This window comes from Nothoprocta perdicaria, unplaced genomic scaffold (assembly GCF_003342845.1).
Source record: "Nothoprocta perdicaria isolate Ctin4 unplaced genomic scaffold, notPer1 scaffold_42, whole genome shotgun sequence".
Lineage (NCBI taxonomy): Eukaryota > Metazoa > Chordata > Aves > Tinamiformes > Tinamidae > Nothoprocta > Nothoprocta perdicaria.
The window spans coordinates 3,203,765-3,275,853 of NW_020455666.1; the positions used below are offsets into that span (position 1 = coordinate 3,203,765).

General features: G+C 38.7%; 1 protein-coding gene across 1 annotated transcript; it reads left to right on the forward strand.

Moving 5' to 3' along the window:
* The first annotated feature begins 7,877 nt into the window (after positions 1-7,877).
* HDAC11 (histone deacetylase 11) lies at positions 7,878-28,717 on the forward strand. The gene is made up of 10 exons (XM_026046023.1): positions 7,878-7,915; positions 9,251-9,399; positions 12,272-12,372; positions 17,271-17,387; positions 18,810-18,852; positions 20,414-20,490; positions 22,047-22,109; positions 22,885-22,981; positions 26,353-26,531; positions 27,291-28,717. Coding segments are annotated over exons 1-10 (1,071 nt in total). The 5' UTR covers positions 7,878-7,913; the 3' UTR covers positions 27,534-28,717.
* Positions 28,718-72,089: the final 43,372 nt, after the last annotated feature.

The window sequence follows — 72,089 nt, forward strand, 5'->3', positions numbered from 1 at the left end:
TGCAAGTATTACATTTTCAACACATTAACATCTGCTTTATTACACATTACATTTCTTAATCCTAGATCTTTCTCCTAAATGAAATAACTAGAAGCAATTCACTAGCACACATGATATTCCTCCAGTATAATACCCATCTGTAAAATAACTGTCGATTTTCCAAGTTCTTCTTAAAAAAGCATATAACCAGAGGATAAAYGGATTCTGTAAGGATCAACAATTGTAACTAAATTACTGTACCATGTTGACCCTGCATGATGTTGCCATCTTGATGGTAATCCAGTATTTAGTCTAAAGAACAAATTAATAGCTAAACTTGAGAGCCAATATTCTTAGGAACATCTTGCTGATTAGAGAGGACTGAGTAGGAAGAAGAAATAGGTTTCTATGACACACAGCAGGTCAGCAGGCAGTTGCCTTACCCACTGCAGGATTTTTCCTGCTTTYCTGTAGGTAAGGGAACTAAGAAAAGTCACCCATCCCTTGCTGCTGCATTAAAACACCACCCACCAGGAATCAAAATATAAGTTACAATTAAAGCAGTACTAATATAATATGGTGTAATCACAGTAGCTAAATGAGAATGGTTATAATTACTGGTCACTGACGTACTTCAACTGATGAGAAGCCTATTAGCCTCAGAAATGATGGATGTTTATTACTCACACATTGTGCGATCCGCACATGTGAAAGCAACTTCCTGTGGAGTTAAAATGAAAAATGACCTGCTCCTTAGAAAGAGAAGTTTACCGAGAAGATTGGAAAATGTGTTTTTGTTTGGTTCTACTTCTTACAGACAGTTAGATGGAAAATTATGGAGGAAAGTGGAAGAGCTATCTTTTTTGGAAACTCACTTCTATATGGACATTATGAAGGGCCCCTAGCTTAGGTGCTTTCCAAAAAAGCAAGTATTTTCTTAATTGGGACTGCATTTTTTTTTTAATTGGAATTGCATGTCTGTGAATCAAATCTGTTTATTCCCATATTACTTCTACTATGGTTATAACAGATCTTGGTTAAATTGCAGTACAATAAATGTTATTTTGTCTTCTGAAAAATAGCGAGAGATTATGTCACAGACGTGCAAGTGGGATGTGGCTGTACTGACCTCATCTCTCATTTTGGGTAGATTCTGACAGACAGCAGCTCTGACCACCCACAAAAGCATCCCAGAATCCTGCTCCACCTACACTGAGCCAACGTAGATGCCCCTTTGYCACTGTATTTCTCTGCTGAAAGAGCTTATTTTTGCTGTGCACATTCCTGGTTTTCCTAGGAGTTTCCTGGTACAGACCACAGCAAGCACTGTTAGAGTTTTTCCCATTACTGTCAATGACTCTAGACAAAATATCCAATTTTGGATTAACAGTAATTGAGTTTTAAAAAATGCTGCTCACAGTGATCCTAAAAAGGAACTTAAACAGCACTGAGAAGTTTCCTAGGGAGTCTGATCACTAAGACATGAGCATTCTGCATCCTCTTTATATAAACTCTGATTATCACAAGCACCCTTCAATGTACACCACTTTTCTTTTAACACACATTGTGTAATAGCTTGGACTGCTCYGAGTTCTTGGCTTTAGCAATCATTGCATTTAATAGAGTGATTTGAGGCAATCATCTCAAAGGCTGCCTTACCTTATTCAATTGCATCTTTACCATGCCTATATTCCTACAGTTATTATATCATAACCATTCAGAAACTGATACTTCCATTAATATTGCCAACTATAAGGAGAAAGATTTAATAAGCTACCTCCTTGCTAAATTAGGCAATCCAAAGTATTGATATAAATTTGTGGTGCCTAATACAGTTTGAGTACTCGTTATCTGAGAATTCACCGTTCAGTTGTGCCATAATTTGAGATGAAATAAAATGTCCAACCTAAGCCAAGTGTAAATACCTCAGAGCTGGTAGAGAATTTCAGTTGAAGGCTTTTAATGCTGAAGTAGAGTTTCTCATTAGTTCTGAGCTAATCAATTCTTTAAAGCTTGGAATAAAGCTGAAACATTTAGATAGGCTGTTCTGTGATTTATGTGGTTTCCTTGTTTTTGACAACTGTGTTCAGATAAATATYGATAGGGAAATTTCCTCATGGTATCTCTTGCAGCAACATTATTTTACAATTTATGAACTTAAAACTAGAAMACTATTATGAGCATATTCAAAAAGGTTAATGGACTTGAAAAATGTCTTAAATATCTACCAAATGCCATACTGCTGTTTTTTCCACRAGAAACACCTCATGTGCTTTACCGAACCACTACCTTCCCTGGGGACATTAGAAGTGTTCCTTAGCACTGGACATACTAACTGTACTGCTGGTGGCAGAAAATTCATGCTCCCAGTTATTGTTTGCATGCTGGTCTTAACCTCTAAACTGTAAAAAAGTAATAGTCTAATATTATCRACATATATTTAAACCAGGTTTCCATTGTCCTGAAATATGCAAGCTAATATTTTCCTTGGAAAATAATAGTATACTTTCAAGCATTTTACCAATGCTGTATTACATTTCTGTAGCCAAGTACTATCAGCTCATAGACAGCAGTACCTGAAKGGACTTCATATCAAATATAATTAGACAACATAGGACAAAAATCTGTATTTTATTTCTCAACTTTCTTATTATAAGCAGACTAAACTCATTATCAAAACAGTTAGAACTCAGAATAGACTCAATGTCAACTAAATGCGCTTAGCTGAACACAGTTATTATAGGAGAACATTTTTAATATATTTTGTTCTTCTCTTGCCTGAATATTATAAAAGTTGTATGCATTACACACAATATTTTAGGGGGTTTATAGCTATCATAGTATTACCTTTCAGTTTTTCCACTGCAAATGGTATTGAAATTACACCATAAATTTATAAGTTTGCTTTAGGGGAATGGAAACAAATTAAGGGAGACTCATTTGAGGTAATAGAGAGAGCATTATTAAATTAATTCTATTTCTCTCCTGTGCTCATGTTTACCCTGTTAAGTAACTAGTTGTGCCTCTGAAGGGACTGGCAAATGAATTACTGTTTTCAAAACTTCTTGCTTTGGAAAGCACTCCTTTGTACTAAATACATTTTTTTTTTCCATTTTAATATTGGTCTATAGAAACTTATACTGTAAAAGTATAAAGCAAGTCTTACAGCTTCTTTCACTGGTCAGCTTAGGGCCTTCAGCAGAATAACACTAGTGAATTGAAAGGCTATTTTAAGCCTATTTTGACTAAGCCTTTGCTGGGATTAGCATCATTAGCATTCTCTACCATAGACTACAGCCTATTTTGATAATGGCATGACACTAAAGCTGTGAAGTGGTGGTTATGAGAACACACTGTTTTAAAAACTGAGGATTTTGGCTAAATGCAATGCAGCAAGGAAGGAGGACTTAGGCTAATAACAAGGAAGATAGGACTGTGACGAGAATAATGATATCTTTAAGGAGCACTCAGGCACTGCATTTCCATCTGTTTTGAGGAATAGTAAAAAACAAAACTGTAACAGCTTCTGAACTATAAAAAGCACAGACTTTGCTCTGCTGGACTACAGCAAGCAATACTTTCACATTCTTACACACCATGGAAGTAAATGCCTGATCTCAGTCATGCCACATGACAGATAAAAGCCTTTAAGATCAAAGAGATTAAAGCACCACAGGTTCTCAAAATATTTTTCCCCCTCCCAATTTAAAAACATTTACTAAGATTTCTKTGGAAAAAATAAGTACCAACATAAATGAAAACTCCATTTTTTGCTTTACATTCATTTAACAGGTGATTCAACCCTGATATTATCTCTTTCAAGAGCCTAAACTCAGTGATTTGACAGCAAAACATTTTGAATAAACTCTTTGTTCAGTCTTGAAGATGCAAGACAAACCTTAATGTAAGGATACCCTGCATCTCAAATGAAACAAATCAGGTTATCTACATACAGAGCACTGTAGATAAAAAAGACAGAGGTTAGACACTGGAGACAGCCAAGTTGCCCCCTTCCAATGGAGGATGGTACCTGCATGTGCCAGGCTATGCTAAAGCCTACTGCAACTACATTAGCTCTTCCAGTGCCATCTACCAGTGCTACAAGCAAATTCCAACTGGAAAGTTGCTAACAGGATAAAATTAATAAAGTGCAGTGACTCATTTTGACAGACTGCTTCACCTATGAAACTGCTTCATATATCAAAGAATGTTCGGTGTTATGAATTTTGCTATCACTGGCTTTTATATTTAACTGTAACCCTGTTGTTTCTAGATAAAACACTTGTTTCAACCACTCATCATAATGCTTTGGTCCTTTGGTCATCATCAAGAAACATGAGAACTAAAAAGACATCACCTGTTCTATCACAGGTTGAAAAGCTGATGGTTTTTTATCTCCCTGCCTATCAGGTAGCATAACAACAAACATCCCTCATTCTAACATCACTATCACGCAGCTGTGCTGATGGATTCTGTTGTACTAGAGAATGATGGTGCTACAGATTATCCAGATCAGATTTTAACAATTGATAATAATAAGAGGTTGGCCCAACCAGCCAATCTCTTTCAAATGGGACAATCCAGACAAATTTTGTTGCTTATCTGAAAACTTAGCTTTTTTTTTTTTGGTAGCAATTCTGACTCTAGGATCCATCTTCAAATGAGTCTGCATGAGAGGGGATCTCTGCACTTTAAGAACAGCAATAACAAGTACCTTAAAAGAATTCCAAGGGTCTTTCTGATTCATTTTCAAATTGGAACCACATCATAAAAAAATATTTCTCTTTGGAAAGAATGCTCTTCTCAAAGGTGCTTTTATGATTTTCTGCATGAAATGAACAATCTCCTGAATGATTGAGGGCACGTTAAACTGGCCAAACCTTGAGAGTTAATAGGTTCCTGGCTATTACAAAAACATACACCAGTGCTTTCAAGCATGTGGCAACAAATAAACTCCCTTACAACAGGACAATAATGTTATCCATAATATTGTCAAAACCATTCCAATTGCACTTTGTCTCAGCAGCAGCCAGTGTGTAAGATGAAAAACTTTCTCTGCATTTGGAAGGCAAGATAGAGCTATCAGTATGAAAATAATGCCAGTGGACTGTAAAAGCTGGGTTGCAATTAATCTAGTTCCTAATTTTTTACTGTGAGCTTGAGTCCTACTTCTAAAGAATACCAAGAAGCTTAAAGAAAGCTGTGTTTTATATGGTCTGTGATGATTTTCTGCATGAGCACACCCTTTTATTCTAGGAGACTAAGGCATCCTAGACCTGATTTTAAAATTTCACTTAATTTTAAATATGGCAGTGATAAATAATTTGAAGTAAAGATCATCTTTAAATAAAATCTGGAGTGAATCTGGCCAAAAATGTCATTACTAGCTCAGCACTCTTTTACTAATTTAAGGTTTCCTGATTTACTTCCCTTAAAAATTCTGCTGCCAAAGAAATCCTGGAGCACAAAGGATGTGCAGAATCAACAATGGGTCACTTTTCAGCATATTTTAGACTTAATGCATGAGGCAGTTGTTACCTTTTTGCCTAAAGACTAGATTGAGCAATACTATGCCCCATATAATTCCTTTAAAACCTGTTGGCAGTGAAATTGACAGCAGGAAGGCTCATTGACATCATGAAAGCAATTGCCTTTTTTTGCACAATTGGTTTATAAAGTCTCTGGGGTGAGGACTGCCCATTACAGCTAGCTCATAGGCTGTTCCAAGTGCCTACCTAGGAACTCCTAGGAATTACTGAAGTATAACCACTATAACCACTACAAAATGCTCAAATGAGAAATATTTATAGAATRTAGAGAAGTTATTGAAACTATTTCATAACTTAAAATATTTTAAATAGTGTGTATCATCTTGAGATAGGTATATGGTCTTGACTAAGTTTCTCTTTATGCTTAAGACAAAAAAATCAGACCACAGCAAAAGTGAACATCTAATCTGAATATGCACAGTGCTTTCGTCGGGGGCCTCCAAGAGTGCACACCTTGTCAGCTAATGCACAGAAAGGTACTACGAGCCTGCTAGTATTCAGCATTATTTAAGCACCATCTGGAAGTTGGAAAAAATCAGCTAACTCTGGCACAAGAGCAAGAAAATGAAAACAATGGATATCCCACCTAAGTTGAATGAATGAGAGGACATTTCCAATTGATTTTTTTGGGGAGGAAAAACAATGGCAAGTAAGCTTCCCATTTTGAAAGGTTTAAGCATCAAAGTGTGGATCAGAATGATTAATGGCAACACACACATAGAAAAAAATGACTTACAACATGCAGCAAATACAGAAACAACCTGCAAATTTACTTTTAATTCAACTATAAAAGTTAWTTTATATGAAAATACACTAACACCTTATATTTGTATCTAATTAACCRAGCAACACTCAAATGCTAATTAAGCACCAAGTATTAAGCAATCAGTAACAAGAAATAAAAGGTAGATATACAAAACTAATACAGAGACATATGCACAAAGGGCCAGAATAAAAAGAAATTTTAATTAAAAGATAATGTCAAAGGGATAGAATGTTTTCTTGGGATAACAGTCTCCTGCTGCTAAATAAATACCAAGGTGAAGTTCAGGCATCCATCAAAACTGAATGCCAAGCCCAAGGCAGCATATTTTAAGAGGGAAGTCATTTATCTGGAACTCTCATAAAAAGACATTATTCCTCTTGAGAAAATAATACTTCTGTACATTTATCAGTTGTTTGATGGATATTATTGCTATTGAACCATTTTTTCATTACRGTATTATTGACTAGCTGTACAATTACATAAAAAAATGATTTTTGTATATACTCAAGTAGGATAAGCAAAGTACACTTAGAAATTGGCTTTTGACTTGAGACTCTGCTATTTTTCTGCCATGTTTGTTAGCTGTGAAATCGGAAATAAGCTCCCTGGTAAATCTTGCCCTAACAAAGGTCAGTGGAAGTTCTGCTGATTAAAACAAAAATTTTTATTTCACATTTCATTTGTATATTCTACTACTGACATTCTGAGTATAAAATCTTCCAACTTTCATGACCATAAACCAACTAATTATTTTGTTGATCTCCTGCTTTCCTTCACCTGGAAACATTCTCCCAGAAATTTTGCTTCCAGTCTAATTTTAATAGCAAGATTATCTCCCCATCTACTTCTAGATGGACTAGGTAAGTTCCCACATAGGGGAAGCCTTGGCCCCCACCAGCTCTGCCGGCTGCGGCTCTTGTGTCCGGGCTGACCCGACCAGCCCTGCCCAGCGCTGGCAGCAGCTGGGGGAGCTGCCCAGGCCAAGCCTGGCCCTGCTGCCACTCAGCACCGACATGGAGAGATGCTGGGACTTCCCAAGCGGCTCCGGCTTAGCCCAGTACCAGYTCAGCACCTGAATTCACACCCAGCCCAGGCTCCCCTCAGAGTGGGGCAGCCCTAGAGCTCTGTACCTGCACCCTGTGATAGGCTTAGCTATCYTAACACACATAGATATAGAGCAACTAAACACGGGGATTACTTTTTTGCGGGGGGGGGGGGGAAACCAAAACAGACTCCAAGCCAAGGGACTTTACCTTTTGCAGGTAACACTTCCCAAGGTTCGCTGCTAYCCCTACTCAACAGCTGCTGCTGCTGCTATCTCCATCAGACCCCACCCGAGCCTGGCTGCTGAGAAACACGTGAAAAACTGTGGGTGTCCCCGCGCCTCCTTAAAATAGCCGTTAACGGCCGCCGCGGGGCACGCCGGGAAATGGCCGCCGCCATAAAAGCCGTTAACGGCTGCTGTGCCTCTCGCCCGCGCCGCGCGTCCGCCCCTCGTCCGCCCCGGGGCGGCCGCTTCGCGTCTCCGCCCTGGCGGGGCCGGGCCCGGCCGCTGGCGCTGCGGCAGCCGCGGCGCCCCTTCCCCGCGCGGCCTTGGCGGCGCTGCGCCCGCCGCGGGCATGTGAGTACTGGCGCCCGGGGAGGGAGGGCGCCCGGGAGGGAGGGCGCCCGCAGCGGGTGCCGCCCGCAGCGGGTGCAGCCGCGAGGCCGGTTCCGGCGTCCCCGGCCCTGGCCGCGGCGCAGGGCGCAGCCCCGAGGCCCTCGCGGCCTTGAGGGGCCTTTCGCACCCAGCACCGGAGCGTTTTCGGCCGTTTCATGCGTTTTGCTTGCAGAACGTGTCTGTTCTCTCTTGCTGAGACAAGCAAGGCCGTCCAACAYGGCTTGACTCCTCAGCAGGAATTTTGGGGGTGTTGGAGCTGCAGACTTGGGTTAAAAACTGAATTGTGTCTTTTTGTTTTGTTGTTGTCTTTAATTTATTTCTTTAGATGTTTTTATGAGCRTATCTAGGCTGAAAATAAGGGTGTCTTTGTACTGTGCATCTGACAAAGGGCCCTTCTGTCTTGCTTAGCTGCTTGTGTAGCATTTTTGCAAACYGGGCTTTGCAGAGCAAGAAGTGTCCTGGGCTGGTTGGGTAGCACTGGGCTTGGGGCAAAGGGAGGACAAGGTGCATGTGAACACAGAACTGCCCCGTTGGCCTCTTGACTATGATGGGTGTGCATGCTTTAGCTGAGCAGATAATGTTTATGGCTTTAATGCAAAGCACAGCATTTCTTGCCTGTCCTCTAAAGAGCTTGTGAAGGAGGGATCTGAGTTGATTGTGCTATTGAGTTTTAGCAAACATAGAAATTAGAGAGAGATGCCAGTTGTGGACATAAGATCTGGAGTTGGGAGTGTGGTCCTGTGGTTGAGTGGTATGTAGATACAAACCAAATKGCTTTTTTCTGGGCTGATAGTAAAATAATCCATTGCTTCCAAAAATAGATTTGGAAATTATTTCAGTCTTGAATTAATATATGTATTCTGTCACAGGAAGGAAGAGTGGTATTTTGAAATTGTTGACATACGGACTGAAAATGAGTATATTTAACTTTATATTGACTGAAAGCTAAATGTATGTTCCAAGATAAAGTTACCACTTAATTTGGAAAGAAGCAAATGTTTTCAATTGTTTTTGCAATATAGTTAGTCTTCTATTATCCCTTTTTTYGCCACTACTTGTTTGTTTGGGAGCTTAACTGTGCCAATTAGAAATGAGATAATGATCTTGCCAGTGCTACTGGCAAGACAAGAAACAAGTGCCTATCCTTTGGTAACCAAGGGATGTAACATCTTCAGGAACCAATCTTAATATAGTTAACATTAGTGGAAACTCCAGTTCWGGAATTTGGGTTTAAGTTAAAGATTAATTTCATATGCAGTTGCTGCAAATGGTGACTAGTTTCTTTATATTTTGAAGGCCTCACAGAACTGAGCTGTATCAGGATGTTCCATCAACACGCTGGCCTATCGTATATTCTCCAGACTACAACATCACCTTCATGGGACTTGAGAAACTGCATCCTTTTGATGCAGGGAAATGGGGAAAAGTAATTGATTTCTTGAAAGGTAAAATAGTAAGAAGGAACCTACCTTAGACCAACAGTTGCACAAAAGTTAATGAAATTACCAATTTGTGCTAGTAATTGTCAATGTRATGGTGTACTGTATTGCTTCTTTTGAAGATTTAAGCTGTGCTTTTGTTTCTATTGGAAATTTATTGGAAATATAAATTCTATTTATATACTTGTAGACTAAAATCTTAGCAAGTTAAACTGATTGTTCACCTCAGGATTTCTGAGGTGAATTCTATACCATCTGTTGTGTATTGCTTGTWTATGTTGAAATTGCATATGTAATTTTTAAAAAGTGACATTATTGTTAGAGCAGACATTTTACACTGTGGCTTTTTAATAAATAGATTTGTCTCAGTCTCTGGAAATACATGTTTTAGTATATTCCAGAGAATWAAACACAGTTCTGATTTTCTCCCAGACATGGCTTCTGTTAAGAGGGGAACTTCTGAAATGGGATTGCAAAAGCAAACTTGCTGAACAGCCATTCTCCTCAGTAACCAGGTTTAGGCAATTTATTTCTTGCCCAGAAGTTAATGAAACTGAGTAGGGAGTATGAAGAAACATGAATGCAGGAGTGCAATGGACTATTTTGAAATATTTCTCTTCTTAATTGTCTGAATATAAGCACAAACTGTAGAATTTAATTGCTTGGCATTCACAAGAAACAAGTTTGTAGAGTTTTTGAGAATCATTTTAACACTTACCTTAGAAGTTAGCACCATAATCTTCACCATAAGCATAAGCTGAGGTAGATACAGAGTGTTAGATCCTTATACRGGTTGTCCAGAGCTCTGTGTTTGCCTACTTACCAATTTTAAAATGTTTAGTAAATTGTAAAGCTACTTTCCTCTTACACTGAATTTCAGTTAGTTCTTGAAGATCACTGCTGTTCGCATTTCCAGCTTTTTTTTCTGTTTTGAGGACTAAACCTGGACCTGAAACTGAACACAGACTTCAGTTTTGCTGTAGTGAGTGGGAAATCTTTCCTGTGTTAGTGGCAACCTGATAAATGCTTTGACTTGCAACATCTGCGTTGCAATGCAGGGAGTACTGTGTRTAACTTTGACGTATCTTCCATTGCTTTTGGATCAAGTAAAACCGGAAAGGAAACATTCAATTTGGCTTGTAAAGCCACAAGTGTTAACAGTTGCAAAGTGTTAATAATGCTTGCTGCATTCAATGGACATGGAGCATGGTTGGTTCTAAGACTGCAGAGTCTGGCACATAGTCCTTCTCAAGCAGAAATATCAAAAGTACTTGAATAGGCTCATTCTGTATGGAATGTTGTGATGTTTGAACAGAGCTTTGAAATGCCTCTGATCATCAGAAATTTGTCACGACAATAGTTTTAAACCAAATTGAAAGATACATGTACTTTAAAGAGTTATAAATGAAAGAACCAAGTTTAGAATTCCTATAAATCTCTTTGAAGCTTAGGCTTGCTTATYGGATTTGGAGGGGGAAAAAAATTCAGAAAGTCCGAATGCTTTTGCAGAGCTGGGCTGGTTCTGTCTGTGTAGTCTTTTGGCTGATAATACTTAGCAGCTAAATGCTGTCCTCCTTGCTCCAGGTGGACTGCTATGCCAGTTAAAGCATCCTAAGAGTCACTAAGAGTCACTTCAATTGCTGAGGTTTGAGATCTTTCCTGCAATGGCTTTAAGTCTCTAGTTCCACAACCATTGTGTTAATAGCATGTCCTCTGACTGTGTTCCTTTGTTGTTTAAAGACTTTCATCTAGCTCTTTTGTGAAGTCTTTCCATCTCTCACAGAAAATCTTTCTCCCCAGTCACTTTGCACTTGGTAAAGGTTGGAAGAAGCCTCAAAAKATTCCAGGAAGCTCCTGGTTTCCAGCCTTCTTGGATTTTGTACCATATGCCAGCAACCTTGTTGCTGATTATTTCCTAGAAAGCTGAGGTGAAAATCTCTTTCTACCTTTACAGGGATGACACTGTTGATTGACACTTTGGCTTTGAGATGGATGAAATGTTTCAATGTCTCAGGAGGGACATGAGCTTGTTGCAACAAATTGTTACTGAGTTCTCATGTATCAGTTGAGGAAAAATCTCATTAGTAAGTTCTACTTTTTCCAGCATAGAAATATGAAATAGAATAAAGTTTTAGACCTCAAAGAAGTAAATATCAAAACTTTTCTAGGAAGATTACAGCAGGTTTTCCTGCACTTGTTTTTGTCACACCTAACTAAGAATTTTCTGGCAAGTACAGCTAGGTTTATGTTCTAAATTGTATTATCCTTGTTTCATGCAGAAATCTTGGAGGGGTATTTCTTAATTTGCTCTTGTAAATCTGGTTACTAAAATGAGGAAAAAGCTGCTCATGAGTATTCACTGAATTAAGTGTAGGTAGCTGGTTGTCTGAGTTAGATATCGCAGTTAAGTCAGTTGAATTCCATGAGCAATCTAGTAATTGTTTTGAATCTTGATTTTTTCTGTCTACTCTGATTTAGGCAATTATATATTAATATCAGCTGTGGAATTTCTTAAAGCACATTAAAGCCTGGAGGTGAATGCTTCTTGGTATGAGCACTAAGATTTCCCAAGTGCATTGAGCCCTAGATTGTCTTGTGATTCTGGATCTGTCTGTCCCACTTCTTGTTTGGTTTAAACAAGAGGGTAGCATTCTTAAAACTCTTTCCATAGATAATACTTGTTATATTCACATCAATTTAATATCTTACATATTTAGAGGATATATTTGAAGACCTTGTCAAAACAGAGGAAATGAAAATGATGTTAGCGATCTACATCTAGATGTAGGAATTGCAAAGTAGTGTCTTTGGCTTAACTTCCCCTATTGTACTCTGCCATAATGCACTATATCAATTGTTATTTCTTTTGTTGTTTCAGAAGAAAAGCTAATTGTAGATGACTTGATTGTACAGGCACAAGAAGCTACTGAAGAAGATCTCTTGGTTGTTCACACAAGGCGTTATCTTAATAAATTAAAGGTACTTACTGATGTGCTTTTCAAGAAACCTGCCGAAATTACTGTTAAGGGCGACAAATATCCTAATAAATTCATTGTGGAATCTACTTTGTCATTCTGAAGAATGGCATCATATTCTGAATTAAAGGTCATTGAGAATATTAAAGGAAAATTATAAAAGTAGGAAATTCAAATTATAGAAAAGAACAAAATCATAGAAAAAACTTACAAAGGTAACCTTAAAATGTTCTGTTACAGTACTGTAATTCTAAAAACATAAAATCGATATTTAATTTTTAGCAAGTCAAGTCTATGATTTTTCCTTTGATTTAATGATGTTCAGTCATCAYAGTAAAAGCTGAGGGTCTTATGCATGTTACAATGTAGAGCAGTAAAAATTAAAAATTGCATGATATCTGCAAAAGCAATTTAATGAATGAAACCTTTCTGGATTCTTCTCAGAAGAAAGAACTCCAGGGCAATGAGTATAACTTTATTTGGGCTGGCCTTAATGTTTGACCTATTTGCTCTTGCTCTTTTCTTCAAAGCACTTAACATATAGAATAACTTACATATTGTACTACCATTTTGGTATTACCTTCATATATCTGAACTGATATTTCAGCAATGTTAAATATAAGGAAAACTGTTTGAAACACAGTCAATATTCTCATTAGTGAGAGAGTTTTAGTCTTTAAAAGGGCAAATTTTGATTTATTAAAGATAGTTCTATAATTGAAAATATGTGCTGAAGAACACTGAGACTATACATTTAGATGGTGTTATAAATGCAAGATTTGTCTTATGGGTTCAAGCCTTATGTAATCCATAAGAATTTGTTTAAGCATCATGTCAGTCTCCAGGTATGGAGGGGAGCTAATGGCTGTACTGTAGATCCTGCCTGTATCACTGGAATACAAACCTGAAAGATGAAAATAGAGGCTCGAGAGGCAGACTTCAGGTATAATCGTGAAAGTTAACTGTATGTAAAGATTTCCGAAACCAGCTCATATCTGTTCACATATTAATGAATAAAGAACACACTGGGCATWTTTAAATGAAACATATGTTAAAGTTGTGCATTTTTATTTTAAAATTACATTTTTTATGTAATTATCTTTCTGAGTTATCTTTGAAAATATATTATCACCTCTAGGTGGAATTGGATACTAGATGAGTGTAGATAACATTTGTTTTGGCAACTGTACTTGGAGGGCARAGAAGATATTTTTATTAATCTTGGGATAATTTAAAAAATTTCTTGGAAAACATCTTTGCCCTTGAACAGTAAAGGAATGCTTGTAATGCTATTTCTGGAATATTTTTCTGTATAAGGGGTCTGTTCTCTACTGTTTTGTTCACCTTTCTTCTTTTTTCGTGTTTTTGCACTTTTTCCTTCTTTCCTGTAAACTTGCTTGAAATTTAATACATCATTAGATGTGATTTCATTACAGCTATACATACCAGTGAGCTTTTGATGTCATAGAACCACTTTCATCTTGTTATTGAATCTCTTGTTGAAGCAAAAAAGGTATACTGTGCATAGCCCAAGTTTGAAGTGGCATAGTATTTTTAGTACATATAGGACATCTTTACAGAGAATTAGCTGTATAAATTCTCTATTGGTGTTTATAAGCAGTCTTGTGCATTCAGGTTTCTCTGGTTCATCATTTCCTTGGGAAAATGTTTTCCCAAGGAAATGTTTTCCCAAATTTCCTTGGGAAAAGGAAGATGTCACATTTCTCATGCTAGAGAATTCYTGCCAAGTACTAATGATAAGTGTTTAGCTGCAAATGAAAAAGTGTGATAAGCATGAAAACACCCAAKGTATCTTCTATCCTGCCCTATCCAAAATCTACTGTGCTATATTTTTGAGATAGATTTCCAGGGTATTCTCTTACCTCATCTCTGAAGACTRCAAAGATGTCTGCATTTCTGAGAATGCTTAGGTTGGTCTAAGTGGTAGATCATTTACATTTACTTACATTTGCAATCATTTTTCATTTACATTTTGSGGTTGAATTTGCTAGCAGACTTGCATGCACATTTAGGAGAGGAGGAGGCATTTAGTGGGCTTAACAGTACCTGAAGAAGTTGACCTAAAGATGAGTCAGAGTGGTGGAAGAGAAGGAAAACTGTGTGCAGAAAGTAGATCAGGTAAAACCCTGGACTTCTGCATTAGGAAAAAGAGTCTGTGTCCTGCATAAGAAAACATGAGGGTTAGTAGATTGTGCCAGTTCGGCACCATGTTACTTTTAAGTGTTGTCTTACCTTGACCTTGGAGACTTTTGTGAAAGTTCAAATTTTGTGTCTTTATGGTTATGTATTAATCCAGATGAAACTTGTTTTCTTTATCTGCTGAAGATGTACTTAAGTGACTTGCTCCCCAGTGAGTTTCTAAATATAACACTGCATTAGTGGCTTGGTGTTGGTTCTGCAAATTTTCCCTCGAAGCTGGAGTTTGCTACAGAAAGTTATCAAAGGTTTAAATACTGTTTAAATGTAGATGTTAAAGAAAATTCTGTGGTTTTGATTTGCTGTTGYTAAATTCTGGAATGCAATGTATACATAACATGAGAGGCAAGGCATCAAAGTTTGTTTTGGATAATTTCTGTGCTGTTGGTATTAGTCAAGGATGTATCATCATAAAAGCCATTACTTTGTTGTTCTAACACTTTATTTGAGTTTATCTTTTAGCTCTTGAGTACTTAYTGCTGTTTATGCTGTTTGGCAAGTGGTTTAACCTTACTAAGAAGTTTTATTGTTAAGGGAACTTAGGTTAATATGACAATTTAAATGAAATTCTGACAAGCAATGCATTTATAAGTTTTGCTTTAGGTAACTACATTAGAATTCAAGAGATACTTATCAAAATTAARCTTGGATGATACAGAATTTGGACTCAAATTAGGAAAATGAAAATTTCTGAACTTTGGGACTTTTTTGATATAGTATCTTGAAACTGTTCAAAGTCTCAGATATACTTGTTCAAAGTTAATGATGTTGCCTAGTGGTTTATTTTTGGGGAAAAATGTGATTAGCTTAAAATGTAGAAAGGCTAATGGGTAGCCTGGTTACTTTTTTCCTTTGGAAGAAAAGGAGTTAAGTTTTAGGAAAAAAATACTTAAAGTCATATATTTAATATTTAGACATTAAAATATCATCTGATAATGAACAAAGAAAAAGGGGTAAATGGAGTTAACAGAATAARTGGAGGCATACTACTGACCATGATGTTAAAGGTTCTTTTATGRATCCAGAACTAGTTGTAAATTTGATTGTTATAGATGCATGTCTACAAGTACTTTATTAGCGAATCAATAARTTGGTGATGTCTGAGAGTATTTATCTCCCAAGAGAAAGCAACTTGTGTGCTATTATAATTTGAATGTAAAAAGTGATTTTTAAAATAAAAGTGCAAAGAGATTTCAAGTGTTTTAAACCCTTTCAAGGCATATCTTCATGAAATTGTGTAGTTTTCTTCCTGAATTCCAAGACTTCTGTTAGGCGAATGACTTCTTCCCTGTATTTTAAGAAATGAGCACAGTAAAGGGCTTAACTTATGTCCAAAGCAGCGACTTTGAAATTTTATTTTAAATATGTTCAACTTTGAATAGATGGATTTGCTTACTTTTTACTCATACTATGCATGAAAGTCTTTCCTTGATTTCAAAAATCTGTAATAGAAGYGCAGATTACTTGACATTTTTATAGCTACCATTTCTTTATTTTGGGATTGATAAAAATCTAGCTCCCCATTTAAACTTTCTGAAATGTCCTGATTTTCGACATGGAACATGAAAACTTATTTTGAACTGAATGATCTTGTGGTTCTATTTTAGAGTGAGAGGATGGAATCTCGCTTGTTACATTATACTTGTTTAAAAGCTAAGGTATCATGCAATATCATTTTATTGGATTTGACTATATTACAAAACTGAAGTGGTTCATGAATGGTGCAGGGGTGATGTAATTATGCTTTACAAAAATAAAAGTATTAAGAGTTTAAATGGAATGATGCTGTTCAATAGCTTATGCTTTTTCCTTATCAGAAAACACTGAAATTAGCATTTCCCATGTTTRGTTAAATTGATCAAATATCCTATAATTTGTAAACATACAGCTAATGATGAGGGTACAGAATATGTAGAACCCTACTCAAATTTCTTAATACTGAAGGAAGTGGGATCCATTCAAAATCCTAGTACAGGGTTTTCAGTTCATGCTGCTTAGTACCTTAGTACTAAGAATTTGAATGGTAAGAATTTGAAGTATAGAAGAGGTATATAGTCTTGCTTGTGACTTAGGTTGTGAAATATATTTAGAAGTTTCATAGCTGGTAGCAATGTTATTAGAATTCTTTGAAGTAATCTACTTGTGTTTTCAATAAAAGCATTTACATATTGCAAATATTTTGTACCAACCTTCATATCCTTTTCTTGATATTACTGTTGAACAAAAGATTTTCTTGAAACATGTTCTAGGAGTCTTTAATATGTTAAATTCTAATCAGGTTTTGTACTAAAGCCTGTTCTATATTTACATATTTGAATTTAATTTTTTTTCTTAGTGTCTTCTGATTCACTACTAGAAAGGATATTTTAGATTTGTGTTAAGTACAAATATCAATACCACTGAAAGATRGTTTACATGTAGTTTAAAAGAGGTTACTGGAGAACTACTCATTGACCAGCATAATGATATTTTGATTAGAAGTGATGATTTTCATAAYTGTATCTTGAAGAACCACCTTACTAATGATTTGGAGGTTAGTGATAATATCTGGTCTTTTGCCTCTGAAAATRTAAGTTTGAGCTGCATAAAAAGTCTTGTAAGCTCCTTTTTTAATAAAATCAATGAATAGTTGATAATGAATCTTAATGTCATAATTAATCAGAGCTTTTTCCTCCCCACTTGTAGTGGTCATTTGTTGTGGCTACAATTACAGAAATTCCACCAGTCCTGTTTCTTCCAAATTTCCTTGTTCAGAGAAAGGTTTTGAAACCTCTTCGAACCCAAACAGGAGGAACGATAATGGTAAGGTGTTCTTCTGTCACATTTAAATGTGCAGATCAAAACAGCAGATTCTTTAAGTAGTAACAGATTCTTTAATTTGGAGATTTGAACCCTAAAGCATTATGAAAGGAAATGGATTAATAGCGGTCACTAGATACTGAAGTATCCTCATCTCCAGGAAGTTTGAATACATTGTTTGAGTTGTGTTGCAGTTTTAGTAATTCTGGGGCCTATTTTTATAGTATATAATGTAAATTTTCATAATAACATGAAGTACACAGTAGATTAGAAAGTCTAGATATACACATACCTTGAGGAAAAACTTCCTTATGTTGGGAAGATAAGGAAAGAGTTGCTACAATAGCAAAGTTCTATCAAAGGAAGATTTGCAATAAGTTTTCAACATACATAAAAATAGAGGGGAAGTTTAGAAAGTCASCTCCTTGATCCTGAAACTATCTACTGTGAAATGAATTAACTGCTGCTTATTGATCTGAACTGCTAAGTAGAAATGACTGGTGTTGTCTTTCCAAGTCATAGCACAGTGTGAATCCCATGATATTTACCATTCTTGCAGGTTGTGGGTGGAAAATAGTTTTCAACTAGAAGTTGTCTCRCCCTTCTTGGACCCTCCAAGCTGCTGTTTTTATCTCTGAATTTTACCTCTGTTTTCTATTTCTGCATTAATATTCTTCTCTTTCTCTCTTCATGGATGTGCATGTTTCTTAAGATCAAAAAAAGCACAGCCTGAAATAAATTGATATGTTTGTAYGTTGTAACAGTTTCATCTGCTTTTTTTTCAAGCTATATTACTGCAATCATGAGAACCAGATAAAATAGRATTCTGGAATAGAATAGAAAACAGAATTCTGAAAGAATATGCTTAGTAATGGAGCTTAATTAAAATATTTTTTGAGCTTATTAGGTGATGGTAACATCTGTGCTAATCATTTAAATGAGGCATCACAGGACATTTTTTTCCCTTCTACCTTGTTGAGATTATATTCACCTCTATTTTAAGGATTTTAGAGCTTTTCTCATACTTTTACATCACAGGAAGAGCACTAACATGTTTGCTCATTTTTCTCTTAACAATATTTCTACTTYTGAACGCACTAGTACTTCAGATTTTATCTATTTTAGTAGTATTATCTGTAAGCATCCTGTGCTTTTTACTTTTTCATTTATCTGCTAGGGATTGATATTAATCTTTACAATGCATGGTTAGTTTTAGAGCTGTATGTCAGCATAAAATACTTAAATATTATCTCAAATTATGCAAAGAGTAGTTTTGTATGGTTTGTATTGAGAGATCTTGATTGAAAGCGACCTGCAGAGGTGAAACTTCAATGGGTGTGTTAGAAACAGTTACCTTTAGGATAGCACATAGTGTGAAACGGTTGACTCATTTGTTTGTGAAGTTCTCACTGTGWTTTTCTTAAGGCAGGAAAACTTGCTATTGATAGAGGCTGGGCAATTAATGTGGGTAAGTACAATCGTAGCAAACTAAATATTTAACCTCTTTAAAATATATCCTTATTTAGCATGATGTGTATTCTGTTTTGAATAAGTGATTCAAGTGTACTTACCTAAAATCAGGGCTTACAGGGGAAAAGGGAAAGTTCAGGGTTTTTTTTCTCATCTATAGTCACTCATATGATGGTTTTGTAGTTAATATTGTTTAAGTGCAGGACGGAAAAAGGTAAYTAGATAAAGATATATATTTTAAGAAAAGCATTTGGCTTGCATTAATGAGATAAAAGGGAGAAATATGTGGAATAAAAGCAAATATTTCAAGACAAATTATTTTTATTAAATTGTGCATTAATTTTCATGGACCTTACCATCAATTAGTTCACATGTCACCAAGTCAGGTGTTGGTTGATGCTASAGGTAGGTTGTATCAGTTTTTCTTGGCAGTGCTGTACTTAAATTGTGTTTTTCTTGAAAACAACATGAATGGGCAAATCATGTAGAAATTAATATGAAGCTGTTTGGCTATTTTCAAATGGTGTAAAACCAGTAAACAACCAAAGCAATGTTTTATAATACARAACTTTGAATACTASCTAGAGTTTACCAGTGCTGGAATTTTCATCTATTTCTTACACTTTTTCGTGTTTCTAAAAGCAGTAAATCCTATATAGTTGCATCTCTTTGATTTTTAAGTCCTATTTGATTTTTAAAATATAATAAATTTCTACCTTCAATTAAAAAGAATTTTTAGGAAATTCCTTAGGAATATTTAGGAAATTAGAAAAAGGAAGATTTGCTATAGTAAAACTGAAAATTATCTTCCACTTTACTGTTACTAGCAAGTAATACTCTACGATATATATTTTTACAAAGTAAATATCCAAAATGTGGAGRAAAAAAAACCATTAAAAACCCATAGCCAGTTACTTGCTTATATACCAAGTGATTGAGTTCATTAAATTTCTGGCCAAAATTTTTGTAGTGGATTTCTCAGTAGAATATTGTGGCCTAGAATGTTAAAGTTTTGTATGTGGAGTAAGTGTTTTGCGGTATAAAGTGCATGCATGATTTTACCTTAATGATGTGTTCTTAAAGTCTCCTAGTCTGTTGGTAAAATACCTTTTCTTTCAGTGTAACAGCATGTGCAAACAGAGGCAACATGGTAGTTCTTATGGSGTATTTTATGACTCTTTTCACATGGAAAAACTATTTTCCAATTGCCTGATATTAAATTGACTTCCTGTGAATGAAGTGCAACCCTGATAACGTGCTTGGGAGTAGTGGTACTTCCACAGCTGTTTTGTCATTTAGGTGCCATGTATTATATCTGTATATTACTCAGTTCTTATTGTGGTTGCTAGATTAAAAGGACAATTCCCTTTTATAATGGGAGTTAGTGGCCTGACAGGCAAAATATAAGATACAGATGATATGTGTTATTCTATAGGGAATTGATAGCTCTAGGTGTGATATTGGTGAAAGAGAAAAGCCTGATATGGAAGTAAACTGTCCTTTAACTGAGGAACATGTATTGTACTTAGCTGCTCACATCTCTGAAATGTTTGTTTTAGGAGGTGGTTTTCATCACTGTTCAAGTGACAAAGGTGGAGGATTTTGTGCATATGCTGATATTACACTGGCTATTAAGGTAAGAAATACTTGAAAACTATCCTCTACCATTTGAGTAAATGGGGAAAAAATCATAAGTTTATAAGCATATTCCAATTTACATCTTAATAGGAGAAAATGATCTCTAGGCAGGTAAGAGAAATATTGGAATTACTCTACTTGATGTTACAGTATAACATATGCGCAGCTACTATAAAGGTGAAGAACTGCAGGGAATAGAATTGAGTAGGAATACAGCTTGTTATAATTGTGGTATTAATGTTTTATTGGAAAACAAAAGCTAAAAATCTAACTAGATTGTCATTTAGTAGCTTTCATATATAATTATCCCAGTCTTGCAGTTGAAACTGCTAAGTCCCTGTGAGCTTCAGTGATTATAGACAAGTCCTATATAGAGACAGGAATCCTGTCAGAATCAAGCTGTGGGAAAGGCTCTGACTTGAGTGAAATTACAAATATCTTCAAAATAACCAGGTGACGTAAAGAGATATACTTGGTATTACTGTTGAAAGGCTGAAGAAAGAGCCTTCTGCTGCTAAGACTAGTTTTTGAGGTGTTGTAATGCTAGGATATCTGTAAAATATTAGTAAGCATAAAGCCATAAGGATTCATAGCACATGTTAATTTCTGCGGTTGGTGGAAAAGAAATGCTGTGTTTTCTTTTCCCTATCATTTAAACACAGAATAGGAGAAAGTAGCTTTTTATTAGAAAATAGATTTTTTTATCTTTTAATGTTAGTTTGTCCAAGTTCTAAATTAAGATGTTGGGAATTGAACATCTCAACATATGATAGCAGATTGATTGTATTAGCTTAAAAAATGGCTAAGGCACATGGTCCTTTTTGCAGCTTTTTTTGCTTTTAATGGTGGAATTCTGCACTTGTACAGTTGGCTACTCTTGCTGATAAGCATTTGAGAAATGTGCTGTGATCTATGTTATAGTTCCTTGTTGCTTCAGAACTTGTGCTGTTTTCTGTCCCAGCCCTCAGTTGTTGCTGTTTTCACACTCTTGCTGTCACTAGTTTTGCTACGGTGTCTTGTGGCATCAATGTTCAGATCATTTTAAGYCCTGGTTAGACATCCAACTGCTATGGGATGCAGAGACATACCAGTWGGTCTTGTGCAGAGGCAAGGCTAATCTAACAGGGCATGTTAGAATGGACTTAATTTTGCTATTAGCTGCTCTTGAGCTTTTGCCTTGCATGTGGAGCCCACTTCACAAGTTAGAGGATGTGATATTGTGGAAAACTTTTTGATCCTACATTGTCGGGTTCTTTGAGAGAAAGAGATAAGTAGAACTTTCTCCCCATACCTTTTCTTCAGGTAGACGCCTGAAGTCTATGAAACTACATTGATTTCATGCATATGATGCAAATATATAGATACCTTTTTATCCTATATACATAGTTTTARGTCAAGTAAATAGCTTTCATTATCAAGTGTTTTGAAATTATGTAGCTGTTAGAAAGTGAAATGCATTTATTATGTGCTTCAAATAAAAACTGTGCAAGTTTCAAGCTTTCAATTTAATGTATCACCTAACTATCTCATTCTCTTCTTTGCTTATATATTCAGTTCTTATTTGAAAGAGTACAAGGAGTGTCTAAAGCCACAATTATTGATCTGGATGCTCATCAGGTGAGTATCTTACCTGTGTTCAGTACTGCAGTTATTTTGCTAGACCAGGGTGAAGAATACCATTTTTTCTAAAAGTTTAATTGAATGGCAAATTATAGAATGTGAAGTTAATTATAGGTAGTAGAAGCTGTGAACAGCCTAGTTGTTTTATGATGCAACTGGCTAACAAACCAGTCAAAATTGAACTGAGTTGCAGCTCCATCATGTGGCTGGACATAAAATTTTTTGATTTGCATGCTGTTTTGTAGAGTAACAGTCTTAGACTATTTCTGTATCCATGAAGAAACAAGACTCTTGAGCAGTATTAGTTCAGGATGCATGATAATTACAGCAGCTTTTGCAGGAGATGAATTTGACATTCACCGTTGGTGGTGGAAAGCCTGACTTGAGGCTAATGAAGTACAGAATGTCTGTTTACCTGGAAAAGTGATTTATTGTGGATACTGAAAATAAATCTCAGGTTTGGTAGGATGTACAACATAAATTCTAATAGCGGATAAAAACACACTTTTAATATTGTTTTACAAACTGATTAGTGCACCTCATAACTTTTCTAAATAAAAGTGAAGAGATTATGTGTATTAAAACTATTGAATTTAGTTTTATGAACAACTTTATAAAATTATTTTACTTATCTCAGATTGAACTCTCAGAATAACTACAATCTGATATTTTAAAGTATCCTTGTAGCAGGCTATTCTGAATGTGGAACTGACATCAGCAGATTTAGCTTGATAGAAGTGCTGGAAAAAATCTAACTGTGAATTTCCTTCAGGGAAATGGCCATGAGAGGGACTTTATGGATGATAACAGGGTATATATTATGGATGCATACAATAGATACATTTACCCAGGGGATGGATTTGCYAAACGTAAGTATATTTGAAATTAATATTCAAAATGAGAAACTTAAGTTGCTAACTTTTGACTTACTATGTCTCATTGCAGCAGTGCTAACTGAACCTTCTTTGTATTTTTTATATTGAGTACAATTACTATTCAATATAAATTCAATAGAATCCAATTTGTAATTCAATATAGTATTCAATATTAGTAAATSATTACTTTTAGTGATCATTTTAACTCCCAATTGTAATAATGCTGTAGTATTCTAAGGGGTATCAGAAGCATTTAAAAATAGTTCCTGAACTTGTAGGTGTACYTTGTCTGCCTTTTGCATAGATGCTTTTTTTGGCCTGAAACCAATGTTGTCCCCAAAGAGGGGAGATGAACTTGGAGATAAATGTGTGTAAGATACTATAAAAACACAAGAGACTTGACTTTGAGAGTTCAGGTGAAAATCACAGAATACAAATGTATTTCATGTTAATACTATAACTCCATACRTGAGACTTGAAGGTAAGTGTTGCTGACTCTGAACTTTTATTTATAATAGGAAAGTCATGGARTAGTCTAAACAATGTTTGACAGCTGCTGTTTCGAGGTCAAAAATGAATGAAACAAGCTGCTATTTTGAGGTTACAATGAGTGAAGCAACTTTGGAAGAACTGAGTAAAGAATTATTCACATTTAAATATGCTGATTCACATTTAAATATGTTTTTGACTTGCATCACATGCTTGGGCTTTTTAGGTCGCATGTTAAGGTGCATATTGGTTTAAAGAAAGTTGCTACTATTAGTGATGAGATTTTTCTTAAATGTTCCTGGAGAATGTACTTATGTTCTAATCTGTGCACAAAGCAATTCTTAGTTTAAGCACATTATGCTTAGCTGTTTGACAGCTTTTCTAAAAAATTAGAAAGTATCTACTGTGAACCTAGTCTTGTATTCTGTCAATAACACAGCATTCTGCAGTTCTTTTCAACATTAAAAAAAATGCAACAGTTAGCTAAGAAACCTCTGGAATGTGAAGGTTTAGTACTGGTGGTTAATAGTAGCAGTCTATTCAAAAACTCATATCAAGCTAATCACAGTTAGAACTGATATGTTGTACTTCTATATTTTTAACTAGGAGTTGAAACTACTGATTTTTGAAAATATTATGCCTGTATCCTAATAGCTTTAAGAATGACCCTTTAAAGCACATGATGTAAGTGGAATAATCAGACAAATGGAGGCTTAAAAACCTCTTTTTCCATTTATGAAATGACATTTCTAACAGGTAGTTTAAGACCAAAGCRGAAATTCTGCTAGCAATTTCAAATATTGAATTTAGAAGTCAACTGGTGTTGATTTCTTACATTTCTGTTTAGTCCTTCACTGTATTTAAATTATTTAGTTTTGAGCATTGTATTGCTTAAAAATATAGAAAAATCCACTCTGAGTAGATGGACAATGTAAAATTTTACATATTTCAGTTACATGAAATGATTTTAATATATGCTAGAAATCATTTTGAGGGCCTAGGCCTTATCATTGATATGAATTCTACTTCCAAAGCTTTCGTAATGATTAAATAGCTACCAATTCTGTAGAAACATTACTTKGTGGGAGTGAGGGGGGAGAAGATCATTTGTACTGAGACATGTGACAATCCTAAAAAAGAATTGTCTAAATACTTAAAGCCCTTGCGCTAGGTGACCAGATTAAGATGACATCTGAGGAGGATCTTTTAGAGAGAAATACAGCGGTTTGAATCTCCAGGGTAAATCTTAACTCATCTTTGTCTCCCTGKACTTAATCTCTCCCTCCTGTTTTATTAGATGAGTTTGTTCTGTACAAGTTACTTTTTTGCACACTTAGGAAAAAAAGACATTTTTTTCCTAAGCATTTTGTAATGCTGAGCCCTGAGCATCAGCATGTTGTGTCCCTGAGAAGTGATTTGGAATTTTAAAGAAGCTTCAGGAGAGGAAAAGAGACGATAGATTGGGAAAGGGTCTAGTTCACTGAAGGGTGAGCAATATGAAGTCAACACTGCAGCTCATTTAAGCTTTGCTGTTGAGCTGAGTGTCTTTTTACCCATCTTAAAGACGTTAGAAGTATTTTCATTAACTAGTGGTAGGTGGAAGAGGGAGAGAAACAGACCTCACTGTCTCGGTAACACTGAGCTGGGTAATTACTCATTGTAATTCTGGTTTCTGTGTTGGAGATGAAGGCAGGATGCCTGGAGAAGCAGGGGATCTTATTCATGAGGCAGTTTGTGCTTAATGGCTTCATGGGAGCAATTTGTATTTACTCCCCATGATAATTCATCTGCCTTGTTCTTTAAAGCTCTATCCAGCATCCTCTTTACCCTGAAGAGACTCTCAAATGTTGTTCAGAGGAGTACAGCTGTGCAGACCTTCATGAATGTTTTATGTAACAATAAGAATGGAATTCAGGAAATATGATATTGTAAAGAAACAAAAGTCTTAAACTATTTTTGATACAAGGAGGACATGGAAAGGAAAAGATCTTTCCTAATATTGGACAAGGATGAAAAATGGAAAAAGAACTGCCTAGCAATCATTAGTATGAATTAAATGTCACTGTTGCATTCATTCATGCATACTCAGAGTGTACAAAACCACACTTAAAATCCAGCCCACCCAGCCATTTAATTCACAGCATACTGTGTGCTGAGGCAAAAGTCGTACCTTGATGGACATCTGGAATAATTTGGTTAGCTCATATTTTGAGGTAACTGCCTAAGAATCCCTTAAAATAGAATGTATAATCTTGAGTTTCTTCCTTCTACCCTCTTTTGTTTCTAATGCTGTATTAGAGGCATTAAAAATAATTTGCTTTAAACTAGGAATAGATATTTGCTGCTTCTGGTCAGACTGTAGAATAAGAACATTAAATTGTAAATGCTTGAGGCAAAACTAAATGCATTCATAAAAGACATAACAGCAAATGACCGTGAATTTATGTGAAGTTTGATTAAAAATAAACAATCTTGCTTGTTTATCTTAGTGATATTCATAGTCCTATTTTTTCCAACTGATTGTCTTTATTAGCAGTTGTTTGTTCTTTCCCTTGCCCTTTAAGTTTTTAATTTAATGATTTTTCTTTTGCTGATTTTTCTTTTTCAAGAGCATTTTCTACTTAGTGTCCTTGAACTTTTTGTACATCAAATATTCTCTTCAATGTTTTTTCCAGGTCATTATGCTTATATAGCTGCTGTTTTCTGAGAAAACAAATTGTTGAACACATTGTTGAAAACAAATTGCTTTTTAATTCAAGATTGTGTGAAAATGCAAGATATTCTCTATTTTGAGAATACTATCTTTTTTAGTTAGATATATCATTTTCTTTAATAGCTATTCAAATTCTATTCAATAACACTGGAACATTTTCTAGGTGCCATAAAACGCAAGGTGGAGTTAGAGTGGGGTACAGAGGACACAGAATATCTTCAGAAGGTACAAACTCATGTRGAAGGAGCATTAAATGAATTAAAACCTGACATCATTGTTTATAATGCTGGGACAGATATTCTAGATGGTGATCCATTGGGAGGACTTGCTATTTCGCCTCAGGTTTGTATAATACTGGAGTATGTACAGACTTTTTCTTAACAGATGGCAAAAGTAAACCTCAATGAATCGCTTGGGGAAGCTTGTTAGATGAAAGCAAGAAGAATATTTCAGATTGAGGAGCCTATTCTGTAGCAGATAGATTTTTCTGCCTTTTCCCCATGTTTGTTTTATCTTGCTTTGCTAATGTGAAATGTTTGTTCATCGTGTGCCCATTGAAATATTCCTCATCTTCTCTCTAAAGTATACTCCTTTTAAACAATTCCAATAGTACCCAGAGAGATACATCTTTTTACTCTTAACTCTGTTTTTTTTTCTGGCATTTGGGAAATAGGAAATTCCTCTTTCCCCAACCCTGTTCTGTCATCTGTTTTTCCTGTCATCTGCCCCCAGCAGGTACCTTACACTGTGCTCTGAGATGCTTTGTGAATTTGGGCGATCTTAGTCTCAATTCATTACCTGTGAAATAGGTGAAATTTTAAAACTTGATCATGCAGTGTTTAGATTGTATGTTTTTTGGGGAGGAATTATTCTAGGAGATTTTATAAGAAGACTTCAGTCTTATGTCCTCTAAAAACAAAGTAAAAGTTACTGTTTTTTAAGATTATACTTTTAAAGCTGTTAGGGACTTGAAAGTAGTTTGTTCCTACCATAAAACGTTTGGCTTCATCACTTATCCAATACTTATAGTCAATCATAGGCTAGAAATTGAAAAACTTAAATACTCTATGTCACTTTTTTGTAATTGTTTTAAATATGTAGGGAATTGTGAAACGAGATGAAATAGTATTCAAGGCTGCCAGACGCCGCAGAATCCCCATCTTGATGGTGACGTCTGGGGGCTATCAGAAGAGGACAGCACGGATTATCGCGGATTCTGTTATTAACTTGCACAACCTGGGGCTTATTGACAAGGATCTAGCAACCAGCGGAGCTGAAAATCCTAAGGTAGAACAGATGCTTAGAAAATGTACTAAAGACTTAACCGGTTTGTCATTGCAATGACAAGATCCTAAATATTAGGAATCAACTTACTGTTTCAGGCATAGGAGGTCTCTACATCATTAACAGGGTTAATATATTTTTTAAAAAAAGGACTTAACTTGCCTTTAAAATAATGAAGTATATGGTCACAGAATAACTGTATTTGTTACCTGAACTGATCTTGAAGAAAGGCAACCTGTTCTTGTGAACTTAGACTTCCACTGAAGAACACTGTCTTTTCAGTTTATGACTTTACTGTAGAAAAGTTTTAATTGCTTCTCCTATTGTTATGAATTTTCTGATATGTTTAAAGAGCTATGTAGTTATCAAAGGTCTGTCCCTACATTTTGGATTGATTTTGACAGCAGTGGGAGAAATATGAACTCAACTTGTAACTTTTTATTTCATAGTTATGTTTTATTTTTTGAAAATTGTAAGAATTCTGTGCAGTTTTCAACTGTTAGCTTAATGCAGGTTTATGTGCAATACTATGAAAAATGGTTCAAATTGTTTTTAAGCCATAAACATTTAGAATGAAAGTTTATTAATTTCTAATTTATTCCTATTGTTGATGGTGAATTCAATCCTACTTTATAAACAACTTCAGAACAGGAATATGAAATTATGTTGATATGCAAATGTCCCAAAGGGTTCAGCATTAGCAGTCTGTTTTCTGCATCTCTGGAAATGAGGCCTGCATGTAAAAGACAATTTCTATGCACTGAAAATTGCATCATAATTTTAGAATTTTGAAGTCTTGTAGAAAATAAAACTAGGGGAAGTTCAGAGAACCTCTTGTTGTAATAAGATGGTACTAACCAGCCTGTCATGTGTAAATCATCATTAGAGAGTTCATTTTGATTTTCTACTAGTTGTAATCATAGTTGTAGTCAGTTGATAATCAAATGTTTCATATTTAGAATAAAAATACTGTGAAATTACTACATTAAGCTTACATGATAACTATGTGAGTTTTTAGGAAACACTATCATTTGGGAACAAAATGTGTTCAAAAGAAAATTGCATGCATTAACAGCAAAGTTTATTTTATATTAGATTGTGGCATTAGGTCATAAATTCACTAAAATGTATATTTTCAGGACCTTTTTAATTTCTAAGCATTTACTTTTAGTACAAGTTTCATGTGCTAAGGTTCCTCCCTTAAAAAGGGACACTAGCATTTTTCTCATGGTAGTAGAATCAGTGTGAGCCACTGAAGGAATGTTTAAACCTAGCTAGGACCCTTACCTTAATGCTAATTTTGAGGTTGGTGGAAGTTTTTTTTGCTTGTAGGAACTTGCACAATTACTGTTTGATTTAAAATGCATTTGGCATATTGCACTAATCTTGAGTTGCAACACTGGTGTTGAAGCACTTTCACTATGAGATGGGTACTCCAAGTACTAATGTTGAGATTTATTATTTTTCAATATTATGTTACTTAAAGTTGTTATTCTTTCCTATAACTTTTATAAAAGTTTAAATTATATTTCTATGAACTGAAATACTAGAGTAGTACCATGTGGTCTTTTCCAAAACATTTTCTGTTTGTTAATGTTTATATTTACCTTGTTGGAAATTAAAATATTGAATAATGTGGACTGATTTTTTCCTTTCATTTTACACATGTTGGGTGGCAGTTTTTGAACAAACAAGTTCATTGGAGACAAGGTGCATTCTTCATATATAGAATGTAACTGAAATTGAAGTCGCTCTTGGAGTGAAGATTTGAATACTTGTTAACAAGTAGATGATTTCTGAGATGTAATGTGCTGACCTTATAAAGTGAGTTTGGAAGCTTTGTGCCCAAATACTTGAAGTCATTCTCATAAATAGTTGCCTGTTGATTCCAAGTTATGTTCTTTCACTTATATTTTAACTCCCATTAAGGTATTAAGCTATAAACTTAGGTTGTGTAAGGATAGTAGTTGTTTGCTAGAGGTCTTTTTAAATGACTGTTCTTTCAGAGGCATAACTAAATATTTGTCTAAAGTTTTTAATGGAAAATTTGACTGCTTAAAATACTGACATAGTGATTGTATTTTTAGTGTTTGGTGTGAAGTTAAACTCAGGAAACTACTTGTATATTTCAAAAGTTGTAATTTAGTGTAATATTTGAGTTAAACATAGAAGATGAGCTCCTATACCTTGTGAAGCTATTTGTTTCATAAATATGAAGATAAATGACCATTTTTGACAAAGAATGAATTGAAAAATATAGGATCTACATATATATGAAGCAAATGAGAACTTTTCATATGTCTTTCTCTTATGAATTATTTCATTTTATCATTTGACATGATGAAAATGATTCCTGTTTTATTTAGTACACTTTTGGTGATTCATATTCAATTCATATTGGATAGCTGTCAGTAACTATAAAATGTTTAGCTCTGATGGAAGGTTTATGGACCACTGAGGAAAGTTTCAGAACTGGTAATCTAACAGATAATGTAAAGTGGAAATTAAGAGAATGTCTGCTTTGTATGTGGTATACATAGTGCATGTGTTTGGTAAATAACTGTCAGGACTCCCAGTGTCCTTACTCTTTGCTGCCTACTTTGTTAAACCACCTGAAAAGCTTCTGCCAAATATTTTCAGTAGTGTTAAAGTAGGTTGTTTTTTTTAAAAAAAAGTAGTTAAAGTAGTAAAGTAGCTCAGTAGTGTTACAGGAACTGAGGTAGATCCCTAAAGGTTTGTACTTAGCAATGCAACTAACTAAATGCACTTAGCTAGCATCAGAGAATAGAATTCTGCTCACATTAAATAGGTAATAACTGTGCTCAAAGTAGCATCTGGTGATGAAGACAGAAAGCCAGAGTGGAGCTTATTTTCATATTGAACAGAATTTGTAACTAAGTACAGCAAGTCAAAGAATTATTTTAGCTTGTAGAAATAAGACAGTCTCAGGCCTTCCATCTCAGAGAAGGAGAAAGATAAACTTGTGTTGGTCTTTCTCTTTCCACTGTGCAGTAGCATTTCTAGTCCTTAGTTCTGTAGGTAGTGCTCATCTTTCATCCTTTTTTGTTTCTGTTTCTAGATGTAAACATTGTCACAAGGATGCAGTTTTCAAGTGGAAGTCATAGTAAAACAGCCTTGTTCTGATATCTGGAGGAGTAGCATACACATTCCACCAACTTCCTCAGCAATTCCCTTTGAAATATCCTTCTTGTATTTAGTGACTTAAATGCATTGTATAGTAGAGTAACTTCTAGCTCAGATGGTAGATCAAGATAAATAAATTCATGCATCTCAAGCTAACTTTCCTCATGACTCTCTGCTGTTGATAGAAAGCTTTAAGAATTAAAAGCTTTAAGAGAGTACATTTTGATGTTAATTTGGAAACATGTGATATGTTTCAGATTTAGATTTTCAAAATATAGGACAGATTCTTGTTTTACTCATACCTTAATTAAAGGTACAGGTTTTATGAATACTGAAGTTAAATAGATGATTCTAGTAGCAATGTCATATGTCAAGATGAGTGTGTAGAAGGCATTCATTTACACAGGGAGTAGGATACTAAAAATCAATGAGTGATAGGACTGTACATGTGATTGGATAAAAGAACAAAAACTAAAATTAGTATGAAAGCTGGGAAGTCATATACCTGCCATAATACAACCATTGCTAATTCTTAATCAGGTATATTGTGTGCTATGGACAGTCTTCTATATATTGTCATAAAAATTCAGGATGTAAGTACAGGCTCTGTAGTCTAGTATCATTTGTTTGATAAACTGTTCTCATGCTGGTTAAATATATATTAAAAAAAGTAGTGGAAGGAAAGACTTTTTAAGAGATGTTACCTCTTACATAACACTTTCTGAATATGTAGCTTGCTAAATTTTAACTAAGAGTGAAAGCTAAGGATGAAAAACAAAGTTCAATTTTAATAGTCTTCAGAAGCTGTTTCTAGAACTACTTAAGTCTCAGAAGTTGTGTGCCAGTAGCAACTTGAAGAATATTCTCCATGTAGGTGTTGAGGATGCATGAATAGCTATTAAAAATTAGCTTGCTCCTTGATGAAGCTACAGTACATTTCTCAGAGTGTTACAGCAGAAGATGCCGTTTGCTAAATTTTACACAGCAAGAATAAGGTTAAATTCTCCGCTCTTGGTAACTCAAAAGCATCTTGGTAACTTAGTCAAACTTAGTCAAAAGATAAGACTACTAATATATATTTTTTCCTATAACTTTTTGTACATACATGAGAATACCTATTCAATTTAAGTTCTCGTGTTAAAGTCATAATAAAATGTCAGCCTTAAGTAGCTACTATTCTCTTGGCATGTCGTACCACCTCATTTCTGCATAGAAACTATTGAAAAAGCTTGTACAGTATTTCTAGACTTTTTTGTCTATAGGGGATATCAAGCACTGTTACTATCACTTCAAGTGCTACAATTTGAGTATTTGATGTGTTCATTGTGCTTCAAGGTTGTGGTCTCATATGGTGCTCGAAGTTGCAAATTTGATACTCTGCAGTATTTAAATAATTTTAACTCTTCAGATCTTAATTATATGTCAAGAAATGGAATGTTTAAGCTAGCAATTAAGATGATTCATTGAATTTTCAAAGAGAGACTAGATGACCTCATTTTGTGAAACTTGGTTTATGTAGGAGGTAGTAGCAGAGATGACCGATTATAGTTTTTTCCTTTGAGTGCTTGTTTTGTATGCACAACTGGCTCTGTCTGCTTGCAGTTTGCACAAACCAGCAACATGTACGAATAGGAGCATGGAAAGGTGAGAATTATAATTTAAATGTATATCCTTCTGTGCCATCTTATTGAATTAAAGCATGTCATGAAGTGTGGTGGCAGCCCAGCTGCAGCTTCTTTTGGAGCTGACTGCATGTACTTTAAAACAGTATTAGGAAATAGAAAATGTTTATTTTTTGGCCTCTCAAAACAAATGTTCATGTCTGAAAGGGTTAACTAGCCATAATGCATATCTATTTTTTTGCAATGTGGTAGCAATAATTCCATCCTATTTTTAAATACCTGAAGTTCTTGGTGTAATGTTTCTACAAAGACTGAGGATAGAAAGCTGAATTACCAAATGAAGAATGCAAGAAATTGAATCCAAAAGAATTACATCTGTTTATAATCTTTCTGATTAAAAGTGAAAGGCTGATTTTTGTCATATGCTGCAGCAGAAATCAGGTGTTCCTGTGTGGCATCATAGATAATTTCAAGTTCACAACTAGAGAATTATACATGCTGTCTCACTTTCAGACTCCTAAATTTCTTCAAATCAATTGATGAAATTAAACACTTTCAGGGTACAGATCAAATCAAAGATAAAACGTTTTCTCTAGAGATGAGCAATCATTGCTTAGGTTCCCCCTAGTATAGTCCAAACCAAATGTGCTCTTTGAATGATTGTTGATTAAGGTCAATTCTATTTAAAATAACATGGATGGGGAAGGGTACTGGAGCTCTTGTGAAGAGATTGGGTTTGTAGGTTTTAGTTTGCATGTGAGGTCTTTCCCAGCTACGCGCCAGGAATATTTAAGCTTAGCTGTACACAGTATAAAACTAGAAAGTAGTTTCAAGGTCAGTGCTGGCAAAGTTGGTCCTGATTCCTTGTGCAATATTTGGATGGTTCTTTGAAGTGTTGCATTTGATCTACTTTTCACCACAAAGATATTGCTAAGGGGGAAAAAAAACACCTTTGCCATGCCCCAAAGTCAGCCTATGGAGATAATGTGATCAGCAAACAGTAGTTGCACAACAGATATTTCTTTGCTCAGATGCTTGTTTCTTTCTCTGAGGCACCTCAAAGACCTAAAAAATTTTTAGAGGCAATGAGAAAATCTTTCCACACACCTCAGTAACAAGCTCTTTCTGAAATGCCATGAGTTGATGGATACCTGCTTTTTCAATGGGAAACATTATTACTCCTACAAAACCTATATACTTCTCCTGACACACTCATAGTGTGTTAGGAAAATASTCTGTTGCTTCTCAGGTGGATGTCAACCTGCTAGTCACCAGGGCGGTTTGACTGAGGGACACCTAGAAATACACTTTTGATAACTGTTTTTTAAAGGAGCGTACAAAGGAGTTGTGTTAATCATTGAGGAGAGTTCAAGGTATGGAATTGGAGTGGCAAACAAGTGACACTTCAATGGTAGCTGGCACTGGGGAGAAGGCGGCTGCCACCCACTCTAGACAGTGACAATCAACTTTGTCTAAGAGGGGAAGGTTAAGTCTGTGCAGAGAGAGGGAAGATGTCAAGGCTGTTGGAGAAAGACAACTAGTGTAAATTACAGCGTAGAAGCAAAGTTGAATTGTTTCAGTGATTGTAAATACTCTTAATTGTTTATTTCCTTTTTGGTAATAGCTCAGGTTTATCAAACTGGACTCCTAGTATAGCTAATATTCATGGTTCTGGCTGCATCTCACTACTTTGCTCCTCTGCTGTAGCAGTTTTACAATTCAGCTACTGCAAAGGAGATGGAAAATTTTTTTCTAAATCAAAGGGCTGGCTGAGTTCCTCTTCCTTTGACTATTTGGAAGAATTCCACTGAGATTAAAACCATAGATCTGAAACAATTTGCTGCTTTTGTAATACTACTTCTATTGCTCCTATGAAAGGGTTTGCTTTTACTTTGTGTTCTATGCAGGAATTTTTCAATTTTTTTTAGTGAGAGGGAAGGACTGGATAATCATGTGTCAGAGGAGCACTCATTTTTGGTAAATGCTAATACGTAAATGGATTTAGTTTGTACCTATGAAAATTAGGCATAATTTGATTTTTTGAAAGGTCTTATATTACTAGATAGCAGTGTGGTATTCTTTTTGCTGCCTATGTATATTTTATTATAAAGAAATCAATGTACATTTTTTAATGTGCACTGTTAATGTTAAATATTAGTGTTGAAATGTGCACTGTTAATGTTATTTTTTTAATTAACTATTTTAAGCTAAAATGCACCTAGCAGGCAGCTGTATCAGCAAAACAAGGGAAAATGATGGGCAGGCAAGGGTTGACATATCAGCTTGACAACTGGAAAGCTTTTTCTGTGGGTAGCAATAGGGCACAAAACCTCTGTAGCAAATTACTAAGATACCTAAAATCTCTTGCAAAAGTCCATGAAGAAATTTATCAGAGATTACAAACTTCCAGTTTAATTTTGGTTGCATGGAAGTTACAGATAAAAATACCATTGCTGTCTGTATATGCATGCACATTTCGTGCTGTGTGATGGCTGGCTGACGTGTAGCCAGGCTATGGAACATGGAGAAGAACACATAAGCTTTTTCTCTATTTCAGGAGATCTCAGCTCCCTCTGATTCAGGGACCTGTGAYTGAAAACAGGAGCCATTATTTTCATGCAAGTAATATCTCTGAGAATGTGCATCTTGGAGATAGGAGTCCTAATTAAGCATGACAAGGTTGAGTTGTAGGCTAATTATCATTTCCATCTGTTACCTAATAGGACTTAGTAACACTAGGATTTAAGGTTTGTTGATTTTTACTGTCTTTTACTCTAAACCTGGCTATCTCTGCCAAGGCCAATAGTGAAATGAGTGTATTAAGATAATAAATCTCCAGTGAACAGACTAAGTTATTTATTTTGGATGAACAGGGCTACATGTAAAACTGGAGTGTGTTGTGGGTTGATTGGTTACTGGAGGTGGGAGTGTTTTGAGTTGAACACTTATATTAAGCTTTGGTTGTGGGAACATTTGAGCCTGAAACGTGAAAGAATGCAGACCTTTCAAAGCAGGGTATGTGAGAAAAATGTATGATTTAGTGTTTCCATTTCCATGGAGGAAATAGCAATACTTTGCTTGAACCAAATGATAAATTTCCTTTAAACCTAGTCATATGATGAGAGAAATTGCCTCTAAACTTTTGTCAAAGCAGTTAAGGGAAAAGTTAGGTATCTTAAAGCAACATGCAATATAGCAGGAGATATTAGCAGAGCAATACCAATTCYTAAGCAGAGGATCAAGTTTATTTTTCCTATTTAAAAGAAGTTCCAGAACTGCCCTAGAAAAATATTACTGTTCATCTGAATCAGGCTTAGTCTGTGATCATTGCATTCTTGTAGACATTATTTATTCTTAGATAAAAACATGTTTGTTCCTTGAAGTAAGAGAGACAGCCAGGGAGGCAATGTTGTCATTATGGTTTCTGCATTTGAGCTTTTTCACAGCATATATTTTGAAGTGTATGTCCTTCAACCTGGAGGACACAATATACCTTTCTAACTAACTGTATATTGCGGAGAAATGTGTATATGTGGTAGGAGGAGTCTGCAGTGTATCTTGGTACTTCTCTGATYACAACGCTTTCTTTGAGTTCTCTGGGCAGGATTAAAACTTGGACATATCTGGGAAGAGCTTTTGATATGGGGAAGAATACAGAATCATGATCAAGTGTGATAAGTTTTTAGAACACATACTTTTAAATATCACTGAAGATCAGTGTTGCTTTTATGTCTCTACTGTCAATTTTAGTACTTATGCCTGAAAAGGATATTTTGATACTGCATTAGGTATTAAAAAAAAAAAAAACTTTTTGGGTGGACCCAGGAGGATGGGGATTAAGCTAAACAAATTTGAGCAACTTAGCAGCCTGCTACAGTGGAGACTCCTGAGCCTTGGAGTACTGTTCAGAGCAGCTTGATGCACCTGTGAGGTCGTCTAAGAGGAAAACAGTGAATTCTTTAGGCATACAGATTCACACTTACTGTGTGGCTCCCCCGGGTATTAACTTGCCTGGCTTTAGGCACGTCTCCCTYATGGCATTGTACAAGGCCAGGTTGGCATGTGCGATTCGGAGTGTGAGACAATTATGCCCTGTTGAGGCCCCTGTACTGTTTCCAGTGATCCAATTAAAGCTGCTTCCCTGAAAGGGTTTCTTGTTCCCCCACTCAATGAGATTATCTGTGTGGTTAATATCAAGGATATCTATCCATATATATATGCAGTGGCAGGAGCAACCAGAGTCTTACAAGATAGAGCCCTTCAGAGGTTTGTGGTCTTGGATGAGGAACAGATAGRTAACAGCTCTGGCTAAGCAGCTAGGTAACATAACATCTGGAGGCTTATTAAAATAAGTTATTAAAAATTAAGYTATTTAAACTTTTACTGCATTTACAACAAATTAAGTGTTCTGCAATTAAAAAAAAAAAGTGCTCAGTTTAACAAGCTTTGAGCCACTGTGTAAATCTTTTCATGAGCTGCTGCTTGGTCTATGTCTCATTATGTAATGTAATTGTGTGGCCCAGCTTGTTTCCAGTAAATTGCCTCTCTGGCCCCATGGCAATCTCACCACCATCTCCTCTTCAACCTCTCTCCACAGGAAAAGTCTGCGAAAACAGGGTAATGGGAAAGATGACCAGTGTTTACAATAAGCTGATGGGGAACCCAGCTGTTCAGATGAGTTGCATAATCTAGGGAGGAAAATCCAGTGCCTTGAAGAGAGCACACACCAATATTGCTCTTRCACTTTCAGAAGATGTGTTTTCAGCTTGGCACACAGTCCTCTTTAAACCCTCAATCTGTCTTTGCTGAATTACTTGCTTATTAGAGAAGGGCCTAGTGGTTTTTTTATTTTAGCTGGAGGAAATCTCTTGAATGTGTGTTGAATTTGGAAGTCTGATTTGGCTCAATTAAAATGTGATTAGGTTTTCTGTCTCCATTGTAGGAGCTCTAAGTGCTCTGGAGAAACATTTAATGTTGAAGACTGGCTGGCTGGTTTTGGCTGGAATAAAAATAGAGAAATATGTTATGCTCTGAGAAATTCCAGGACTCCCACTAGGTCAAATTTTTTTCTCTCAACTATAACATTTCATCAAGTTTCCTAGTAACATGTCTCAATGCATTACAATCATTATTTGGAAATCCACCAATGTTACAATGAACTGAGAATATTTATTATATATGCTAGGTGGTGGTGTGTTCATAGAGATATCTGATTAAAATTATTTCCATCCTTTTTCATTTCAGACAGCTTGTGTTGCATGTCATGATTCTGCTCTATGATCTGTTTTCAACTGGATTAATTTGGTTACAGGAGTAATCCTGTTAATTACAATATTTGTAATCAAGTTAACCAGGCCAGATCCTGTCACTTAAATCTAGGCTAAAGCAGAAAAGAGTTATATGTTGAGATGTGTACTTGGCATAATTAAAAACAACTTGGAGATATAAAAATCTGAACTTGTCACTTTATCATAGCCAAAGGAACTGAGTACTCTTTATGACATTTMATTTCAGTTTGTTTAATCCTTAATTTTTTACAAGAGGCCCGTCTGGCTGGTCTTAATTTGTGGAATGTTATTTTCCCAGTTGAAATACAAAAAGCTTAATTTTACCTGCTACAGGTTTGTAGTGTACCTATTCTCTAATCTAAGAGTGTGTGACAGCATAACTGAAACTTAACAGACCTTTCTTGGCTTTGGTAGAGTGTGTTTGAGCACGTTATTACGAGGTGTTCTGACAGGCTGTTATTTGAGTTGTCATTTTCAGCTCAGCTCTTATGAACAGAGCCACAAAACCCTTTTTTGGTTACAACTCCATTCTTAAAGRTTTTGATAGTATAGGAAGCTTACARTAAACTAGGACAATGTTTCATCGAATCTGAGTGTACACAATATTTTGGACTCTATGCAAGATGTCCTAGATATCCTATTCTATGATGTGAATGTTTTGTACTASTTCCATAAGTCTTCACAGTGAATGACTTGTTCCCAGAGCTAGCACATTGGGCAGTAGGGCATCCCTGCCGTTTCTTTCTGTGGTCCCACAAGCAGAGAACCTGCACTTCCCAGTGTCCTCCCTATCCTGTCCTCTTAGAAATGCTGGACTAGCACTGGGGGATGTCTGTTCTCATGCAAAACTCCGTTTTGCAGGGTTTACAGGACCTGATTCCTGGACTCAACTCCCTGTCCAGTACTTTAACCACTAGAGGACACTGCCCCATTATTATTTGGGAAATTAGGTGTTGCATGTTTAAAACTGTTAAATCACAGGAGTTATCTTTCTATTGGTTTTACTTGATCTCAGATAATTTTTCTGTGTTTTTTCTTTTCATTTTTCTTCACATTCTAACTCTCCACAGTGCTGCCATATGTTACGATTCTACTTTAAGATCTAAATAAATGTCTAGGGAAAGATAACCTCAGGTGAAAGCAAATACCAGATCTTATTGCTCAGTGCCTCGAAGAAACCAGAGCAACAGTAAAAGACCTGCAATATTTCGAGCAGTGCCCTGGCTGGGTGTTCTCATCTGTGAGCAATCAGTAGGGTCATGCTTGGTGCTCTGCACTCTTTGGGGCTCTGTAAGCTTGGCCTTTGCTTTTAAGCACTGCAGCAAGACTTATCTGAGAAAGTAGATGCCTCTGCCTAGACTCACACCTTTCCTTTGGGAAGCTTTGTGTCCTTTGCTAGAATGGAAGAAGCTGGAGTTATGTTGTCAGTGTCTTCACTTTAGAAACTATGAGCTTCCAACTTAGACTCTGTCAAAAAGTGCTTTCTCTGTTCATATTCAGACAGGAGACTATAGAAAAGTTTCAATGTCAATTGATAGAATTTGTTACTGCTTTCACTTGTCACAATTATATCTCATCACTCAGTGTTATCAGAGGTGTATCTACCTTTTAAATATCATAAGTGCATTCACAGAGCTGCTCCAACCATCAGGGATACCTGTATGTGGTAATAGATGTTCTCTGTTAAGTCACTTCTTCTACTGTTCTTCTGCCTTTGGARGCCTTTTCTCATGAATCAGATAAACGTGTCCCTTCAGGACCTGGTGATTATATACCCTGCAGATTGAAAAAGGTGATTTTCTGGCTGAAGTCACAAAAGCAGCTTCTGCTCAGTTCTTGTGAATTACTGAGAGATGATCAAGACTGTATCCAATTTGATGAAATGATACTATAATCATGAGGAAATATGAAGAACTGGAAGTATTCATTAGTCAATTCCTATACAGTTTCAGTATTGGTATATCCATATGAATTATATAAAAACTGATTATGTGCAACACAGCTTGCACTAGTTATCAGCAGCTCCCTATGTGATTGTTCAATATTCATAGTATCTGTTCTATGCAGTACCTATATGCAGTTTATAAGCTATCCGAAATACGCCTTTTATGTAAGATATCTTTTATTGTTTTATTTAATGATGGAGATGCAAAGAACCTCCTGGAGCCAGGAAAAATAATGGAAATATGGTAGATGAATAATATAGTTCACATATATGATTCCTATTAAACATGACTGGTAAATTCTGTGTCTTGAAGATAAACTGGCATATTCTTCATTTCCTAGGAAGTATTTTTGTATGCTAGGCAGTGTCTGCATAGACTTTCTAGCTTAATACTGCCAACAAGCACTGTCACAGTTACAAATGCAAGTCAGCTTTATTAATTTTCTTGATTACAGTTGTAGAGAATGAATTCTTGTACACTGGACAAACCATTTTGTTCTGTKAAACATTTTGGTGCAAAGGTCTCTTGAGACTTGTTTTGGCTGAAAGATACCCAGGTGGGAAACCTAGTTTTGAATGAGAAATGCCTGAGATATATGCTGAAAATAGCCTTCCATGGCTATGCTTAGTAGGTTACAAGTACGTCCCCAAAATTAAAAACAAAATCAATACCAGGCAAAAAGTGTTCTACAAACATCATGGCTTTTCTGTACAGCCTACTCTACTAAAGTGTGCTGGTTTTCTTTTTGAATCGGCTAAATCCATGATACTCTTATACCAGAAGTGTGATGCTTCCACAGTTTGCCTAAGGATGCCTACCCACTACAGGCAAACAAACCAGATGGATTCAAGCATATGGATGCAAATATGCTTTGTAATAGCTTCATTGTTAACAAGTATTTTTTATAAATGGATTTGCTATTGAAGTCTTAGACTTTTTTAAAACTATTCTAAATTGCTATTCTAAATTATTTTAATGGTCTGATATGCAAGTGCTATTGGTGACTTAAGTTTCACCATTATTCTGTATTTTAAATGGTTATTTGCTCATAAGCATATGTGGAGCTCATGAATAAGTTTCATGTGAGCTTTGTTATGAGTGAGCAAAGCAAACCTTGGAGTGAAGTCTGTCCTCAAACTCCAGGTAAAAATTGTTGGCTAGTAGACTAGGTGTGGTCATATTCATTTTCCTTTAATCCACAGGCGTTATTGTGAATGTTAGCAAAAATGGGCATGTGCACATTGAGGTTCAGTTCTGTTTAGCCCCATCTCTAAAGCAATCACTGGTTGCTCAGTTCTACTTGGGACACAAGAGATTTGTCCCCATCACAACTCAAGTGCTGAGGGCGCTYGCTGTGCTCGCTTCAAGCAGGGTTTCCAAAGCTCTTGGGGTGTTCTGGCTGTGTCACCTGTGACAGCTGAGCAGGGCTGGGCCGCAGGTATTTGGCAGAGAAGTACATGGTAGCTGCACTGGTAAGTGCAGTTACAAGTAAAAAAATTATACTGCCCACTCTTTCATCCTTTTGTTGTTTTAGCTTGATTCCTAAACAGACCAAGTAAATGATCTTAGTTAATGGCTGTAAACTTGGATTTAGCTTAATCGCTGATTCATTCCAACTGTGGGGGAATGCAGATGGAAGTGATACTAAGATTTAGCCCCYGGGTCATCTGTTATTAGTGTTTAAAGATGTCATTTAATGGAGTACATTCCTCTGCCTGTTGCCCAATGTCTGTCTGTCTCCCTATGCCTCTCTTGCACTTTTTTAATCATCAGAGTTATTTTGTAGTTCTCTGAACTTCACTATCTTTCATCTCTCCGAGGACCCATTCATGTGCATAAATAAGCTCTCTGCTGCAATGGCCCAGCTTCCTTGTATATTTGTGTGCATTGCCCTGAACTGCTGTTTTCCACAAGCACCAAACCAGTGATGTGAGGTACAAACTCACTGAAAAGCACAAGAGAGATTCAGATTTATCTATAGTTTATTATTCGATTCTGCTTAAACTTCCCTGTTGCTCTGCCAAATCAATAAAAGTTTGCTAGCAAGGGCCCATTCCAAAGTATCAAGTGGCTGCTGTCCAGCTCTCTGGAGAAATTTCAGTGCCAGGGAGCATTTTGCAAATGCTGCTGGTTTTGTTAAAGCAGCTAGTCCAGCGCTGACCTTGCCAGCACGCACGGTGCCTGCTGCTGGTGCTACCACAGCAGATCTTCCTTGGCCTTCAGCCTGGCAGCTGGAAGACTTCACGATTTCCCTTCTGTTTTGCTGTTAAGATGCATAAAAACTTCTATTCATTAGGAGCTCCTTGAACTTCAAGGAGTGGGTAGATGCGGAGTGTCTAGATCTGTGATTCAGACTCTTGGAGTTCTGGCAGTGACAGGGCTGTGCTTTGAAACACGCAGACTCTCAGCACCTACGCAGCTGGTGTAGGATGCCCCAGCTCTGTGACACCAGGCATATGGTTTGTGGCTGGGACCTTTTGGCAAGAGCTGTGAGAGAATATATCAATATCTTGTGGCTGTTGGTTTCATCCCTGGCACCAAAATTCAGCAATGGTGTAGCCTTGAGTGTCAAGAACTGTGGTTCTGGCTAGCTTGTTAAAGTACTTTTTGGTACAACTTTACAGGTTTATTCATTACTTGCAAGCTTTCTTTTCTTTTTTATACTGTAGACCTAGACAATTTAAATTCTGGTGATTAAATACCATGTTAAAAAGTGTGCACACATATATATCAATCACCAAATCACAACTGCTATTTTAGATGCTGAAAAGGCAATCCAAATATTGTTTTTAGCAATAGTTTAGAAATTATTTTAGGTGCCTGTCTGACATGGACTTTTAAAGTGACTAATCCATGCATTTTTAGTTTTTTTTGCTAGGAATACAGAAGAACTCATTTAGATTCTCATAATTGTTCCTGGAATTTTTCTTTGGATGCGGATTTTGGCACTGATGATACTTTAAGCGAAACAATCCTGTATCTGGATCTCATTCATCACAGATCTTGAAAAGAAATATGTCCTGGCTTTTGAATACTGACATGGAATTTTTCAAATGATGAATTCAAGCTACAAAGTATATGTATATATAAATGCAAGTTCTTTAAATATGTAGAGCTTGTATGAAGACCAGGTTTGCATATACTTTGTTACTGGTAAGTGTAAATTTTAATGGGTTATAGAATTGAATGTAACATATACGTGTATTATATTAAGCCTGATTAAAATATGGTAACATTTGCTAACTTAGTTTCCTTGATTTCAGTTTGATCAGACATCTTGAATGAAAATTGAAAGTGTTGTTTTATTTTCTGCTTTTGACTACTTGTATATGATATTTTTCCTTAGTATTTTGTCCTGTAGTGTTTAGCAGTTGTGCTATGGATAGCATTGAGGAGACTTAGTCTGGAACAGGGATCCTGTTATGCTAAGTACTGAACAACTGTAAAGTGCAAAGACAAAAAATAAGGTAAGAGGGGTAAAGAAAGGTTCCAGATTAAATGAGGTAATAGGTTTACTCTGTATCTGATCTCCATGTCTCCAGTTCTGAAAAGGTGTTTAAGAGCTGTGATTTGTCCCACTACACTTAAATGTAACTACTTCTAGTGTGTAAAATTAAGCTCATGCATATATCACTTAAAGTTCAGGGTTTATCACTTTAACTGGAGCATGGTTGTTGGAGCCAATACTTCGTTTAAATGTATCCCTGGAATTATGAAGTTGAGTATTTGGTTGTACTGAAGGAGCTCAGAAAATAGGAAAAAAGCATAATATCTCAAACATGAAGTTTCTAGATTTACATAGTCTTTTGTCTCAGACTTAACTTAAAAAAAAAAAGGCATTTAGCAAGAAGGAAAGGATTAAGTCTTGTCTCTGTACTGGTTAAATCCCTGGCCTCTGCTGAGAATGTCATTATTGGAGCCAGCAGTGGTCATATCTTTTTTTTTGTGGCTATCATAAATTATATTTATTAATGGCAGATTATATAAATTTCAGCCAAATCTTTATCAGCACTTAGGCCAGACACCAGATAAACAGTTGGCCACAATTCTGGCCTCTAATAAAATTGTACATGAAACTTGAACTCAATTTTGCAGTTTAAACACACACTTAAAAAAAAAAAAAAGCTGGTTTCTCAGCGGTGTAAGCTGGCAGAGCTCCAGAAAGCCCGAGCTGCTCCACTGCTATGTATCAGATGAGGATCCAGCCCTTTTTTCTTAGTGGGAGAGTCCTGGCTCCTGCTCTGGCCCTCGCTGCGCTGGAGCAGGAGGGCGGGCGGGCGCAGGTCCCTGCTGGGGTGGGTGTCACAGACCCGTGCAGGGGGCAACAGGCAACTCCGCTCCTTGGGAAGGTGCGGTGGGCAAGGTTCACCCCGCAGCCCTCTTGTGTTTCCTTTCCAAAAGCCTCATGCTCTGCACTAAGACCAAATTCCTTGTCCTGGGTGATTTCCCCTGTAGGGATGTGCTTGTGCCAGGACAGGGGGCTGTATGTGCATGCTGTGTGTGTCTCAGCTCCTGGGACCTTGGTATCAAATGAAAGCAAAGTGACAACACATGTAGCATGAAAGGTTTGTAACCGATACCGTAGCAGCTCAGACAAAGTTATGGAGTGTAGCTCTTATGCTATTTTTCTAATTTTTTTGAAGTCTTTGAAACGCTTTTTGACATCTGCTCTTCATTACACAACAATATAGCTATCTTTTTAGTGAAAGAGGCATTTTTCATTATTCCTTTTAAAGTTAACAAACACATTTTAAAACGCTCACGGTAACTGCAAGGGATTTACTTTCAGGTGATTTGGCCATACAGCCCAGTCCAACTACAACATTAAGTTTTTTTGCTCCATTTCTACATTTACCTTGGTCACAGCTAAAATCACTTTTTGTGAATATGTCAGAGTTCCTGGGTTTGTTTTTTATTAAAGAAATACTTTCACTCATCCTGGATGGATGATATGAAAGTCTGGCAGGAAATCTGAATCTTGCAGTACTTCATGTACTAAGGACATCAGCAAAAGCATTTTCTTTGCTCTTTTTGTGGATGACATGGTCGTATTTGGATTTTTGTTTTTGTTCCAGTTAAGATATTTCATGAACTTCTACACCCAACAGAAACAGTATGAAAAATCATAAAAGAGGCATTTTGTCCTGTCCATAAGAGTTGATGTCCTCCATCCTGTCCCCTCTTTTCCTGCCTCATTGTATTAGTTGGGTTTTCTTCTCTGGAACTTCAAGGCTGAATTTCCTTCTCTGAATCTCAGGGCTGTTTGAAAAAGGATGGATGCTGTGAAGGGGGAACTAGTATGCTGTGTTCTACAAGGCGAGAATGGGGAAATCCCTGGGGAAATTACCCCTCCAAGGCGCTCCTGGAAGGGCAGGAATGGCTACCAGCTGATGTTGGGCTCTGTCTCCTTGCATGGAGAAGTTTCTTGTTTTAAGATAATCGTTAAGCTTTTGGTAAGCAAGTAGGGGGGAGCATTTTGGACAGGAAAAGACTAGTGGCCTTAACTTTTTTCATTCCTCAATATTTTTAGTTCTTTTATTTTGTATGTGCATGAGGGATTTTCATAATCTATGTGAGACTTGGAGATTTTAATTTCTATTTTAAAATAAAAATTCCACATTAAATTTATTTTAAAGACAACAGCACAGGTTATATTTATGGGCAATAATGTCTCCAAAAAAAGCACACATATGTATCTTTTGGTAATGTAAGCAACAATGTAAGCATCAAATCTGATAAATTTGAGAAGGTGATTCTGGGGCTTCCAGCCTTTATTGCTCTATCTTTTTGGAAAAAGAAAAATCAAAGGAACAAGAAGGTATAAAAAGAATAATAGAAGGAGTAAAAAGACGAAAGGTCCTCTGCAGAAATATATAGAGGGCATTGCTTAACCAACAAACACTCAGCAAGCTGTAAAAATATGTGAATGTAATGCAAATATGCATGTAATGTTAGGACGCCCTCAGGCTGCCAGCCAGTTTCTCACATCCCCTAGGGCTGCTTTTGGGGCAAGGCTCCTTCTCGCTGTGCTCCTTGGCTACTGCTCTCTGCCGATGCCACTCCTCTTTCTTAGAGTTTCAGTGTCATGACCCTAATGTATGTGATATATATAAGAAAATAAGAGTATCTTACTCTAAATTGTAGCACAGCGGACTGCATTTGGGATTAAGTAGGACAGTGTCTGGATTGGGGCTACTTGGTAAGTGCGTTTAGCTTGTTCTTGGTGGTCGAGTAGTATTTGTTTACTTGTTTTGCCTGCCTGTACAGATAGAAGTGAAAGCTTTAGCTCCGAATTCGTTCAAAACCAGTGCAGTGACAGTGATTCCCAAGYGTGGTGGGCTCGGGAGAGCTCTGGCCAGCCGTACTGGGCGGATTCGGCTTCGTCCTGGTGTCAGCGCTCTTGAGCGGAGGGAGGGACCTGCTCCTTCAGCCTGTGAGTGGCCTCTGGGGATCCTTGTTGCCTTGTTTTCCCCTAGCCAGATATTATTGCTGGTGTCTAGGTCCAAATAGAGTTCTCATGCAAGATGATACTGTTATTCTTGAGTGATGATTTACCTGTAGAAAGTTGTCCTTCGGTCTGCTTTCTCCACAAGGAGTTTCTCTGGATATAAAATGTTTTGATGCAATGTACTCTAAATGCAAGACAGACAATGGTATTGGTTTAAACCTAGTCAAAAATCCTAGCAGTAGGAAAGCTTTCCTACTGCTGTGGTTGAGTCTGTAATTATTTGTTCAGTGTAATATTTTATCTAAGTGCTTTTTAACATTTTTGCGCTTTTAAGGGATAATGTAGGGTATTTTATAACAGCTTATAGAAATCTTTTAGATACAATTTGAGTCAGTCTAACTTGTTAACATCACATTTTATTAGCTCATTCTGATGATAACACACAATGTGCTTCTTCTTTTTTCCTTTATTTTTCCTTTTTTTTTCMTGGAGTAAAAAAGCATAGTTTCATTTATGGGCAAAAGAACTATGTCAAACATGCTGCTTGCAAGTCATAGAGAGAAGGGAGGGAGATGGAAAGATTTGCCATTGACTAATTCAAGGGATGCTCTAATCGACTCCAACATTCAAACAAGCTTCTTTTCTTATATATGTTGAGCCATTTTCATACTAAATGGCTCCATTAAATGTTTTTCCAGGTCTTATTCTGGCCAGACAGCTATTAAAGTCAATGGGAGTTGAGCCTCTCTAAGAAATGGAGCATCAGTTCTTCTGCCAGGTGAAATATATCATTCAACAGAACTAAACTCTTATTCAGAGAATCCAACCAGCTAATGTAAACAAGGATATAAAGCTCCCCAAACCCTGCTGGACTGTTTTTGCAAAAGTAATGTCTTTTACAGCATTAAATTAAGTTCCCTGGGAAAGATGGATTATAACAACATACATGATGCCCTCCTTTAAGAGGCTTGTCTATGGAGGAGTTGGAATCGGAAATACTCAAGGATGACCATCTCCAAATGAAGCAGAACAGAAAGCTGGAAGAAATTTCCCCTGGGAAGTTTTAGAAGAGTTAGAATGAGTTTGTACAGTAGTGAACCAGATCCATGCTTCTGACCCAAAACTTACGTAGGGAAATCTGTCTTCAACTTGTCAATGATTAAGAATGATGTTAGGTATAAATGCTAAAGAAAACCTATATTCAAAGTGTTGGTGTTTGTCACGATGTGCCAGTTGAGACCCTGGGGCATTGAAGTCCAGGCACCAGCAGGCTGGAAGGGACGGGGTTGGGTGAGTTTTCTGGATTCTGAGATGCATCAAACCCTCCCTGGGTGCTAGGACACTACCTTGCCCAAATTGTCCTCTCCATGAAGCATTTTTGCAAATACACTAATGAGCAAAATCCCCAAATGCGTCTCTGAAAAGGCTAGAATTGCTAAGACTAGCTTATCTGGATGAGATTCGGTGCAAATCTCCAACCAGGAAAGCTTGTCTACAGCAGGCTAATTCTCACTGGAATGTTTTAGTGCTCCCTAGAGTAAAGATTAAGTTGTAAAAATCTTAATCACTTTTCTGCAGAAATTCTCAGGATATTTTCAATTCTTTCCAGAACTAAGAAGAATTTGATTAAACATGGGATTTTTTGGGTCTCATTAAGTAAGGCTATGCTTTTTTATCACAAAAAAAAAAATTGTGTATTTTATCATTGTTTGGAAAACAAAGGCAATAACCAAACTTTTACCTTTTAAACATCTTCATGTTTAGCTTTTGTTATCCCCTAATACAGCTTAAAAAAAAAGGAACCTATTTCTTAAGGTGTATATGATCTTTCAAAGTGTTACTAGAAATATTTCACAAAAAGAAGCAAGAATTGACTAAAGCTATTGAGCTGTGATAGGAATGGTGTCCCGCAAGTTTCTTCAAAGGGCACAGAGGCCCTGGCACTCGGCAGGACATGATGTGCCTGCTGGGGGGAACTGCAGGCCCAGTGGGACTCCTGGAACGTAAACTGATGATAACTCCCCACTGCTGGCCCCACATAGGCTGAGCCTAGGCTTGCCCCCTAATCTCCTCAGCTTGCTAGTTTTTGGTATGCCTCTGTCAACACAGATCTAAAACTAGATATAGAAAAATAGTTCATTCTTTTATAAGAAAAAGTGTTGAATTAAAGATGGACTTATGTGAATAACGATCGAAGAAAAATGAAATTAACTTTTCCCTTTCCAGTAAGAGCTGAAGGGCACTGTTTGCTTCTTGCTGTCACAAGGTGCATCTGCACTTCTGCCTGTCTGCATTTTGCTCTTTCACATAACTTGAGTGTTCCCAGGAAGCAGGCAGCACAGATAAATGCACTTACCTGGTGGTTATTAAATTGAGCACAGTCATAATACTGATAATTACTGATGTGGATTTGGACTGTAGGCAAGGACAGGATTTTTCTTTTCTTGTTTCATTTAGCTTTCCAAGAACATTGTGGGGTCCTGGGGTCTGCTCCCTGTGGCATCCTGTGCTGAGACATCTCATTGCCCAGGAGAAATCTGAATTCCCTGGCCCCAAACCTGGAAGCTCTCTGGTTTGTCAGGCTGCAGCTCTGCAAGGGCTGTGCTGCTCCTCTTGTTGTGGGTAAGTAATTTCATAGTGTTCTGTACTCCTCATGTTGCCTGAGCTCTCCCTTGGCACTGCATTGTGTTCCTCAGCAATGGGCTGTGGTCCTTAGGCACTACAACTAATAAATAGTAATCCCCTTTGGGAGCACACTGCAGAGAAAGGGATTTGGGCATCCATCTATCTACCTGAAAGCCAGGTCCCTGTACTGTGTCTGTGGAGTGTTTGCCAACTTTTGGATGTGGTATTGACTTGATAGGGAAGAAAGCAAGCTGTCAAGGACAGTTACCTCACTAAGCATGAATGTGCTGAGAAGAGATGCAGCAGCTATGCCCTTCTGTGTCACGTAAGCCAATGACTGTCTTATCTAATTATTTCTAGTTATTTTTTTAAGTGCATTCCTCTAGGTTTAGGAGCTATCCCTAAATATCATTTGTAAGAGATGGGTAGAAAATGTACTTTTTGGAGAGGAAAAAAAGACAACTATTAACAAGAGGGAATTTATTTATGGCGTTTATTCAATTTAACTATGTGGATTGATTGCATCATCAGAATCTGCTCTTACCTCTTTGTATACAAACTTGTTTTATCACCCTGATCAGCAGTCAGACCTATTTCTAGCCTAGGAATTTCTTGAAGAGCAAGAGGCTGAGGTTTCAAAGGTGATCTACGATGCCAATGCTCATGCCTTTTGCCTAAATATAGCAATAGCTGTATCCTGGACTGTGCTGTGTAGTGAAGAGATTATTGTTGACAGTAAAATAGTAGGTAGAATTCTCCTTTTTCTGTTCCAGTAACTTTGCAGCTCTTGCAGGCCTTGCAAGCTGGGAGGATTTGTATTTGCTGCGCTGCAATCCAGGCAGTAGCTGACATGCTCCAGGCACCTGGAATGCTGGAAGCAATGGGCAGTTTGGTTGTGTACAAGTCTCTGATCCTGATGGGCTCATCACAGGGTGATCCCACACGTGAGGATGGAGACATCAAAAGAGTGCCAGCTCGGATAAAGGCTTTTCCCAAGTGTCTGAGACAGTCACTTCTGCTCTATGCATAGCTCAAATTTCTGGAGATCACTTGGAATGCCTCGCTGAAGTGCTAATTGTTGATGCGGTTGCCTCTAGTGGTTGTTCATTTAGTGTGGAGTTCAGAGCCCTGACTGCACAGTGAGGCTCCGAGTCCAGTTCAGTGATTTATCACACAAAATTCAGATTCCAGTTTGGATCTCTCTGCCCTTGACAACTGAAGAGGACTGAACACACCCTCTGCAAGCATGTTCACTGCTCAAGCATTTGGAATGGACACGAAAGGTTTCTAAGGGTGTTTTCTTGTTGTTCTTTCCCCGTTTTTCAGTTGCTAGATCCTTCTGAGGGACAGTTTATTTTTCCTGCAGTGTCTCTCACACCTCTTCAGCTGCAAGCGCTGCCAGGCTGATGAGGACGCTTGACTCGGGGGAATCTGCATGTGACCTTTCCCTCCTCTGCCCTCGCCCTGCTGCTCTCCTGAAGCGCTGGCTCTCCGCTGCCTGCTGCACTCGTGTTTCTTTGCCTATTGCATGGTTATTTTGCAGAGGGCTTCTCAGAGCAGATGTTATCATTAGTTTACTCCTCCATCTCTGCACTGACGTTTTTATACACAAACAACAGCTTGCAGTCCTGCTGGCCTTTTAATGGAAAGAAAATACCCTGCTCCATTGCTGTTTGCTTTCTTTTAATGGTGCTTGGCAGTACTGGCACATGGAGGCCTGTGATTCCTTCCTCCTGCTGGCAGAAGATTCTCGTGGCCCTTGTGCTGCAGCCATGTCCTCTCCATGCACAAACCCCTRCTCTTTTTCTCCACTGTTGCTTGCTAGTGCCTATGGAATAAAAATTTCCCAAGGAAAGATGTGCCTGGCGAGCTGCTGGAAGTATCAATGGTGTTGCTGGTGAATCTGCTTTGGGCCTCTCTTTCCTGTGAGAAATCTTGGAGAAATCTCACTCTTTTGGCCCCACCTGGGGCAGGGCCAGCTCAGTGTGAGCAGCTGCACGAGGTACCATGTGGCTGGAAACAGTAAAATCTCAGAGTTTTGCTGTTCACTTAACCAGGGCTTAAAAGCGAGCCCTGCTGCTGTCAGGGGGACAGAGGAGTCTGTGTCAGGAATGGCCTCGGGACTGGGAGTCTCTCATCATCCTCACTACCCTACCCCACTGGGGCCTGGTGCCCGTCTCTGCTCTCTTCTCCTCCCCTGGCTCCTGCCCTGGCAAAGCCGGGGGGAGGCTGTTCCGGTGCGGCCAGCGCCAACACTGCATCCTGTGGCGCTGCGGGAATATGCCATGTGTACCTTCCCTTTGTGAAATAAAAGGGACACTAGCTGTAAGGGGGGTTGTATTGGTGCTGACAACTGTAGCTGTGATGGTTTGGTGGAAATGTATGTGGGTTTTGTGCTTGTTCCCCTAGGGAATGTCCTCACCAAGTACTCTCTGTTGCTGCAGCCTCTAAGCAAACTGAAGTTGTACAGCATTAGCTTTGCACTGAAATTTCTCAACCTGTCACTGGTGACTCACAGAGAAATTCACAGGAAAATTATAGCTGTGTTTCAAAATAACAGATGCTTTGTTGTTTCCTCCCCACTGTGGATTTTCCATTGCTCCAGTCTCAGGCAAGATGCCTTCTGGCCACTGCACGACAGCCATCCCAATCAGTGCCCCCACTTCAGCGGAGGACTCTTCAAGGCAGGGAGTCTCAGCTCTCCTTTATATGGAAATATGTGCTAGTAAGAAATGATTGAATGTGCACTGAGATATTCAAGGATCGAGTCCTGGAAGTACCCAGGATTCATAAGCTTCACCTAGCTGTGTGTGGCCAAGTTGTAACAGTCTAATTGAGGGGAATCAAGAGCAGAGGCTGCTCAGGAGAGGGCAGCCTCATGGTACCTCTCATCCATCTGCTTCACCTGCTTGGGATGGACTTGCAGGACCTGCAAGGAGCAGTGAGATGGTGCCTTGGCAGCCTGTTATATATTCCAAACTTGAGAAAATCCTGGGACTGCATGGGTTAATTTCCAAGGCATTATAGAGCATTGCCACCAGTTTCCCTAGCTTAGTTCTGATTSAAGAGCGTTATAGAGATATTTTTCTAATGAACACATGCACACTGCACACATGGTCCTGTCTGCATGGCACATTCCTTTCCCCTAAGCCCTTGGTTTTTTTGCTCTTTCTTGCAATCCTCCCTTGGGAAGCCCTTTGCTGCTTTCCCCCCGGCGTGCCCGAGGGGCTTGGGCGCTGCTCCTGCTCATGCAGCTCCTCTGCTGCACATGGACCCTGCAGGCTTTGCCCAGGCACACGCTGAGGGTGCTGAGCTCCGCTCCACGGGCTGAGCTGACAGCGACTTCTCCATCACCTGCCTTTGAGCAGCAGCTCCCTCAGGAGCCCTTCTCCCCTGGGCCGTGACGTACGTGCTTACTGAGCCCGAGCTTTCCATCTGCTTCATCTGGCACGATGTGGTCCAACCCTCCTGCCTCTAGCGGGGAAAAGCTCCTTTGTCTCTACAAGCAGATTTTCAGCACTACTTTTGAGGGGCTGGGCGGGAGATGCACTGAGGGCACCAGGAGCTTCTCTCCTTTTCCTGCTGCTGCTGGGCTCCCTGTGCTCTGCGTGTCTGTGACCCACGAGCCTGTGACACCGTAGGGGCCTGTGGCAGCCCCAGGGCAGCTCTCTTGGGGCTGGCACTGGTGTCTTGTGCGGTGTGGGGCTACCTTGCAGTCTTCCTTGTTGAGCGGCCTGTTTCTTCTTCTCCCACGCACTGAATTTTAGACCTCCTTTTCTATGATTTAAGCAAGTTTAAACAGTTAAAAACCTGTCCGCCTTCTCATGAAAGGGACAGAGGGGCAGTGTTTTGCAGCCCCCTCCCTGCTGTTGATGCTCTCCAGGCTGATGTGCCTGGCAGGAAAGAAGGCAGAGGAGGCAACGAGCCATGGCAGAGAGGAGCCAATACAGTGAGTAATAGGGTAAGTCATAAAGTAAATTGACAATTAAATCCTGTGTCTTCTTGCTGATAGAATGATTCATTTAAGTGCTTTGAATACTTAGTGTAACCATGTACTTAGTGCTTTAAAGGTATGAAAGGTTAAAATGAAAATTGAGGCAGGACTAAGAAAAGAAGGAAGAATCTTCTTTCTATGCCCATGGACTCATAAGAAAGTGAGGTTTTCAAGCACAAAGGTTCCTGCTCTGTTCCAGGAAAAGCCTAATTCCATTTCACTTGAAACACTGCTGATGTTCTCATGCTGCCATTCATTAGCAGAGATGAGCTGAGGTCTTACTATTTATATTTGATTTTTGTTTGGAAACAGTAGGAGAAAAAATGCCCACTGTGAACATTTGATTCACACAGGTCTGCATGTTATTTCAGCTGGAAAAGTAGCATTATGGGTTCCCAGTGGCTTTCCCAGATGAAAATAGGTAGCGACGGGTGTGCCACTTGGATCTGGACCTGGCAAGATGCATGGATCTCTTAGCAAGATGCATCATGTTGGCTTGCCAGGAATATCTTGTTTGTTTTTTGATTTTTATTAACTTTAATAAGCACAGCCAACCAATGTGTTAGACATCCCAGAGCATCTTTTAGAAATGTATAAAACAGATCCTCTGAATGAAAACAGCCAACGCAGTGATAATACAACCTTGGTTTTGATTTATGCTGTGAAGAGAGTGGTGCCGTTAACTAGCCTCATGTCATGTTCAGCTCCAGCATGCACGTTTATTTCCTGCCTTTTGGATCTGAGTCTTTCTGCCCACCTCTGGTGTGGTGGTTTTTGTCTTGGGTCTCAGCGGGGGCCACCGGGTGAGGCTGGGAGCTGGGGAGAGCTGAGCCCTCCACAACAGATGTGCATCGAGCCCCCATGAAGCGGCCGGCGGTCCGGGCGATATTCCTGGTGAGTGAATCGGATCATACGTAAAGTGGACAATTTCCCAAGCATTTTTGTGTGCTTCTGTCTGCTTTTCCTCTTGATCATGTTAAATAACTATGACAGCACAAAATAATTAGTATTGCTTGAAATGTTTATACCATCTTAAGATAAAAAAAAAAAACGTTCACTGCAGATTTTTTTCCTATTTGTTAAGAGGTAAATTACTATTTAGTTTCCCTTTTTCTCAACCCCCTTCRTTAATGCCTCTCTAACATCACACAATCTTCCCCTGCACCGGCTCCCCAGGCTGTTTACCTGGCCCTCCCAGCCCGCGCAGCCAAGTGTGGGAGAGGGAGGAAGTGGAAGTGTGAGTGGAGAGGCTGGGCAGGCCAGGCACGCTGCCGTCTCCCCACGATGGTACATGGGCAAGGGAGAAATGCAAGCAGAACACATCACCAGTGAGAAACAGCAGGGGATTGATAGTGTGTAAAATGGGCACTTTGTGGAGTGGTGACCAGAACCTGCTTCTTTTCATAATATTGCAGTAACTGAAACTGTTTTGACTGGGCCAGGATCCAAGCATAAGATGATGCTGGAAGCTCTGTGAGTTCTGCCTTGCTTAGAGGAAAGATCCCCCTGTGCTCGGTTTTCCTCTGATAGAGGAAGGATCGGACTTGCTGGAGCTTTCTCCACCTCCCTTGCGTCTCCCAACATATGGAAGGAATAAACTGGGTGTGAAAACTAGGCAAGGAGCAGCAGATGGGGAAGGACTCCATGGTGCTTTCCTCTCTAAAGAGAGGCTGGAGAAGGGGAGAGAAGAGCCTGAACTTCAGGAAGAGATAAGAGATGGCAAAAAGGGAGACAGGCTGATGTTGCAACTGAGGAACAAGGAAGAAAAAAGAGAGGAAAAAGTCAAAGGTTTTAAATTGCAGGCCTGGTGATGAGCAGGCAGGGAAGACTCCTGAAGAATTGGGTACTTCCTTACACATGTCAGCCAAGGCCAAAGGCTGCTCTCCGCCCCATCAGAGTGAGCCCAGCACAGGTACCAGTAACTGCCTCAACAGAGAAAAATGGGCGTTACCGTGAAAAGCTGCCTGAATACTGTGTATGCAGCAGATTGTAGCAGGCTGTGCTGGACATTGTGCTGTTAGGGTCATGCCGTTGCCAGATGGCTCCTAGTTTCAGTGAAGGGAGCAGAGACAAGACTGCAGGAGCGCTTTGCTCCTTGGTGCAGGGTAGACCTGCTCTGTGCTTTCTGTTGCCCGCTTGGGTGGACCTAAGAGCATCTTAAACGATGCTGCTATGGAGGAAGCCACCTGTGATCCTGGCAAGTGAGCCAGGATCTTTTAYGTCTAGCAAAACAGAGCAGCAGCCAGGTAGCAGTGCGCCTGATCCTCAGTAACTGGGTGCTTCTTCCCGCTGTGTTTTGGGGTGTGACAGGCTGAACTAGCTTATACAGATTCTTAAGCATGTGTCTATATCAACAGCAGCCTCTGCRTGGAGGTAACAGCTATTCATTTTAACCTTTGCTGCTGCTGTTTGGAAAGGACAGGATGAGGCTGGGGCTCCTGAGGAGCGGCAGAGCAGTTGTGCAAGGCGGAACATRCAATCACCTCCATTTGTGAGGAATTACAGACACAGCAGGAGCCCCGTCTCGGAGCAGGATACTTGGAAACCGCYACAACACAATTAGGAGGGAGTTTGCACACACAGCAAAGGACTTGCTGACCTTACCTAGCCTTACAGATTCACTGCACCTTTTGATTTACGGAATTGTCACGGGAGCGCTCTGCCCGCTCCGGAAGCAACGTCCTTCCCCCGCTGCTGCTCCGCAGGAAGATGCTCTCTGTGTTACTGCCAAGGGCTGGGACAGTGCATTCCCAGGGGTCCTTCATCGAAGAAAAATAGGCCTATTTACCAAAAAACAAGCAGCTTTGCGTAAACTGCAGATATGGGCTGCCAATTCCATGTTCTTCCAGCTCAGCAATGCATACTTCCCCCACTATAAAGAATTCAGTTAAGAGCAGCCACACTGCAGCTCCAGGGGTGTGTGGTGATGAGATCATGTCGCTGGGGAAAAGAAAGCACCAGACTATGCCCTGTGTCTTATAAATACAGCAGATGTATGATGATTATGTCACGATAACCATAAGAGTTCCTGTTGAAACGATATCCTTAGTAATTTGTCCTTCAAAACTTAGATTAGGATCGTAAAAACTTAGATTAGGATCGTACTGTGCTCAGAGCATACCCCATGAAATAGTCACCAGGGTCCTAATGCTGCATTTACCACTAAATGTGGCAGCTGTTATCTGTTCCTGGGCTCATTTGTGTGTAACCAGAAAGTCAGCTAATCTTTGGTTGGAACCATGGATAGTAATGCTTAAACCTCTAATATCACTAAATATGGTTGCAGCAGATTAAATAAGAGTACCCCCGTTGTCGACCACATTCTCTTTTTTTATTACCAGATAATATTATGATTATAGTTATTTGTGCATATTTCTCCTTTATATACATTCATGTAGAATTTAGGGAAGCTGCAGCTGCAGCAGGAGTGCAAGCACACAGGGAAATGACTCACCTCCCCTGGGCTAGTGATGGATTTTCAACCAAGCAAACCACAGGAAAGCTGACATTAGGGGTGGAGCAGCATGTTATTTGGGGGAACAAAATGTCATGTCAAATGACTGTTTCAGGTTTGGTCTATTTTCCAGTAGACTCGTAGGTTGTGAAGTGAGTATGAAGAAGATATACTTATTGTTTCATTACAAAAGGTCAAGCACACCAGGCATCTTAAACTGCAAATGATCTAAAGGATAATGAAGTTAAAATTAATCTTTGCTCTATTTGTTTCTGGTAGGAAGGTTCAAGCTGTGAAATGAAGAGCTGAGTGTGGCTGTAAGAATAGCAACAAGTTCACCTTTCTGATATACTTCTTGGAAGCTCCGAGGCTGTCTGCACCAAGGCTGGGASGGCTGTATGCAGCAGGTTAACGTGGCTCCCACCGCATGATTGTCACTTGTAATGTTGGAGGGACCTCGTCTGTTGTCACGTTTGAATAAATTCTTGTTACATAAAGGTATTTCTCCACTGCAATTTGCAGTAATGTTTGGGTACCCAGACTGTTCTGAAACAAAGCTTCTTCTGCATAGTGGTTTAGTCTGTCCCTAGTCTCTCTGGGCTTCCAAGAAATCCCCATGTGAGGATGCACTAGGTACATGTAGCACACAGCAGCGCAGGCTGAAGCATTCCTATATCCTCACAGGTTTAGGCTGGGCTTGAAAACATATGCGTTATTCAAGTGAGAGTCAAGTTTAAAGTCTTTAGCCGATGAATTGCCTCTTTTTCTTAATTTCCAGTGCTGGGAGCTAAAGGGTGAGGACTGAGAATGCTGGTGCAGGTCACTTGTCTTCATCCCCCGCCTTCAGCAGGCCCTGCCTTCCCCAGGGAACTTGAGAAAAGCTGCATTGCTCCTTCTAGGCAAATGCCACACAAAATCCTCCCCTTTTGCATAGGATTCGAGTTCTGCCTGCTTTCCCTTCCCTTTCGCCACACTGGGTACGTGCGCATGTGCCTGCCAAGCTGCAGCCCAAGGAGAGCTGTTACACCTGACTCTTAACCCYCTGGAATAATTTTATTATGGAAGCAATGACATAACTTTACAGCAATGCAGMCGCACCACTAGAATGCAATGGGCTTGTAAGGCTTTCATGAGGTGTGTGTGTGTACGAGGTGATGTCCTCAGAGCACGGCCAGCCCGCGGTGCCTCCCAGCAGCCTCCCAGCCAGGAGGCCAGACTGCGGGTGGCTGGAGCTGYGCTGGGATGGGCATCCCAGGCTGCAGGGAAGGCAGGTCCCTCTGAGCTGGTTCCGTATCCCTGAAAAGCAGCCGTATCTCACGGCTGCTTGGAGAACGGGCAGCCGCGATGCCGGGAATATCCCTGTATCTTGTGTAACAATTTCAGTTTTCTGTATTTCATTATTAGAGACAAGTAACACCTGTCAGCTTTGTTTTAAAGTCACATTTTAATTGGCTGAGCATGATGTACTATAYGCATTCAGTTTATTATTTTCTAATTGCTGCTGTTAATTAGAGTGGCAAGGAATAAAATTCCCTGAATGGATTCGTGAATAATTTATTACTTTTTCAACAACTTTTTCTTTAACTAGAAATTTGCTGAGTGAATGGAAACWGCTAATTAGAGAAAGGTGCCAGTTACAGCCAACATTTTGATGGGGTTTTGAAGAACATAGACCCATTCTCATGATTTAAAGCGTGCATCTGAGCATTGGGTAGGGATGTTGATGCCATCCTAAGATTTTCAATTAAGAATGGTTAATCTTGTACATGTCTATTGCGTTTTGGTGCGAGTAGCCTCATTGCTGTGTGCCAACCTGGCAGGCTGCGTGCACGGAGGCRCCTCGTGCTGCCGGGGCCGCGCGCCGTCGCTCTGCGCTGCAGAGGTGGCCGCTTGGGCTGGCGGTGGTTGACGTGGAGTGCCCGGGCAGCACCGGGCTGCTGCAGCGCCAGCGACTTGGGCTGCTGCTCTGCTAGTTCCAAAAGGCTGCTGCTCCAAGAGGCTGACACACAGTTGTGACAACTAATTCAGTTTTGGAAGGATTTTGTTTTTCTCTGGGGCATTCAAATGAAATCGGCAGAAATTGTGGTCAAGGAGCAAGGAAAGATGCTGCATGAGGGCTGTGCAGAGGCTTCTGCAGCTTTAGCTCAGCTTATGTAACCTCCCTGAAGCACTTGCCTGTGCAGGGGCGAGAGGACACCCAAGAGGGTGGGTAGCACCCCAGGATGTTCTTTTGGAATTTTCTGTATCACAGGCTTTGGAAGGAGCTTTTATATTTTCAGCTGTAGCATTTTTACTATTTTGGGGGGCCAAGGTGGAAAGTGTGGTATATGAGTGCCTATTTTTCAGACAAGCTTTGCATCTTTTACTGCAGATCCTCACACTTATTTACTTAAGTCTCACCATATGGGGAAAGCAAAATACTGTGCGTATAGCTGCGGTATTACAAGTATTTATTGCTTTAACTCTTTCTCTTATGGCTTTCTTTCCTTTTCTCGAGCTAATAGTTCATATATTTCAAGTGTAATGTAGTACTTGTGATCATCACTTCCTAAATTTATTTTAAAATGAAAATGTATTAAGTTTCAATATGCACCTACAGTATTACATATACTACTATAGTTGTGTTGTATGTACGTATAGCATGCTGTATGGCGTGGCATACCCTGCTCTACTTTTTTTTCCCCAATTAAGGTGAATTACTTGGTTATGTAGAGGACAGATGAGGGGCGCGCCCAGAATTGTACTATTTGTACTGTTTGTTGCAAGCTCTCTGATAGCCCATAAATGTTTCAAAATAGTGACATAAGTATCTTAAAATAGAGCTTTTGAACTTTCTTTCAAAGAATGCTGTTGCTAGCCAAAATACTAACACTGAAGGTGAAGGGGGATCAGAGGCTCTCTAGCCTTTCTCTTGCTCTCTCTCTATCTTGCAGTCCTGCCTGATGGTCCCAGAGCATCTGGCAGCTATTTAGCAAGTCTCTCGATCTTCACTGGTGAGAAATCTATATGCACTGCTCAAGGAGATGGTGCTATCAGGGATCTTGCCAAGTCTTTGATTTTTCTATCCTAATTCTGATCTTTTTCAGAATAACTCAGTTTCTTCTCCATATGTACAAGAATTGTTTGCTTCCTTGATCTTTTTTTAATACTGCTGACTTCCCTGCCTACCTGACTTGTCCGCTTTCGTTGCTTCCCTCTTGCCATCCCTAGTACTGAAGAGGCACTTGACCATAATGACCCATTGACCTATGGGTCACATCATTTTGTTGTGGTAGTGCTTATATTTCTAAATTGATAGCCTTCCTCTCATCCCCTTTAAGAGTATTTTTATCTCCTTCTCCAGTAGATGCTGCTTTGCACAAGAAGTCATTGCTTCATGTCTCTTGTGCAGACTAACATCTCCCAGGAATCTCACAGGCTACTCACTAGCAGCCATATAAAATTGAAATGCGGGGAAGAAATGCAGCTATGTATCGGCCATAGTAAAAGYAGCTCATAGCATGCAAGCATAAACCTTTTCCTATGGTTCATCCAGTCATCTGTGCAACTGCTCACTTCTTAACTAGGACTGGAAACTGCCAACAGCTCCACAAAGCCAATATTAGGCACCCAAATAGCTCCGTTTGACTCGCTGGTACAAATATGTCAGAGGCAATACTGTAAAACACAAGGTCTTTGCTACAGGGAACTTGCAAGGTATTTAATTTGTCAGCTTAGTGTCAGCTCAATGCATAGTAAAAGAAAAGGTGCTTGTATGTAGCTACCAGATTCCAGTTTTGTAATTTCTGTTAAGACTATGATGAATATAATCAAGGACTATCTCTCTTCTTAATGTGTGAATAAGAAATAATTTTTGTATTCAGCATGGTTAATTTATATTTAAAAAGCTAACAAGATTAATTATACATACACAGTATTTCTTTTCCCAGATGATCATTTAACCAGATAACTATGCAAACCAACCTAGATGATTTCCCCTGTTTTAACAATATTCTCTGGTGTCCTAAACCTTGGCCTGCTTAACTAGATAATGCTTTATGCAGTTGCTGAATACCCAAGCATATTAACAATATCTTGAAACGATAAAGCACTGTGAGACATCTTGGGCTGCTCAAGCCAAAGGAATTTGACCAAGGATTTCTATCGGATTGCTGCATGATCACTTCCATAATCTTTTCCTTCTGACTCCTAGATAAAGACTGGAGCTTAGTATTCATAGGTTATGGTGTGAGTTGTTTTATCTTCAGTTCTGTAGTAGTTTGTCACTGGATCATCTGGTGAAATAAGAATTGAATGTCTTTTTAGTCCTTATTTCTTCTCAAATATAAAGCCGAAGGTGGCTTAATTACTAAGCCTTGTGCTTATACTCTTAGACAATTAAGGGAAAAATTGCTATTCAAGTTAAAAATGTTTCCTTCCTGACTGCAAGGTGCAAATAGAAGTTTTCTTCCTACTTTCCATTGCTCTGTGGCRACATGTGTTGATCTTTACGTGTAATGCTGTCTACCAAGCAGGAAGGCTCTGAACTGCCACCTTTTTTGGTTAGGAAAAGGGCTGTTACCTGAGCCGGGGGCCAGTGCCTAGCGGGAACCCACGCTGGTTTCTATGCGAGTCGTGCTGCAGGACACGTCCACTGCAGCTTACAAGAGCCGAGAGGCATTTACTGGTCTCCGTGTAACAGCTACCTGACTATTTTGTCTTTGTTTTTGCTTGTTAAARGATTTGGGGTCTACTATGGCTTTAATACATATATAACATAGTGTGTGTCTAGTCAAAATCCTACGTTCATTCACTTGGGGAGCTTTCAGAGAGAGACAGTGACTGTAACCTGTCATCATTTGATCCATACTGCTGTGCTTAAATAGACCAGGCTTTTTTAAAGTTTCTTTTCATTCCACAGTGTTGTAATTAAATATTGGAACTGAAATGTTGCTTTCCTGCCCACCACTCATTGCCAGCATGCACAGGACATCTGCTGCCTACCTTTGTAGCTGTAGATCTCAAACCCAGGGGCTTGTGCAGTGCTATGCTCATGCTCAAAGTTAAACCCTTTTGTAAGAGCTTGCAAGGTGAACAACACGGATTTGCCAGGCCTTGTGGCAGGAGGATGTGCCCGGTCTGTGTCTGCAGCCCTGAGAGGAGACACCAACGTGTCTTGGGGACCCTTACGTGATATAATGAAAATATAGTAAAATATCTGCTTGTTTTGCAAACACTATGGTACTCTTCTGCTGCTTAGCTGGGCTGCCTATAGATAGTGTTGCATATGAATTTTTATTTTCAGGGTGAATTTTATTTGCCTGAAGGATTCTGGGAATACTTTACCAGTGAGAGCAGCCTGTTTGCTTGATGCGGCATCAGCTAATACAGAACATTATTGACATTTGCTTAAAAAAGTGTTTACATTCATGTTGCTGCTGTTGAAAACTTATCTGTGAAGCTGTTCAATGTTTTCTAAGTAGCTATTTTGAATTTAGTGCTAAATAATGGCCAGAGGTCTGCTGTGGTGTTATTTTTGAGGTTTCAAACAGCCTATTTTTGTGCTAAGATGAATTTTAGTAATTGCTCTAAGTATGCTATTAGTCAAAATGAAGCTGAAAAAAAACCCAATTATTGAAATAGACTGCTGTGACTGGAATCTATAGCTGATATATTAAAGCTCCACTGTCATGCTTAATAATTGACTCAACCCTCTGGCAATTTTGGAAAAGAAAAATGAACATTAATAATGACTTAACTGATGATTATTTCTTTTTCCTCCTGCATTAGAACAATATCCTGTAGTATATCACTTAAGCACTACAATAACTTAATATCACATGTACTTYCTGCTTTCTTCTGTGCTTTTGTACCTCCTTCTTTCCCAGTCCTCCTTTTATACAATTAATATTTTGCTCCAAGCCCCCATTGCTGCCCTGGTGTGTGTAAGCACCAAGGGAGCCAGCGATTTACAAATCTYTGTTTTCACTGGGGCTAAAGGGGAATAAGCCACGCTGAGACAGCCGCATATCTAGTAGAAAGCACTTTCCAYGCTCTCAGTGCTGCTAGTTCTCTAGATTGCTCTGTCAAAAAGATGATAACAGAAAGAAATGCACAAATAAAGTGATCTGTGAGATCAGCCCAATATAAATGGGCTTCTCTTATGAAACTYTGTTATCCCTCTCTCTGTGAGGTCTGAAGTTGTTCCTAATGGGACAAGCAACGTGATCAGYGTCCCTGCTCGTGCGGCTCCGGGAGCTGCAGCCTGCTCAGGGCCGCTGGCCCAGCAGCGAGTGCAGGTTGGATGCTTTGTTAGGGGTAAATGTCTCTCTCATGGGGGAAAAGCTTTTKGATTGAATATCACCATAGACCACTTTTCCACTGGTGCTACCTCAGGAAAGTCAATTTGGGTCTTCTCTTCCTCTTTGCAGTCTCTGCCAAACTCATCTTGAAGTCTTGCAAAATTTGCCTTTTGGCTCAAATATTTGTAAGGGAATCTGAGATAARGTGGAAATATTACATTAGTTCATAGCTTAAGACAACACTTTAGAGCTGACCAGTTTGGACCTAGTGAATGGAAAGGTGAGTGCAGGTTGCAACCTAAACTTCCTCTCTGGATTATTCAGGGGTGTTTTGTATCTACCAGAGACCTTGAGTCCCTTGCAGCTTATTGGATAGATCCTTTTTTACATTTACTTTTTTTGTTTGATTTGAGGTTCTGTTGGAAGAGAAGACTGAACTATCCAAAACCAAAACTGGACCTAATGATATCAATTAGAGCCTATCAAATACTGGATAGTGTCCTGTCCTGACTATTCGTCTCCAGCAAGATGGATGAATTGATTTCTTTTGTTGTTACTATTCTTGATTATGACTGACTACTCAGATACATCTGTGTGTGAGAGAAGGCTGAGCTTTACAAACTCATTTGTTTTTACATTAAGGAGAGGTGGTTGGTGCTTAGGCAAGAGCATTATTTACACACAATTTGCTGTTCTTGCACCACTGTTTTTTCTAAAACCCTTGCTGAAAGCAGGAACACTTTATCCTCAGGTGGGGAACCAGAAGCCCAGGGAGGCAGAGTGAATTCTTCAGGGTCAGATATCAAAAGAAAGGGCAGATATCTCAGGCTCTGTTCTCAGGGCCCTCTCTGCAGGATGGCAGAGCTGCCCTCCTGCTCTAGAGCCCTTATGCTTTAGGTTTATGTGAGTTTTATCCTGTGGTCCCACCRGGAAGGCAGCTGCAGCTTCATCCCAGAAAAAGGGATGTGCTGAGCAAATCTAGGTGGGTGTCAGCACAAGCTGGTGATGCTGAATGCCGCTTGGGAACCTGCCCAAAGCTGCTCTGCACCCTCAGGTTTGGCCACTTTTTCCACTCTTGGAACAGAAGTGGAGCCTGCTGGGTCACCCACAGGCATACACTGAGATCCACTCACCTGAACTAATGGGAAAAACAGTGTTCCTGGAAAGGCTTGCCTAGACAAAGTTCTCCATGGGTTTTCTGCTTTGTTTTGATTCAGATTTTCTTTGTTTTCCTTCTTTCTGGAAAGAAAACCCACAGCAGGCTCCAGTTACTTGAGTCCCTAAATGTGGGGCAGGTGGGGACCTACTGGAGCAGGATCATGTCACGTTTTTAACCCAGGGAGACTGAAGAAATGTGTTATTCCCAGCATAAGTGAGTAGTACATGCATGCTGGGCCAGGAATACTCTGATGTAGCTAAAGGAGCAAGTCCTTAGTCATGGTCATATCTTCTCTAGTTGGCACCTAGCAAGTGCTTGTGCTCCATTATACAGTATGTGATTTGGTCCTAGTGTATAACAGTGCTGCAGGCACAGGAATGAGAGTGCAGCCACTAGCGACCTTTCAAGACAAAACATGTTCTAGAAAAGACCCTCCTACCTGCTTGGGGAGAGAGCACCTCCAATTTGGCTTTCCTTGGAGAAAGTGGGATGAATTGGCCTCCAAAGCTGCTTAGAGTCCACAGCTCCARTTCTGGTAATTACTGCTGAGTAGCTGCAGGCAGCTGCAGAGCACCAGGCTGGAGTGATGGAGATGGATGCTCAGCCTTGCCTGAATCCACCTCTCATCTCACAGCTCTGCGCAAAGCTGCTGAAAACACTGGACTGCCCAAGTGACACAGAAAGCCCAATTTGGCTCAGAAGTTCAGATATTTTTTCAGGAAATCTCTCTCCCTGTGGATTGTCCTAGAAGTCAGCATCTCATTAGCAGCAGAAAAAAAAAAAAATCATTACTCAGCTTTCCCTCCTGCTATAAATTAAACGATATATTAAATTCACCCACAGGGGGAAAAAAAGGCATTACAACTTTAGAAAGAAAGAAGGAAAGAAGTCCTTAATGTTAATAGTATTGGTTGTAAGGTGGAGGAGGAGGGAGTATTGCTTTTGGAGGTAGAAGAGCTATCAAGGTATGTTTAGAATGATTATGAATAAATATCACTCTTATATAAAGATTTCTTTGATACTGAAATTAGCTATATTAATATTTCTAACAGTTTAAAGCAAGTAATGACTCACTGCATTGGAGGATATTTACTCCAAGCTTCATTAGATAAATCCCCCTGATGCCTACATTTATCTGACACTTTCTATTTTTCTATATTTAACAGGAACCAAAGTACAAATCTTTACTCCTGGAACTATTGCCAAGTAAATGATTATTCATTAACTCTGGGTAAGGAAAAATGGGCTTATAAACATCTCAGATCTCTGGGGGGAGTCTCTACATTAATTTCCTGTCAAATTCCTGCTGGTATTCTCTGCAAGTATTACTCCAGATTAATAATGCAAAATAACTAGAAAGAAGCAGAAACCCCAAGGGGAATATTGCTATTACTTTTTTTGTCCCCCACTCCCCTCTCTAGAATGGGTTTAATTGATATTCCTTGATGCATTCGTTGACCCTGAAATCTGTTGAACTATTTCTGTCCTTGGGTACCTGAGCAATTACTTCACTGGGCACTTTATATAGAAACTATAGCTAAAGGACMCTTTAGCTCTCAACTAGAATTGCTGGAGTAGTAATTATAAATAACATGTTTGATTAATTTTCCACCATCATTGATGAATATACCTTTTATGAATAAATGTCTTCATTAACAGATTGGTTTTGTCGGATATAAATTGAGATACTTCCCCATCAGTGAATATATAAATCTTCAATATTTTTTTCTAAGCCGACTGCATTCTATTTAGAAAAGAATATAAACTGCAATGCAGGGAATGAATCTGAAACTCTTCTAAAACCTACAGGGAATACTTCTCTCATCTCAAGTTTTTTACAGATATAGCTGTTTAACCTGGAAACGCTGTGCTCCATGTAGAGTTTGTGGGAATCAGCAGGACTTCTGGAATAAATAAAGTCACATACAGAGAGCTCTGTTCTGCAGATCTGTGGACCTTGCCCCTAACTGTAACCAAGTGAGTGACATCACTCAGGGCTTCATATATGCTTAATGTTCTTAATTAAGTGCTTTGCTGTACATGGGCCACATCTAAGTGCCCTCAAGCTCAGCGGAACCTGTATGCTTGTATGTCTTAGGGAAGATCATGGGAATTTGGGCCATTCAGACATGCAGGTAGGGCCAGTACCAGTGCTGTTAATATCTGTAAATGAGTGCAGTGTCTGTACTGCTCAGCAAGAGGCTGGAAGGCAGTTCCTCCCAGTTGTCTGACTCTTGGAGGAATGACTCTTATTAGAAGCAGCTTGACTATCCAAAAAAAGAATACAGACTTTTCCCACAACTAAGCAGCTTCACATAGGCAGGCATTTGGCATGAACCCCTGCAGCTTCTGCTCCTAATCTCTTAAAAATGAACCAAAAGATTTTTAAATAGCAAGAATCCGCTTTTCATTATAAGGATCTTTCCCTCTTTATTTTAATTTTTGCCCCCTGTGACTATTGTTCATCAGTTTCTCACTGATAAATACCAGTTAGTGTGGGAGKAATTAAGGGAAACTCTAAATTGCTGCCCATCTCTGGTGACTCTTCACAGTCCATCTGGTAGAAGATATTTGGTACAGTGTGTCAAGGGTGCAAATGTCTTTGTTGTGGGTAAAACCACAGTGCCATAACCACTTCCAAGATAAAGCGTGAGCAAAAAGCCCTAATGTTCTTACCTGATGCAATATACTCAGGAAAATTACTCAAGACTTGCTATAAGTGCAGACAGCTGCAGTGCTTAAGTAGTGCATTCTGAGATGTTAGGTGAGAAAGGGCCAAATACCATTTATGAAAAGTGGAAAAAAAATGCCTCCAATAAAATCTAAATTCATTTTAATTAGGTAACATGGTTGAAAAGRTGTGACAAGAAGTAATGCCCCAATTAAAGAATAAAGCTTCCTATTTTATAGCTTAGACTGTTGGGAGCTGGCAGGAGGGGAGATGAGCTGAGCTTCACACCCACGGTAGGTTTCCACATGCACTGACTCTCTTCCCACTGCTGGTTGCTGCAGTAGCTCCTTGGCTGCCAGAACAATCTTTAGAGAAAAAAAGTTATGGATCTTTTAAGAGTTAGGGCAAACACTGGAGTTCTAATAGCTCCCTGTATACTAATAAAATATTTTCCTGTTGATGCCTGTTTCACCAGGACCTGCTTTGCATGAACCAGCCATGTCTTCTTGTTTTTAAGTAGGCAATAGTTACAAAAATATGGCTTCTATTGTTTTAGGGGAATTACTTGTCAGATTCTAAGCAAATTGGGGTGTCCTCCCTTGGAAAAGCAGCTTAAGTGCAGCAWGTAATAGCTACTTGAACAACAACCAGGGTTTGCCATGCAGACTGCCTTGTGCGGGCTCTGTGCACCCTGGCAGGGGTTTAAATCAGTCAGATGATCTGAAGGGCACTGGATCTTACAGCTATAAAAAACTAATATGATCATCACCACTCTTGTCTTGTAAAAGCTGCCTTGGGATCTCTGCTACCACTTACAACTATACAGGATGTTAGCGCACAAAATTGAAGGCATTTCATTAACTACTAACTTTAAAGAAAGTACATAATGGTTTTTTCTCATGAGTTTTCTGTCTTATTTGCTATCCTTTGGGTACGTTTAATATAAGACTCAAAAAGAGCACTGAATTCTGCCCAAGGGTAGTCATTAGTGTTGAGGCACTCCTGTGTTTGTTTCTTGGTAAACTCCTTTTTGTCTCTTCTTGTCTTTCTGTGCACAATACMCAAGCTGTCATGCTGGGTTTTTGATGTTGTAATTCTGATTTTGCATTGTTTGATGCTTCCTATATGTAAGTAGTAAGTACTAAAGTATTTTGTTATTTCTAATAATACTTAAAAACTAAAAACTGAAGTATTTCTAGTTAAGTATTTTGCTTTTTCTGGTTTGGTTTTAATTATTTTATGAACCTACCTATGGAATTTTATTTACAATAATCTTAAAAAGTTAGGGTGGTTTTGCTCTTTCTAGTGGATCTAAGTATGAATCYTGTAATTATGCAAATGTTACTAGCCAGTGACAAAATCAGTGTGACTGTATTAAAGTTATTTTGAGTTTGTGGGTCTCAGGAGTATCAKATAACATATCATAAACAGAGTAGTTCCAATTATGCAGTTATCTTGGGTCACTGCTCTTCTAAGACTTCTATTTGAATCAACAAAAGAGTGAAGGAGCGGCTGACTCCTCTCTAAGGAATGATCGCTATCTCTACCAATCTGGTTACCTTACTGAAGAAATATCTGCCAGGTAATTTAGGGGGATATTCAGAATATTGGTTTATTAATTATTTGTTCTCCACTTTCAATAAGTGAAAGTRAGGAATGTATTTCTCCCGAATTTACTGAATTGGAATCAAAATTAAAACTAAACCTGTGACTACTGAGAGAAAGGAGACTCTTTTCTTTTACAGGCAATATTCACTGTGCTAAGAGCCCTGTATTCTCAAGACAACTTGTGAATGTGGAGGAAAAAAAAAGATCCATATAGTAATTAAAAATAAAGAAGAGAAATAACTGCTGAGGAAAAAAAATCAGTTAAAACAAAGCCCTTGAGTTATATGGAAGCTGCATAGCCCTTACATTTTAAGGCTTGGGGAACTTGGAGGCAGGACTACTGCTGTATTTGAGCAATTCAACAGGTTCTTATTTTAGTCTTGGGGAAAGTTATGGGAAAAAAACTCCTCCTGCAAGCATTTCAGGTTACACTGTCCTGAAGACTGCTTTGATAAAGATCCCTTGGTATAGACCTCCTTGTGATTGCTTTTTGAACATATTCTTTAGAGCATCACTCCTGTCTTCCTTCTTTCCAGTGAGCGAATAAATCACTTCTCTTGTTGACTCAGCTTAACCTACCTAGCCTTTGAGACAGTGAATTTCAGAGAAGCTCTGTCAGGCTGTTACAATCCTGCTATTTTCAGGTAGCACCTAAAAGAGAGCCTTGCTGACATGTTAATGTGATGATAACTCTTAGGTGAGTTTCCCAGGCAACAAGGAAATGGTTATGCTGATTTCCACCCGCACTGAGGACTGACTGGATATTTAATGGATGACTAAAAGAGAACAAATATTTTAAATGTGTAAATACCAGTGAGAAACCAATTATGTAAAGTTAAAAGGCAAATTATCATGAAATTAAGGAAAAAGAAAATGTACATTTTATACCAAAAACATATTCCCAGAATGACATATATTAGCCTGTGACTACAGTGTTAAAAAATGAGAACTTCCATTGCTCAGGAAATTGCAGATTTCTAAATTCTATTTTAAGGTTGTTAATTTTTACCCCAGAGTTCTCAGCCAGGCTCTTGCTTATGATCTCATTTGTCAGAGAAGATAAGGAAAGTCTTACTGCATGGTGCACGTCATGCTAGGCCAGACAACTAAGGACTTGCTGAGAAACCAGCCAGAGTGGCCAGGAGATGAACGTTGGGCTTGTCATTACCTTTCTCCCACCTAACATCAGTCCTAGCGTCAGCAGCATAGGGTGTATGTTGATTGAACACAGACCCAGGGTTTGATACCAAGATTTCTCAATAGACCTCCAAATTGCAAATCTATAGATGTTTCTAGAGCWCTTTTGGAAGCTGGGTTCTCTATCTGAATTATCCAGGCTGCTGGACAAGTGCCATTTCTTCCATAGAACCGTGTACCATGATTCTGCATTGCTGCGTTTCGTGTTTTCCTGGCTCAGGGGAACTGCTCATGAGTTGAAYGCTCTTAAGAAACGGCAAAGATTAAACACCAGCAGATGAAAGGAAACAGCACGGCTTTCCCTTTGGCTAATCAAAGACAGCTTGCAAAATCCTGCTATCCCACCAGTGACTGCTGTGCTGTCATCAGAGAAGGAGCCTCCTCTTGATACAAAGAAATGATGGGTCTGGCTTTATTTTCCKTTCTTTTTCCACCTGCATTTACAGCTCTCTTTGACTGCTAAACATCTTTTTTTAAAAGTATCTTTAAAAATACAGTTATCTCAGGCTTCAAGTAGGTATGCTGGATACGTTGTTGTTAAATGCCAAAATCTGATAGCTGCTAGTATGGGAATTTGGAATAGAAGCTAGTGAAATACTGTCAGCCCCATTGCAGTGCTGGAGTAAATGGACACATGAATTCTTTTTTTTCAGGGTGAATAAAAGTGAGAGGAAAACTAGCTTGCCAAGAGGAAAGGTTGGCAATTAATTAAAAATAGCTTTGTTCTTTGTAGGCTTTGCAGATGCAGGGATGAGACAAATAGTTTTTGGTCCTGATTCAGCAGGTTCATGAAGGTCATGCGATTCACAGCTCCAGACATTTGCCTGACCTGCAAAGAGCCATCCACTAGAGAGCCAAGGGGCTGCCGGAAAAGCATTTGATCTCTGCGTGTGCCTGCCAGTTGGCTATCGCTATGTCAGAAATGCCTCTGTTAGTGAGGAATGTGTTAAAGAGGAACCAAAGAGCAGGCTGTGCAGAGTCCCAGCTTCTCCCGCATCCCCAAATGTGTACGAATCCAGAACTATTTTTATGGTAAAGCTTTTTCTGTAGCCACCTCATTTCCCAGACATGGTACTCCTTACAAATCTCATTTCCAATATATCATGCCAAGAAATAAGGGGGGAAAAAAAAGTCACCTGTAGTCCTCAGTGATGTTGTGCTGAATCTTTTGCAATCCAAAACCTTTTTTTTTCTGGCTGCATGAAGCATGAGGATATGCTGTAATGTGTGTGGCTCTGCTGGTGGCTGTGAGCTGCTTGGGCCGTGGGTTGTGGCTGCTGCAGCAGGGTGCCAGGGTGCRGGGCAGCAAGGAGCCGCGATGCTGCCGCCTGCAGCAAGGAAAGCACAGGAAGGTCATCGCAGCCAGGATCGTCACGTGGCAGAGGGCTGCATGCCACAGGGCCCGTCTGCCTTCAGCCCCGAATTGCTCTTCTGACTCTGTGCAACTGGTTGGGCAAAAGTGTARGCAGGAAGGTGGCTGCCCTCTCTTGGGAAAGTCCGTGCTGTTCATAGCAGTGTAGAAAAGTCTTACAGTAATGTGGGTGAGAAGAGGATGGATAGTGCCTCTAAACCTCACACAAATATTGCCTGGCATCTTTCTTGTGCAAAGGACTCCGTGCTAGAAAGCCAGCAAAGTTTTGGTACAAGGAAAGATTGCTCTCATTTATTTTGCATAAGGGCAGCACTAATCATGAAGGGAAAACATCAATATTTTTGCACTTAACTGAGTATCCTTTCTATTGCACAATAACACAGGGAGCTGCACTGGGATAAAGACAGGGCAGTTTCTTATTTAACTCTCCAGCAACAGAGTAAATCACATATATTTTTGACACAGCATARAGATTTATGGAAAATGTTGACATGCTTGTATTTTGTTGGTCAAGATAATAGCAGCTGCTTCAGCATTTTTCAACACACCTCCTTAAAACATAGCTGTATATTTTACTGATTTGTCACCTTTGTTCAAATATTAGGGATCAGTAATTCTATTTTCTTACTTTGAGAATTTATTAATCTCCTTTCCTCATGTATGAATATATTGAGGTGTGACTWTCATACACAGATTCTCAAAACTATAGCTCCCAGATGGACCTTTCCTATGGGAAAATGATGCCAAGTGATAGCAATTTATTTTTTTAATGGTCTTTTCATACTAGGTTCAAAAAGTGGAACATACTTTCCTGCATGCTTTGTGTTGCATTATAGAAAAGAAATGATTACTCTGACATGAAACTTCAGTTTGGAAAACAGTGTTCCTACTGCAACCAAAACTGCCAAGCAAAATATTTGCCTACTTTTCAGACAGACTTGGAATATGTAGGTAGTAGCAGAGCCATATCGCTGATCTGTGTAAATGGCAGGCATTTGATTGAGGATTATAGATATTAGAGGCATGAAAATGAGGCTGAAGAGGCTGGAGAACTCACAGCAAGGGCTGAGGCTCAGGGTAATGGCCAAGATGTGTCCTGCTGAACTGTGGGTAGAAGAAAGAGGTTGAAAGAAGGAAAGATAAAAGGAAGATCAGTCTGTGAYGGGTAAAATCCTTGGGGAGTGGCACAAAGACCAGAAAGTGAGACCGGAATGAGGGGCCATGAAAGGGCCATGGGAGAGCCAAGAGAAACCTGGTTTTGTTCTGCTAAAGCTTTCTGCCTTTTACACTGCTGGTTCATGCAACTGTGGAAAATCTAACAGTGACTCAGAAAAACTATGAAAACAGTAAGAATTTTAACTACAAAGAGGCTTTTCATTGCTTAAAAAAATAATTTAAGAATATTTAGGGTATCTGAAAAACTGCCTCCTTTTGTTGGTGCAAATGAATCAGGGCCCAGTCTTGGACTGCTCTGACTCTTCTGCTCCTCCCCCTTCCAGGCTGCTTAGCACATACAACTTGGGCAGGCAGAGCTCTGCTGTGGTTTTCATTAGACAGGAAGATTAAATGAGTTCTTTTTATGTATCTTTATTGTCAGGTTCATGACAAAGAAGGAATCTAGTTTGCCTTTCAGGTCCCCCCCAACACACACTCTCAATCTTTGCCAAAAATTAAATTWAAAAATCACCCTGTGAACTGCGTGCACATTACAACTCCCTATGAATTTCCAGGTCATCATGAAACCCTATCAGGCCACCTTCCCAACGTCAAATTTCAGTATGGGATTGCACTGGTAAAAAGAGGTCCG